The sequence below is a fragment of the Meles meles genome, chromosome 4 (assembly GCF_922984935.1).
Source record: "Meles meles chromosome 4, mMelMel3.1 paternal haplotype, whole genome shotgun sequence".
NCBI lineage: Eukaryota > Metazoa > Chordata > Mammalia > Carnivora > Mustelidae > Meles > Meles meles.
Window position 1 is genome coordinate 153,146,634 of NC_060069.1, and position 67,194 is coordinate 153,213,827.

General features: G+C 44.4%; 1 protein-coding gene across 1 annotated transcript; it reads left to right on the forward strand.

Moving 5' to 3' along the window:
• Positions 1-274: 274 nt before the first annotated feature.
• Positions 275-24,171, forward strand: IFNAR1 (interferon alpha and beta receptor subunit 1). Its single transcript, XM_046002672.1, has 11 exons — positions 275-430; positions 4,609-4,732; positions 8,875-9,053; positions 10,964-11,121; positions 11,238-11,376; positions 13,386-13,500; positions 15,986-16,185; positions 16,290-16,447; positions 19,345-19,495; positions 20,737-20,882; positions 21,832-24,171. The coding sequence occupies exons 1-11, from the start codon at positions 358-360 to the stop codon at positions 22,069-22,071; spliced, it is 1,683 nt and encodes a 560-aa protein (XP_045858628.1). The 5' UTR covers positions 275-357; the 3' UTR covers positions 22,072-24,171.
• The last annotated feature ends 43,023 nt before the right edge of the window (positions 24,172-67,194 follow it).

The following is a 67,194-nucleotide window of genomic DNA, read 5'->3' on the forward strand; positions in this document are numbered from 1 at the left end:
GGCGGTCACTGGCGGTAAAAAGGAGGAGCGAAAAGGACTGCGGGACAGACCCCTCCCCCGCCACTTCCAAGAGCGCATGCGCAGACTGCCGCCCTCCCACCAGGAGCGCACCGGCGCGCTAAACCCGGAGAACGGCGCGCGCACGCGAAGGGGAGAAGCCAGCGTGGAGGGGACGCGCGTGCGTGGAGAGGCGGGGCGAGTGCGGAAGGGCGGGACGAGCACGGAGGGGGCGGGGGAAGGGAGGGGCGGGGCGGAGGCAGGGGGTTGCCCCTCGCGCCTAGGCTTGCCTCGAGTAGTTCGGTGCTGCGCGAAGTGACCGAGGATGTGACTTCCTTGGTCGGCGGTGGCCCGCGGACGATGCTCGCCCTCCTGGGCGCGACGACCCTAGTGTTGGTCGCTGGGGTGCCGTGGATGCTGCCGGCAGCCGCAGGTGAGCGACGAGGGGTCCAGGCGCAGGCCGGGGGCGGGGCGAGAGTCTGGGCGGTGGGGGTGTTGAAAGCCTCGGCCCCGGGAAGCTGGCGTGCTGTCGGGGGCACCTCCGTTAGTGCGGGGTCACGGCGCTCGGATCGAAAATCTGGAAGCAGCGGTGTTCCAGAGGATCCCTCCACGCCGCTTGCTGGGGGGCCGGCAGGCCGGTCCCCGGGCGGGGCACGCCCTCCCCGCCGGCTCTGTGGGCTTCCACAGCTGGGGTGCTGGGTGAGCCAGAGCCTTCCTGCCGGCTTTGTTTCTCTTCGAAGAAGCCGGTCGCTGGGCTGGACCCTTAAGTAATAAACAAGGCGCCCGCGGCGAATCGTGTTGCTGTTCTTGAAACATTGTCTCAATTTAGGGAAACAGTTATTCAGCCCCACGTGGGAGGGGGATAAAGATTGCAAGAGTTTCGCTGCCCCCGGGATCGTACAGTCTCATAAAAAGTAATAATAAAAGAAAAATACGCAACCAAAATAGAGAGGCTGGGACCACCAGGCTAGTTTGCTGCCTTTATTAGTACTTAATGGGGACGCATTGGGGGAATGGCAACTGTTACAAGGTTGACTTCGTGGTGAGGAGGGGTACCCAAAGAGAAAGAGGGACTAGCACCAAAGGGCAGGAATCCAGGGGGTCAGTGAGGCCACCTAATAGGTCCAAAGTCCTTAACTGCGTGCTTAGAAAACCGTACCCCCATACGGTACAATGGTGTCCTATTTCTCAAACCCATCCATAAATATAATATATATAGTGTATGAGTATTATGGTCCTGGTATAACCCGCGGTAATTTCTTTGAAGTCTTTTGTTCTTGAAATTCTTGTATTCAACTCATCGTGCAGTGATATAAAAAGAACTTCCCCAGAATTTTCACATAAAAGTAGCATTCCAAGAGGATGTCCATTAAGATCTTTATTTTAATCTAAATTAGGGGCGAGCTGCTAAAATAAACTTTATAGACAGCTAGTTTTTATTGGACTCTTAACTAAGTGCCAGGCAATTCTCTAGGTGTTTTAAAGGTATAAACTCATGTAGTTTTCAGTACAAAGCTACAGCTATTATATGCTCATTTTTCCAAAGAGCAAACAGATACTGAACAGCTTGGCCATGCAGCTAGCCAGCGGCCGAATGGGAAATTAAACCCCGGGAACCAGGCTGCAGAGCCCTGGGCTTAAGAGTAGTCTGTTTTCCTAAAGGTTAAACAATTTAAATTCCCAACTCTCCATCAATATTTGTTAAGCGCCTGGTTACCTTTCAGTTAACCAATGTACTTTTTTCCTCTATGGAGCAGTAAAGTGGTCAAAACTCAATAAAATTTTGACCCAAACTAGAGATGCTTATTTTGCTCTCTTTCAAAGTCATTAAATTATTCATACTTTTAAACCTAGTCAGTTCAGTTCTGGGATCCTAGCCTAAGAAAATTACCCAAAATATGGGAGGAAATTTATTATTTGTATGGATGTATGGTTTGGATTTATGTCAGACTTAAAAAGATAGTAAATCGTTACTGATCATCCATTAAAATGTGAAAAGCCAGGGGCGCCTGGGTGGCTCAGTGCGTTAAAAGCCTCTGCCTTCAGCTCAGGTCATGATCTCAGGGTCCTGGGATGGAGCCCTGCATCATCACATCATCGCATCATCGCGCCTGCCTCTCTGCCTCCTTGTGATCTCTGTCTGTCAAATAAATAAAATCTTAAAAAAAAAAAAAAAAGAACGTGAAAGGCTGGAAGCAACTGGATTAAGTGCCCATTTATAGATCTTTCACACTACAAAGGTGAAGTAGACGGTTTTCAAAAGGATATTGCTTGGTCTTCCAAAGCTAAGATGTCCCCAGGGGCAGTGTCTCCATCCTTTAGCACAGGAAGGTTGCAGCCCAGAGGAAATCCCTGTCTCGACCCCATCAAATTTCTTCTCCCTGTCTCAAGGACCACAGTTAGTGAGATTAGATTAGCCCAGACCAGAGACTACAAATGCTATCAGATATTTTGTTGGTTCCTGTAAACCCAGTCAACTCCCCTTGGCTGCATACAATCTATAAAATCCCAATAAATGGGATGAGAATTAAGTTTAGAGGGAGGAGTGGAATAAGGAAAGGTATTGTCCTTTGTGATGAAGTCTCAGAGAAAATAAGTGCAAAAAAGAAAATTGAGAGTGGGAGACTCAAGGAGGAGCTCCCCAGATTTAAAAAAAAAAAAAAAAAAAAGTTAAAGATGTTTTCTCTGCTCTTCCCCTTTGGACTTCATACCATATCTCTAGCTGGAGACTAGAGGAGACAGTCCCAATAAAGAAAGTTCTACATAGGGACTCCTGTGGTAGAAAGTCTGCGAGAAGGTACCATTCTTGCCCCAAGGCAGAAGTAAAGCCTAGAAATATTACAGGAACCAGAAATAAATTTGAAAGCTGATCTTTTAAAATTTTTAGCTCATCTCAGTGAGAGATCAGCACTTGGTGCTGTTGAAGAAACTTCTGTGAACCCAGCACTATACTGAGTCCTCTGAAAAATGCAGATTGAGTAAGCCACTGTATGGACCCTGCCCTTAAGGAACTTGGCATCTGAATAGGGATCTGTGTTTAATGCAAGAAGCAATTGGCTTTCTTTTGAAATATCTTCAAGTTTTGAGATCCTAGTAGATGTCAGGTACTGTGCTGAGTACATCTGCTTTAGTGTGAAATTGACCAGTAAGGATCCGTAGTCCAGCATGTAATGAAAGAGCAAGGTTAGTGTGAGCCGCGGTGTTAAAGGAAGGTTTTCTGTAAGGAGTCAGACTTGAGCTGGCACTTGGAGTATTTGGGTAATCAGAGAGGAAGAAAACAGGTTAGAGGAGCCAAAAGGGAAAAATAAGAAGAGAGGACATCCAACTCAGGGAAGATTCCTACTGGAAGTATAAGAAATAATAAATCTCTAGACGGAAGTCCTTAAAAGTAAGCGGAAGGGTTCAGGCTCGATATGAACACCTTTCCGAGTTCCTGTAGGGCTTGGCTGACGTGATAAACATTCATGCCTCTGTCTCTCAATTTTGTCATGTGAATATTTGGTTTCTGTGACTAGCTGTTACCTTTGAAATCACAGCTGCTCCATTCTGTATCAGAATATATGAAGCATATATACAGGATGTGAAACCAAACTGAGGCCATTAACAGTTGAACCTTGTATCCTTTACATCACTTCTAAGATCTAAAGACAAGTTTTATACAGAGACTACTTTTTCTCTTTGTTTTAACCTTAATTGCTAAAAAATGCCAGCTGTCATCTGAGCTTTCAGCAAGTTGTAATCTTTTTGCTGGTGGAAGGTCTTTTTTTTTTTTTCTTTCCAGCACTATGAGTGTAGTCTTTAGTCCGCTTCACCCATTCCCTCCATCCCCCCACCCCCTCCCCTCTGGTGACCTTCAGTTTGTTCTCTAGAGTTAGGAGTCTTTTTCTTGGTTTGCCTCTTTTTTTTTTTCCCCTTTGCTTATTTGTTTTGTTTCTTAAATTCCACATATAAGTGAGATCATATGGTGTTTGTCTTCCTCTGACTTACTTCACTTAGCATAATACTCTGTGGTCCCATCTATGTTGTCGCAAGTGGCAAGGTTTCATTCTTTTTATGGCTGAATAATATTCCATTATATGTGTGTGTGTATGTGTAATATATATATATATGTATATATTGTATATACATATACATGTATATGTATATATATACATATATATATATGAATGACATATTTTCTTTATCCATTCATCAGTCAGTGGACATTTGGACTGCTTCCATAACTTGGCTGTTGTAAATAATGCTGCTGTAAATGTAGGGGTGCATGTATCCCTTTGAATTCGTGTTTTTGTATTTTTTGAGTAAAGAGACTTTCAGTTAAAAGATCGACACTGATTTTCTTTCTTTATTTTTTCCAGCTTTATTGATATATATATGATACATAAGGCTTCCTTTTTATAGATTAAAAGACCTCAACCTTTTTCTAGCTCTCTCAAATATGGAGATTAAATACATAATTAGCAGTCGCCCTGTGCTGAGAACAACTGTTGGGATTTTTTTAGATTTTTAAAAAATGCTTTGTTATATTTGAAATGAAAGGGAGAGTAACATTTTTAAGAATATCTACAGTGTATATGTAACTGTCTTCTTCCTTGTTGCCTTGATTTGTAGGAGGAACAAACTTAAAATCTCCTCAAAATGTAGAAGTCTACATCGTTGATGATACCTTTATCCTGAGGTGGAACAGCAGCAGCCCGTCTGTCAGGAATGTGACTTTTTCAGCAGACTATCAAATGTACGTGACTGTAATGATTGCTTTGCAAGGATCGCCGGCATAATTTTGAAAATCGTAACACCATCGTTTATTTCTCAGATTCGGGAACCAGTTGTTTTTTCCATCTTTGAGAGAAATTTTGTGTCTACGTAATGTTTATAATTTCCTTCCTACAAATAGAGACTTAGTCCAGTTCATCTTTGGGTGGTGCCCAAGAGAGATTTGAGGGATGAGGATGGCAGATAGCTTCCGTAGACCACAGCCCTACCTTCTCTCTTAGAGATGCGCCACCTTCTTGAAGTATAAATTAGGCTCCAAACTAGAACATGTTTTGAGCATATGGAAGAGTACCCCAAAAGCTCTATTCGGGGTCTTGAGATAGCCCCCCCCCCCAGTTCTCCTAGGGTCAGGCTTTTTTATCATCCCCATCATATACATTGTTTTAATTTAGGTAAAATTTATTAGCATCAGTATATAGGATCCTGCCTTTCTGGAGTTTCTGCCTTCTCCCCTGCGCTCATGTTCTACCTCATAGCTGCCAAGAGGTTGGGCAGGTGGGAAGTTGCCGAAGAAAGGATTCCAGAAGGAACACAGCTCAGGAAGTACAGTACCTTGCTTTGGGTGTTAGAGCTCTGTGTGCTAACTCTGATCACTGCCCAAGAAAGAGCGGCCGGTAATGGGGCAGTGAAGAAACGGGGTGTGGGAACCCCAGAACCAGGATCCCCACTTCAACCACGGCCCTAGCACTCAGTTATCCAGTTGATGGTTAACAGAACTGTGAGATTAATTTTCTCTCACAGCTTTAGTCATTTTGCGTGTGTGTGTGTGTGTGTACGTAAATGTGCATACACGTAAACAAACATGGATACATACATCGATGGTTTTTCTCAGGATTAATCATTTAAGAGTTTTTATCTCTAGAGATTTTCTTTAAATTGAACTTCGAGTTTTGCCCATTTCATTCTGTGCTTTAAGTTCAGAATTTTCTATTAAATAGCTATTTTAGGTATAACAGGTTGTTTCAGATACTCTTTTTAAAGTTGCCCTTTTAGGGGCGCCTGGATGGCTCAGTCAGTTGGGTGTCTGCCTTTGGCTCAGGTCCTGATCCTGGAGTTCCGGGATCGAGCCTCGTGTGGGGCTCCCTGCTCAGTGGGGAGTCGGCTGCTACCTCTTCATCTGTGCCCCCCACCCCAGCTCTTGTTGTCTCTCTCTCTCTCAAGTAAATAAATGAAATCTTTTTTAAAAAATAAATGAAGTCACCCTTTCAGTCAAGAGCCTAGACCGTGCCCTCGTATTGTTCCTTCACACATTCTGTCGTCGTTACTCAATTCTCCAGTCCGTAACAGCCTGCCTTTCGTCCTTTCACTCTGACTTCGGCATCACATGCATTATTTCAGGATGTTCTCATTCTGGTCTCTTCGACCAGCTTTAGAAATAATTTCCCTATAGAGATATGCCAGACTACAAGTTTAGGGAGACAGTATAGCGATCGTATGGTGTGCTGGGGACTTGGGCCAGGCTGCTGGGAGGCAAAGCCGTCCCATGCTATGTATGCTTTCCCTGTTTCCTTGTCTGTTAAGTCGTGATAAAAACTAACGTGACCACATGGAACTTATCGTCCAAACCAAGACCTTTTTGAGTTAAAAGGGCCAGTTAATTTTAGATAAGCTGGACCAACACGCTTAAACGGGGGCCACCCCAGGCAAACTGGGATGGGACACCGCCCTGCCCCTCCCCCCACCGTAATAAGGTGTCTAACTTAGAAGGCTGTAGAAGTGTAGAACAATGGTTGGTTTGTTTCCGATTTTATTTATTGATTTGAGAGAGAGGAAGAGCACAGAAGAGAGAGAGAAACAGACTCCTCGCTGGACAGGGAGCCCTATATTGGGCTGGATCCCACGACCCTGAGATCATGACCCGAGCCGAAGGCAGACACTTAACCGACTGAGCCACCCAGGCGCCCCTTACTGTAGCGTTTCTCCAAATGTAGGACAGATGCCACTGATGATAAATGACACAGAGACACATAAATAAGCTGTTAGGATGCCAATGACTGTAGAACACATGCTAAGACATCGGTGTTCGTGACCTATATCCAAAATTTTGTTACGACGTGTGCAGTCCATCCAATAGAGATTGTGTGCCTTGTATGCTAAACACTCTCCCGTGGGTGCTTAGAATATATGGGCGAATAGGAAAGAAAAAAGATGGCACGTGATTGTATTATGGCACAGGTTTTACGAAACGAATTTTCCATCGGTTACTTCATTGTCTTCAAATCATGTTGTGTTCTGATCTAAATACTTTATATGATCAAGCTGGGTTTGGCTGGTTTTTTTGTTTGTTCTTTTTTAAGGCTAATATAAAAGCAATTGCCATCGCAGTAGTTCCCTTGTAATACAAAAACCCTGGAGTAAAGCTTGCTTCCGCACCTCCTGGAACAGGAAAGATGGAGGGGAAGAGGGCGAGTGGGTTGGAACCATGTCAGGGCTTAGGTTTACAATTTTTATAAAGTTTTCTATTTGTTGGTTTGTTTTTTAAGATTTTATTTTTTATTTATTTGACAGAGAGACCCAGCCAGAGAGGGAGCACAAGCAGGGGGAGTGGGGGAGGGAGAAGCAGGCTTCCCGCTGAGCAGGGAGCCCAATGTGGAGCTCGATCCCAGGACCCTGGGATCATGACCTGAGCCGAAGGCAGACGCTTAACAACGGAGCCACCCAGGTGTCCCTAAAGTTTTCTGTTTCTAATAAGGGATTCTGGCTTTTTAACACAGATTCTGATGTGGAGGGGTTTCTGAGGAATGGTATCATTAAATGCCAACTCTGGCCTCACAGCTCAGAGAAGTAGAAAGGGAAACTGGCCAGGAATAAAGTTTTCCCACATACCGGTGTATATTTTCAGTATTTTTTTTAAATGTTTCCTTTTTGAAAAATGAGATGGACTTATATTGGGGCAGCACAGAAATGATGTGGCTATATCATTCCTAAAGTCTTTTATCATAAAGCATTTTTTAAAAAGTCTATAGGGGTGCCTGGGGGGTTTAGTCATTAAGCATCTACCTTTGGCTCAGGTCATGATCCCAGAGTCCTGGGATCGAGCCCCGCATCAGGCTCCCTGCTCAGCAGGAAGCCTACTTCTCCCTCTCCCGGCCCCCCTGCTTGTGTTCCCTCTCTTTCAAACAAATAAAATCTTTAAAAAAAAAAAATGAAAATTTATCCCTCCCTCCTCTGCCCCATTCCCCTCCATAAAGCTTGTGCTAGAAACTATAAATCAGTCTTGACAGAAATGCCTTGTCAGAGGAGAGTTTCTCTGCATGGTTTAAGGTCGACAGGGCTTCACATGGGCAAAAATTCCAGAACCTAACTAAGTTTGTTTTTGGTCTCACCTTCCCATCAACCTCCTGGGGGCCGGGGGCAGAGTGACATGTGGCAACATGTCCTTTCTTGATTTCTTCATGTGTTTGAAGAATCTAATATCGATAAGTTCTGCTTTTTAATGGACTAAACAAGGAACTCGTCGGTGTATATAAACATTTTAAGTTCTTCATTTCTAGTGATGGAGTAGGAAGAATTATGGCAGACAGCAAGCAGAAGGGATGGTTTGGTTTTGATGAGGGCAGAGGAAATTCTCCAACCCCGCTGATTTCTGAGGCCTTTCTTTGGTCTGGTAAACCCAGTCAGAAAAGTTCCAGAGGGGATCCTCAGATCCAGTCACCAAGTTTTCATTGAGGAAAAGATCCAGAAATACAAGGGAGTTGGCCCGAAGTCACACAGCTGTTTTTGACAAAGGGGACACTTAAGTCCACTCTTGGTACCTTCTAGGTTATTTCTTTCTCTGCTGCTTTGAAATCCTAACGCAACCCGTCACAGAATTATAGAACTGTGTGAAAAAATTAACCGTCAGAATGATTCCACTTTCCAAATAACTTGGTACATATGTGCTGGGCAGGAGTGCCACGTTGCCACTAAAATGTCCACAGGCCATTAACTCAAACAGAGTAACTACTGAGCCTAGTAGTTTCTAGTTTTAGTAAGCGGTAGTCGTAATAGTGGTTATACCAGTAGTTAGAATCGTTTCTAGTTTTAGTGAACAGAAACCGTGTTTGACTCTTTTGTATTCATCTATTTGCTTCTTCATTCATCTCCTTTTTTTTAATCTCAAAGACTTGAAAATGGCGCTTGGCTCAAATTGCCTGGCTGTCAGTCTGTGGCCAGTACCGAATGCAACTTTTCTTCAGTCAAGCTCAATGTTTATGAAGAAATTAAACTGCGAATAAGAGCAGAGGAGGGCAACAACACTTCTCCGTGGCATTATGTTGACTCATTCACACTGTTTGAAAAAGGTAAGAAGTTGCCCGCCGAACTACAGGCTGTTCCTCCTGAACTGCTCTCGTCACAGCTCACTTCCCAAGCCCGTTCCTGTGTGACGGTGTAACATCTCCTGTTAAAAAAAAAAAAAAAAGGCCGACTGTTTTCATGATAATTCTAAGACTTATCCTCCCCTTCCTTTCCATTCTGTCTTGGGTGTACACTGGAATTTTCCAGAGGCTGATGGGTGACAGGGAGGCCGACTGACTGACTTGCAGAAGCGAGCAGGAGATACATCTGTCTTCTTGGTGAAGCCAGACATTAATGAAACTGGAACAAGACGTGACACAAATCCGCTCTCCTCACCATGTCTGTTTTGGGAAATGTTCTTTATGTTCTTTTTTTAGAACAAATATCTGTCACAGCGCAATGGGTTTACCGCTATTAACTCTTCATGAATTAATATTTGAAAATAGCAGTTTTCAGGTTTAATATGCTAAATAATGAAAGTCATAATCTCTGGAAACAAAAACTCTCTTGGACCCTCAGTTTCTTTGAGTGTGAAGGGCTCCCGAGACCAAAACAGTTGGGAACCCCGGCCCTCTGTCAGAACTCCCGAGAAGAATGATGTCTGGCTCTCTCTGTGCTTCTCTGCCCACCACTGTCTCTGCAGCCCTGTGCCCTCAAACTCTGTTCCTTCTCGCTGCCCAGAAACCACTCTTGTCAAGGACTGTGGTGACTTCCTCAATGCCCAGTGAGTTCCCAGTCTCTTCTGGCTCAGTTCCTGTGTACCACCACGGAGATCCTTCCACTTCTGGATCTCCGGGGGCCTGCTCCCTGCCCGCCCTCCTCCTGCCATCCACCTCTCCTGTGCCCCTTTCTCCTGCCTCCCAGACCTTTCAGTGCTGGACTGCTGCGGGGCTGCGTCGTCGTACATCTTCTCTTTCCACACTTGGTCCACTGGGAATCTTACGGCTTTTAAACCCATCTGTGTGCTCTTGAGAAAAGCCCAGACTTACATCTCTAGCCGCCTGCCTTTGCCCTGTATCACCAGCACTCTTTCCACAAACATCTCTGCTTGGGCGTCTAGTCATCTGGACAACCGACGCTCTTGATTTCCTCCTCAAAACCTGCTCTTCTGGCAGTTTTTTCCATCCCCGCTATGGTCAGCACCTGTTTTAGTTGCTCAGGCCAAGAGCCTTGGAGTCATCTTTGGCATCGCTTTTCCTCATGCCCTGCATCCGGTCTGTCAGAACATTCTGAACGATCCATCTTCATCCCGAAGCAGATCCCTCGTCATGTCCACCGCTGCGACCGGCCTTCACCAAGCTGCTCTCTCTTGAGCTACTGCGGTAGCTTCTTCCCAGCCTTCCTGCTTCCTCATGCCTCAACTAAGATGATCTTTCCAAAATGTAAATCCCAGCCTGGCACTCCTCCGCTCTCAGGCCTCCAGAAACCTCCCGAAACTAACTGCCAAGCTCTTCCTTTTGTCATCTGGCTTCTAGCTGCTTCTCTGATCTTGTTTTCAACCACTCAGCTACCTGAGCCTCCTTGTTGCCTCTTGAAAATGTGTTCCCACCTAGGAGGCTCAGTCTGGAATATTCCTTCCCTAGATAATTTGCCTGACTGACTCCCTCACGTTTTTTGGGCCTCAGCTCAAATGGCACAGAGAGGCTTTTCCTGACTGACTTACCTGAACCAGGTCTCGCCGCCGTCTCCTCCCCCTCTGTGTTACTTCATCTTTCCTTACAGCACACACGACATTATATGCATTTGTCTGTTTGGGGATTTTGGCCATATTCCCCTGCTCGAGTATAAGCTCCATGAGGGACTTAAGTGTTACTAATGCCGGGCATATAGGACGTGCTGGGAATTATTTGCTGAATGAACATTTCGACCCCGTATTAATGAAGTTCTATAGTAAATGTGTTCTTTTTTTTTACAGCTCAAATTGGTCCCCCAAAAGTACACTTAGAAGCCGAAGATAAGGCGATAATCCTCAACATCTCCCCACCTGGAACAAGGGATCATGGCATGTGGGCTTCGGATAGCTCAAGCTTCGTCTACAGCTTAGACATCTGGAAGAGCTCTTCAAGTGGAGAAGTGAGCATTCTTTTTACCTTTGTTCAGTGTGAGAGAAAAAGGACCTGAATTTGTTCAAAATACTGACCCTAGACTTTTTTAAAGAGCAGACTTCTATTTTTTTTTTTTTATTATAGAGAAGGACTAAAACTGTTTACTCCAGAGATAAAATTTATGAACTATCACCAGAGACCACCTACTGTTTAAAAGTTAAAGCAAGACTTTTGCCAAGAAAAACTGGTGTCTATAGTCCCGTGTATTGTATAAAGACCACAGGTAAGGAGGAAGGTATATTTCAGATTCAGTAAACGTATATACAGAAGGGCACCCTATTCATTCTGGCAGTTTTCCTCCTGGTTGCTAAGTATATATGATAATAGGTACTAAAACAAAAATATACAGCATTTACATAAGGAAAAAAAATTACAGTAACTGGGATTTTTTTTTGTCTTAAGTAAACAGTAATGAAAGTTCTGTCTAAAAGTCTCAATATTTTTCTCATGACAAGAACTATTTTTTTCGGGGCACCTGGGTGGCTCAGTGGATTAAAGCCTCTGCCTTCAGCTCAGGTCATGATCCCAGGGTCCTGGGATCGAGCCCCAAATCGGACTCCCTGCTCAGCGGGGAGCCTGCTTCCCTTCCTCTCTCTCTGCCTGCCTCTCTGCCTACTTGTGATCTCTGTCTGTCAAATAAATAAATAAAACCTTTAAGAACAATTTAAAAAAAAAAACAATTTTTTGTTCAGAATCTACAAAAGGGAGAAAGAAGTTGCTCAAGGAGCAAGTAGTCTTCCAAAAAGTATACCTTTATAAGTGAGACGTTAAGATGTAAAAGCTTCCTGATATATTTTGTCAGTGACCTCCTGCCTATAATGAAGGTCAAAGGTTAGGAGCTTAGATCTGTTTGTTATTTGAGTCATAATTTTAGTATGCTTTGTTTTGAAAATCAAACATACAGGAGAATTAAAAGTAAAGTTTTCCTCTCCCTCCTCCTTACCCCAGTTCCATTCATCAGCATTTAGCCCTGCTGATGGTTTGTGTGTATTCTTTCCTGCTTCTCTTGGGACCTAAAAGCATACACACAGACATGTAAATGGTTTCTTGGTTTTGGTTTTTAAAATGAAAAAAAATAGGGGGCCCCTGGGTGGCTCAGTGGGTTAAAGCCTCTGCCTTCGGCTCAGGTCATGATCTTAGGACCCTTGCTCTCTGCTCAGTGGGGAGACTGGTTCTGCCTCTCTCTCTGCCTGCCTCTCTGCCTGCTTGTGATCTGTCGAATAAATAAATAATCTTTGAAAAAAAATAAAATAAAATGAAAAAATAGGATCCTACTAGATCGATCTTACAACTCACTTATTTAACCTACTACATTGAGGATCCTTTTGCATGCTGGCACATACAGATCTATCATATTTTTTTTTTTTTAAGGTTTTATTTATTTGAGAGAGAACACAGGACAGGGGGACACATGGGGCAGGGGGATGGGGGAGGCAGACTCCCCGCTGAGTGGGGAGCCCGATGTGGGGCTTGATCCCAGGACCCTGAGATGATGACCTGAGCTAAAGGCAGACACTTAACCGACTGAGCCATGCGGATGCCCCATCACGCTCTTCTAAATGGCTGCGTACTATCATCTTGTGTGAAGAGACGCCATTTGTAACTCCCTTAGCTATTACCTCCTGATAACATGTAAGCCTTTTCTTTTCTTTCCCACGTTGTTAAGCTGTTAAGAATTCTTGCCATGGGGACACCTGGGTGGCTCAGTCAGTTAAGCGTCTGTCTTCGGCTTAGGTCGTAATCTCAGGGTCCTGGGATCAAGTCCTGCATCCGGCTCCTTGCTCAGCAGGGAGTCTGCTTCTCTTTCTCCCTCTGCTGCTCCCCCTGCTTGTGTGCTCGCTCTCTCCCTCTCACAAAAAAATAAATAAAATCTTAAAAAGAAAATTCTTACCATGTATCTCTCTCTCTCTCAAATAAATAAATCTTTTTAAAAAGCAGGGGGGAGGGGAACACTTGGGTGGCTCAGTTCTGTTAGGCATCTGCCTTTGGCTCAGGTCGTGATCCCTGGGTCCTGGGATCGAGCCCTGCATCGAGGTCCCCGCTCAGGGGGAAGCCTGCTCCTCCTTTTCCCTGTGCCCCTTCACCCCGCTCGTGCTTGCGCTCTCTCAAATAATAAATAAGTAAATAATTTTTTAAAAATTATTTAATTTGGTACTCATGGGACTCTTCGTACCATGTCTTATCTCACTAAAGTAACAATGTATGCTTCTTTGTGTATTCTTTGTCTTCTAGTTGAAAATAAACTGCCTCCACCAGAAAATATTCAAGTCGATGCTAAAAATCAAACCTATATTCTTAAATGGGATTATGCGCAGGAAAATGTGACTTTTCATGCTCAGTGGCTCTAGTAAGTTCTATTCCATGAGTTTCCTTTTGCTCAGTTTATTATGATTCCTCTCCTGCCGCTTCAGCCCCCTATAGCACCAGGCACAGGGGCAGGCTGCTTGGGATGAGTCTATCATTTTGGAAATGGGATATTTAATTTTGGTCCCTGCTCTGCCCTTAACTGGATGACCCTGAGCTAATCACTTAATCTCTTCCAGCCTTTGTTTCTCCATTTGTTGTAATATGGGCATATTTAATAGCATCTCGTGTACTTACTGGTGCTTTTTTTTTTTTTTAAAGCGTGCTTCTCACTGCGTGTCTTATTTCCCGAATCTGGAATACTTGCCACATGACCCTGACCTTTTCCTCAGAGCTCACTTGTTCCCCGAGTCCTAGGAATGATCTCACTCCAGTCTGTCTTATTCACTTCGAATCAGCCTTCCCATTTTCTTGACAGTGTTAGTGGTTTTGACAGATTTTTTTAGGGATCACGTCAGTAGGAAATGAAGCAAACAGGACAGCACTGTGTTCTAGCCGACGACGGGTCAGGTCCGAGAAGCGCATTTAGTTCATGTTGGCAGCAAAGTTGTAGGGGATAAAGAGGTCGAACCAGCGGGAGGAGGAGCAGGCGGTGGGGAGGAAGGAGACAGGTAAGCAAGCTCTCTTGAGAGCAGAGGAGTAGAGGGACCAGAGGCAAGCGTAGCAGGGGCAGGAAAGGGAGAGTGTGAGGAGGGAGAGAAGCAGGAAGTGATCTGAAGGCAAAGGAAAGGGAGGACCACTCTGGTGAACTCTCCATCCCTCCGTCCTTCCGTGTTAGTCATGCAGTGGGAGCACGTCCCTGCGCCTGCAGGCCCATTGACCCTGCCTGACCCGGAAACTGGGCGGTCATCTTGCGTGCGCCATACTTGAGAGGGGCTGGGGTTTCCGGTGGCCCGTCTCGAAGTCTCTTGGGAGCACTCAGGCACGCTGTAGGGAGCATAAGGGATGGTGAAGGCACGGCAGTGCAGCGCGTGCTTCCTGGAGTCCAAAGCAGGTAGCTGAGGTGTCGTAGTGACGATGGTTTGGGGCCGAGGTCTGCAAATGATGAGGGTGACAGAAATCGAAAACGTAAAGGTGGTTGGGGCCGGAGAGACCCAAGAAGCCATGTGGAGAGAGACGAGATGTGAACAAGGCCTTCATTCATGAATGAATTCCTCTGGTGGCACGTTGGGCAGAGCTACAGCACGAGGGAAGCGCAGGCTACAAACAGATTGAAAATCAGGTTAAGGTCAGAGGTAGGGGGTGTTCCTGCTCTGGAACAAATCACCACAGATTTAATAACAGCTTCAAGAGTGCTCTTATCTGCCAGTGACTTCTCCCAGGGGACCAGGCCTGGCTTGGCTGGGGCCTCTGCTCAGGGTGTCACAAGGACTCTTGGAGTCCTTCCAGAATGTGGCCTACCACGTGGGAGAAGCCCTACCTTGAGAACAGTTGACTGGGCACGGGAGAGCAATGAGAGAGAAAACTGGATACGCAGGATAGGGTGAGATGAGGCTTAGCCTCAGACTGTCCTGTAGGCCTTTGGGTGCCATTCAGAATTTCGCATCGAGGGGCAGGTGACATGAAGTGTGTGTTCGAGGAGGGGAAGATCGCCACGTTGCATGTGGACCACGGAGACGCCAAAGGCGGGAGAACCAGTTGGGAGGCTGTTGGAGTTGCAGACTTGAACTGGGTTGCTTTGAGCTGCTGGTTTCTGAGTAATTTACTTGACTTCTCCAGGCCCCGTTCATGTCCACGTTCTGTGTAGACTTGCTCTTACCACACTGTGGCAGAATCTCCATTTTAACACTCACCCATTGGTGTATGGGTGATATGTTTCACAGCTGGCTTTCCAGAAGGAAAAGAAAAACAAAAACAAAGCCTTATTTGTAGCGCTTGCCAGTTTTCATACTGTAAATACACCTCCTGTGGTCTCTTTCAGCATGATGTCACTGACCGTGGCATTGGGAAGAAAAGCACAGGAGGACCCCGTTACAGAGTATTGCCACCATAGAGATACAATAGACATAGATAGCTTTGAGCACAGATAATAAAACGTAGTGAAATAACCAGGACAAAATGAGTTTTGATCCAGCTTATCACCTGTGCTGTTGACCTGCCAGCTATAAATTTAAAAAAAAAAACTTTTACGTATTTTGATTTTTAATGCAACCTGTTTATCTGTAAGTTGATGTACTTTATTTTGCGATAATGGCTTTTAATAACTGGCTCGCACCCTTTGGGAAAATTCAGGGGTGGTTCTTGTGGGCTGGCTTGGGTCGGCTTTGGTGCAACAGCGCCCCCTTCTGGTCACACCCGAGAGCAAGGGCTCTGGTTCTCTTTGTGGTGGCGTATGCTGGTCTCTTACACTGTAGTGTGAGTTTCCTGAAGGTGGCGACTGTTCCCCTCTGTGACCTTAACCATGTTCTAGGCATTTCATAAATATTCATTGAATTACTATGTTTGTAATATTTTTTTTGTCTTAAAAGCGCCTATTTAAAAAAGATTCCTGGGGACAATTCAGGTAAATGGAAACAAATACCAAACTGCAAAAATGTCCGAACAACGCAGTGTGTCTTTCCCAAAAATACTTTCCATAAAGGAATTTACCTTATCCGTGTTCAAGCATCGGATGGAAATACCACATCGGTTTGGTCTCACGAAGAAAAATTTGATACTCAATTACAAAGTAAGCCAGTAGTTTTTACTTGGGATTGTGCTTCTCTGATTTGGTACAGAGTCTTAACATTGTTTTTCCGAGTTGAACGTTGTGTCTGTACACTTTTTTCCCAGTTACCCTGTTTCCTCCGGTCATTACCATGAAATCCACTAACAATGCTTCCCTGCGGGTCTATATCAGCGCTCAGGAAGAGTCGGAAAATAAGCCTGTGACCCATCTTTACCCGCTAATTTATGAAATTGTATTTTGGGAAAACACTTCAAATGCTGAGGTAAAACAACAACAACAATAACTATGTGATGTAAATCTATAATATAGGGTTGTAACTAGGATTTGGGGAAGCAAAGCTTGAAGTTGAAATTTTAGGGAGATTTTTAAACTTGGGACTGTGATTAACCTGATATTTACAACAAGAAGAGTATTAGCATCTTTCCCTGTTTTACGGCTTAGTTATAGATCACCTGCCTCTGGGGATCCCGGTGTGTTGTTAACATTCGGATCCCTGCACCTGTTACTACTCAAATCAGAATCTCTTGGGTGGAACTCAGGAATCTGCGTTTTTAACATGATTCCTGGGCATTCATCTAAACCAGAGTTTCTCGGCACTGGCAACGTTCAGACAGGATAAGTCTTCATTGTGGGAGCTATCCTGTGTGTCGTAGGATGCTTACCTTGCTGGTGGCCAATAGCACTGGTCCCCATGGTGACAAGCACAACACCTCCAGACTTTGCCAGACATCCCCTGGGGGCAGGGTACCTCCGAGGGGGCAAAAGAATCTCAGATGATCGGTGGTTTGTGGTCCTCAGAGAGGAAAGCATGCCTCCAGAGTTCGGCTTTGCTGCACAAAATCCTGTTGCTAACTGTTTAGTTTCATGGCATGGAAAGGATTTGAAAACAGTCCTCTAAAAAGGCGCCTCAGCAGGGGCAGTCATAGAAAAAAGAGTCAAATCTACGGCCATACCACCCTGAACACGCCCGATCTCGTCTGATCTCGGAAGCTAAGCAGGGTCGGGCCTGGTTGGGTCCTGGGATCGGGCCCCTCATCGGGCTCTCTGCTCAGCAGGGAAACTGCTTCCCCCTCTCTCTCTGTCTGCCTGTCTGCCTACTTGTGATCTCACTCTCTCTTTGTCAAATAAGTAAATAAAATATAAAATAAATAAATAATAAAACACTAATACTCGAAAACCACAGACAAAGGCAGTACACAACATCGGATAACCCACATGATTCTAGATCTCTTTTCCCTACGGAATTGCAATCAAGGAATCGACCTTGAAAAGTCTGGTGGAGTCGAGTTGGGTGGATAAATTCTGTAACCTGACTTTATTTTCTGTTGGAAGTCTAAGAAAATTATAATGACTTGGCCACTTCCCTTTTAACTGTGTGAACACACTATAACCAACGCATAATTTAGCCCACTGAGAATTACAGTCAGTTCTCAGTTGTCCCTATATCAGGGGAACCTCTGTTTGTGTCTCAAGCCATCAAATTGTGTAACCTTAGGCAGGATGCTTTTCCTCTCTGAGATTTTGTTTCCTCTTCTCTAAAGTGGAAAGTAGTCATAGTAGTCATAGTAACTCCATTTTTTTTTTTAAAGGATGTTTATGAGGTTTAAAATGAGGTAACGGGTACCTGGGTGGCTCAGTTGTTAAGCAGCTGCCTTCAGCTCAGGTCATGGTCCCAGGGTCCTGGGATCAAGTCCTGCATTGGGCTCCCTGCTTCTCCTCCTCCTCCTGCTTACGTTCCTTCCCTGCCTGTCAAATTAATTAATTAGTTAATTAATAAAATTTAAACATAAAATAAATGAAGCAAAAATAAATAAATAGAATAATAAAATAAAATATGAGGAGCACCTGGCTGGCTCAGTCAACAGAGTGTGCAGCTCTTGATCTCAGAGCTGTGGGTTCAAGCCCCACATTGGATGTAGAGATTACTTAAAAAAAATTTTTTTTTAAATCTTCAGATGTAACATAGGAAAACACTTAGCACATCAATTGACAAATAGATAGTAGAGATTAAATAATTTCAGTTGCTGTCTGACCCTGACAGTAATCACAATCATAATAGCAGCTCACGTTTACTGAAAACTTATTACGTACCAGGTACTGTGGTAATTTATGTGAATTGTCTCGGTTGTTCTTCAAAACAATTCTGCCAGACTGCCTGATCGATCAAGTCGGTCAGCACACACTTGGGATGGAGCATCTCTTAGTGCTTCCCTGACACTGGGCTGCCAACGGTACGACGTGGGCGGCTGTGATGCGAGGACAGTTCAGCTTGGCTCTGGGTCTTCTCCACATGCTGCTCGTGGTTTCTGGTCCAAGGAGGATGAGGGACGTGGGGAGGACCCACGGCCTCAGTACGGGCTCCACAGTCAGTCAGGACACGTGTGAGTGGGAAAAAAATCAATGGGTTTTGAGCTACAGGATATTTTGTTATAGTACATGACATCACGTGACGTTATTTTGTTGCATTATTTTTGTTGTTATTATACAGTATTGTTGTGGCCATAGCTGAGTACTGCAGGGAGCAGCAGTAATTGTCCTCATTTTATAGATCTGAAAATAGGGCCAAGAAAATATGAAACAACTTGCCTGGGGCCACATAGCTATAAGCGATACTGTAATACGGGCAATTTAAGGTCCGAGCCCCGCCTCCTAACTACCCCTGCCCCCGAGCAGAGGAAATACAATGACATTTAAACCAAACCAACAGGTATTATAAATTTAGAGTTGTGTTAAGAATATGTCATATTCCTTTTTGGAAGCAGCATTTTTAAGTTTGACTTGGGTTGTAAGATGTGGTCCAAAACGAATGTATATTTCTTTTTTTTTTTTTTTAAGATTTTATTTATTTGACAGACAGATCACAAGTAGGCAGAGAGACAGGCAGAGAGAGAGGAAGAAGCAGGCTCCCCACTGACCAGGGAGCCTGATGTGGGGCTCGATCCCAGGACCCTGGGATCATGACCTGAGCTGAACGCAGAGGCTTAACCCACTGAGCCACCCAGGTGCCCCTGAATGTATATTTCTTAAACATACACCAGCTAAGTGGTTGGGAGAGGCCAATCTTCAACTGAATCTCTAGAGAATTTAGGAAATCGACATTCCCTATCTGATTTCATAAGGTGACTAAATGTTATCAATGATCTACTTCTTTTCTTATAGAGAAAAATTCTAGAGAAAAGAACTGATTTTATTTTTCCTCAATTGAAACCGCTGACTGTATATTGTGTCAAAGCCCGAGCACTCATTCAGGATGAAAGGTGGAATAAAAGCAGTGTTTTTAGTGATATTGTGTGCGAGAAAACAAAACCAGGTCAGAATCTTTCATTATCTCTCTCTCTCTTTTTTTAATGTAAGTGGACTTTTAAAAAATAATTCAATTCACTGAAAGTTGTAAAGTATTTCCTTATTACTACACAAGTATAAAAAGAATGCTTTCTTCATGAGCTACATGAATCAAAAGTAGACTTTCAGGCTAAGCCTTTCAGTTTTAGAAAATATTTCAGTGTGCAGTTCAGTGTTTTTGAATGCTTTATAGTTCATCCAATATGCATGTAACTAATTACCTTAAAAAATTACTCTTTAAGTAGATTAAATCTGCCAGAAACTTGTGGGCTGCATCATGACATATTAAGTACTTTGTCATTGAATTTGCCCAAACAGAAATGTTGTAGGAATAAGGAATCTATTACTTTAATATCTCATTTGATGCTAAAAATCTGTGACTCTATTTTTATTCAACTAGACATGGGGTATATCTCTTTCATTGTAAACATTAAAAAAATATGAAGTAGGTTTAATGTTAAATATTACAAAATAGCATTATAAATTGGTGATACTCTGTGATTGTAAGGTCAGGGGAAAAGAAAAAGAGAGCTTAACATGTATACAAATAAAAGAATGAGACAAAATGGGAAGTAAAAAAAAATTACTCTTTAACATTTAAAAAGACTATTTTTAGGTGTTTTGTTTTGCATAGTTCTTAATGTAATTATCACGGGGGAATCGCTTCATTAGTTCAGTTGTGAGTTTTGTTCCATGGGAATGGTCAGTTCCCATCTTGCATTTTACAGTTTCCGGTGTTGGCTTGTAGATGTTGATTAGTCACGGAATGGTATTAATTACGCTAGCTCTGTATCACAGAAGGGCTCGAGAACACTTTGCACGTTGGGAGCTTAATGTCAACATTGCATCCTTCACCTTGCCAGGCCACTCTTTAAATGGAAACACGTTGCCTAAAAAAAGGGGGGGAAGGCATTCATGTGGCTGGCTCAGTTGGTAAACATGGGACTCTTGATCTTAGGGTCACGAGTTTGAGTCCCATGTTGGGCATGGAGCCTACTTATAAATAGAAAGAGGCATAAAGGAAAAGCCTTGCCTACAACTGTTGTATGCTCTGTGTTACCAGAAATATTTCTAAGGGTGTATCATTTCATAGATTTTTCTATTTCCTTCCCACGTAGCTACAGTTCGTCCATGTAAACCGTCAGCATTGTTAACATATTTGTGTGTCAAGATCTATCTTGTTGTTAAATATCACTGACTTATTTTTAGAAAATACTTCCAAAACCTGGCTCATAGCTGGAGTTTGTGCTGCGCTATTTTCCATCCCAGTTGTCATCTATGTCATGAAACTTTTCTTCCGATGTATCAGTTACGTGTTCTTCCCATCAAGTAAACCTCCTTCCACTATAGATGAGGTATGTGACTTTTGTCAGTGGGTGAATTTTTCTTAAAATGAATGGGAAATATATTTGATTTCCATGCAACATATGCATTTTCTTGATATCCAGAAAGCAGTACAGACTGGGATATTTTCTTCACTTTCGGTAAATTGGCCGTAGAAACAGTCATTTAATATCAAATAACGTGGACTAGTAAGGTTTGTCCTTAATCTCATAGTTTTCTTCAGTTTGGCTATGTTGGCCCTTGTTTTCTCGTGGAAAAGCTGGGTATTCACCCAAAGCCTACTGCACCCTCATCAGTGCGCCCAGTGGGTGACATCACAGAAAATGAAATGACAGAACGTGAGCCTCCTTTCAGGACACCTCACAGGCTCCTGTTCAACCCCACCGTGAGGTTGGCGTATCTCATGAAAGCACTAAATGACAAAGACCTAAGCCTGGGACCAAGCCTGGGGATGGCGTGGCCACCTGGGTGGGGGTTCAGGCTGCCTGGCTTGAGAGTATCGCTTGGGCCCCGGCTTTGGAGCTGGCAAGACCCGAAGGGGAATTGTTGATCAACTATGACATGTTTGTACCTGTTAACTCTGTAGACTTAAGCAGATCCTTTAAGAGAACTTGAGCAAGTGCTTTTATGCTGTTAAGTTTCAAAAGAAATTGTCCACAGTCCCAGTGCACCCCCTTTCCTTCCTCTCCCATACTTTCCGGCACCCTGTGCCCCCTCTTGAGTCCTCTTCATGTACCTGCCCCAAGACAGTGCCAAGAGGCATGGGACCTCACTAGTGAGGGGCTTATTCTAAACGTCAGAGAGCAGTTTCTAGGCTCTGAACTGGTTTTTAATGTTTATGCATATAAACCAGTACCACTGGTTTTCTCGGTAGCAGATTTAAGAAGCTGATGCTGCTGGAACTAAAATCTTTTATATTTTAAACAATTTGTTCCTGTTCTTCCCCTTTCTTCAAATTAGTATTTCTCTGAGCAGCCGCTCCGGAACCTCCTCCTTTTTACTTCCGAGGAACTAACGGAAAGATGTTTTATAATTGAAAACACGAACACTATCACGGCAGTAGAAGAGACTAACCAAACTGATGGAGAGCACAAAAAATACAGTTCCCAAACCAGTCAGGATTCGGGGAACTATTCTAATGAAGATGAAAGCAGTGGTAGCAAATTCAGAGAAGAGTTCCTGCATCAGGAAACCGAGTGACCAGAAGCAAGTTCTAGAATGCTCGTTAGTTCTGGGGGAGCCGTGCTCGAAGCCTGGGCTCCTGCTCCCCTCAGTAACTGTGCAGTGGGTACCTGCTCATTCGAGAAGGAGGACGTCTTCGGGTCACCGGTCCAAAAATACAGGCAAGCACTTACCTCTTGGACAGAAGTTTTCTCTATTCCTTCCCATGGGCGGAGCCTTGAAAGATCTGTCTGACAAAAGGAGTGAAATCCAGAAAACGTTCTCTAATGACATCCCAAGTTCCGTTGCACTAACGGCTTGTGGCAAAGCACACACGGTCACTGTGTCCCTGTTGGTGACACTGTCACCGTGTACATGCGGCTGCCCATGGCGCTGACTCATCCTCCGTTCTCAGTGTTACACACCGTTCAGGATTTTTCTGGAAGTATTTTAGATACTTTTGACACTGAAGCCTAGGCCCTCGGGAAATTTGTTTCACAAAGCTGGATATCATGACCACTGGCTTTCTGTAAAATAGCTTCCTCTGGAAAACACCTGCAGGTGCTGGAAATGTGATCTGTACAGTTTTCAGGGGAACCCTATCCATGTGTCCCCAAAACCTGGGCTCCTACATCACAGTCACCTCTCCCTTCTGTGGTTTAGGATTCACACCAGGTCATCCTTTCCTGAACACTAATACTTCCCGGCTCACAACCTAATTCCCAACCTAGGGGAACAGTAGCAGCTTCTGATGTGAATTTGCAGTCAATGAAGTGACAGAGAAAGGGACAACTGTCTAATTAGAGAAGCTGTTAGGATATTTTAAAGTAAGGGAGTGTGTAGAAGGTGGTCATGGTGTCTGCAGGAAGCCTTGGGACCAGAAAATGCTCCTGACAGAACAGAGTAAGAAGCAGAATCATTCAGTAGGAGGAAAGCAGGTGATGTTCGTGAAAAATAAGAGAAATGCATCTAATCAGCTTTAATTATTAACATGCTATGGGGTCGCTCATGGTTGTCTTGGGGTTTTTTTTCCTTTCTCAGTTTTATTGAGATGTAATTGACGTGTAACTTACCTGTGTCCTGTTTTGAACCCGGCCCTTCTCTGTGGGTGTCCCTTCTCCTCTGCTTACACGCACTCAGGAAAGGGAAGGTTCACTATCAGGGTAAGGAAGAAAATGTAACTGAGAGGAAAACCTAAGTTTAGGAATTACATGATGTTTTTCCAAGGCCACCTGGGGTGTATTCTTAAATTATTCATGGAGACCCTTCGTAGGAATCAGTCTAGGGATTTTGGCGGCCTCCCAAGGGAAGGGAGACAGAGCCACACAGCACGCTGGGACGTACGCGACCAAAGGCCAGTACTATTTCTGTCGTTGTCCCTGCTGATGTCCCACGTTCAGCTGTGGGGAGATGAGCTGGAAGGCAGCTGCTCTGGAACAGCTCCCCTCGGCATCGCCACAGCTCCACAGAGCACACCGCGTGCTTTGCTGGACCCACAGCCCCGGCTTCTGGCAGAGTGTAGCGGAGATCTGGGAGGCCCCTGACGTGGGTCACATCCCATTAGGATAGCCATAAAGTACTTACTAGTAGAGATTCTGATTCAAAAACTAGAAACACTGCTCAGAGCTATGAACTTTAGAATCTGACCAGAAATTTACAACCTATAAAGTTATTTTTTAAATAAAGAGTTTGTATCTTTTCCCCCACATGTGACCTTAAAAAGCAGCCCTGGTTTGCTCTTAACGAATTCTATGTACAGAAACCTTCCTTCCTCGCCTGTCCTTCCTGCGACTCCTCGACATGTTATGTTTCGTTTTTGTCTGGTATCTGTCTGTCCCCCTCAGAGACCGGAAGGCCTCTCAGCACAAGGATTTTCTTTTATTCATCGCCGTATCCCCAGTATCCGCAGCAGTACAGGGCCTCGCTCATGGGCGGTGCATGGAAGATTATTATCGGATGTGTGGAATCCACAGTTTGAACCAAATGGATGCTTCTGACTGTTGTCTGTATGTTGGTTGAGTTGCGGAAGGACATAACCACGTGTCCAGTGTTTCTTTGCGGTAAACTTGTATTTATGTTTTTGTTTTAAACCCTCTTGCCATGAAGGATTTTCTCTAATAAATGCTGGAGCCCGAAGTCTTTGATTTTGTTGTTGTCGTGCTTAGACCGGATAAATTATCATGGAGAAAAGCTGCTACAACCCACGACTTCACGAGATACTCGCGGCAGAGGGGACGGATGGATGCCCGGGCCCAACGTTGCAATGCCCAGCGTTGGGTAACCGCAGCTCCCGGACAAGGAGCTCGTTCACTTGCTTTGTGCCTTTTCACAACCTCGACTTAAGACTTGGAGGGAGCACAGCCCTGATTAAGTGAGTTTATAATGGCATTGCAAACTCTGCTCTCCTGAACTCAACTGCCTGCCTTTTGCAAATCCCTCTTCTCAGAATATACTCAAACTTCTAAGGATACTCCCCAATCCCACGTGTAAACTGATTCCTCCTGCCATCTGGACAGGTTTATTTTTGTTTTGTTTTGTTTATTCTTTAAAGATTATTTCTTTATTTTAGAGCGAGAGCACGGGGAGGAGCGGCGGTAGAGAACGGAGAACGGGGGAGCACGGACCCCAGTGCAGGGCTCGATCTCATGACCCATGAGATCATGACCTGAGCTGAAACCAAGTCGGACCCCTTACCCCCCTGAGCCACCCAGGCACCCGTATCTGGACACGTGTACTCCGATGTTGAACACGATACTCAGGCTGGGGACCCTTCAATGATCTGTTTTTAATAAGCTTCCTTATTAGGACAAGGAAGTGAATGCTAATAAATACATCTCTGACACCCACGGACTGCCCTGTCATTTAACTGTACCAGTAACACCCAGTTTCTTGTCACTGCATTTTTTTCTTGGGTGTAGGTGACCACAGATTCAAGGTATGGGGACCACATAAATACATGTGGGTATTTGTCATGTGATATGGAGGAAAACTAGGACGATTTTTTTCTGTCACCTAAGAGGAAAACGTCAAGAAGAGAGAATTTGATGGTTTTCATGCAAAAAATACACCAGTTTCCTACCTTTCGTGAAGCCTGCCCCACGTAGGACTCACATTCTAGCAGAGGCTATCTTGTGGATGAAGTAAAAGTGAAAAGAGAGAAAAAGTTGGCAGAGTGGATAGTCTGGCTTAAAAAAAACAGGTTTGGGGAAGAGGGAGAAAATAGATTGTTGCTTTCAGTCACCGGTTTAAATTAAACTGTCCTTGGGGCACCTGGGTGGCTCAGTCCGTTTAGCATGGGACTCTTGATTTCTGCTCAGGTCATGATTGCGGCGGGGGCGGGGGGGGGTCTGCTTCAGAGTCTCTCCCCCTCTGCCCCTCCCCCCTTAAATAATAAATATTTTTAAAAATTAAAGTGTCCTCAGGGTAAATCTCACCGCCCCACCCCCGATCCTCCCCAAAATTTCCTAGCTCCATCAGAGAGGAAGGAGCTGAGGGAAAAACGAATGAATGAGAAAAACATTCACCTATCCTCTGTCAAGTGGAAAGTCCGTTTTTCCAAGGGATCGGAGTTAGTCCTTCAGTAGAACAACAAATAGCATAGTCCCAAATCTCATCATTTTTTTAACAGTCTGGAATCTGAGTGAGAAAAAGAGATGATTGTGACTTTTATAGGATTAAAAAGGTACATTGTCCAATCTGAAATCTTCCTTAAAAGACCTCCACGTCTTAAACACGTAGAAGTCATCGTTGTGACTCCGTACCTACTCATTCATCCAGGGTGCTACCCAGGAGAGATTTTAGAGCCTTCTGCCTCAGTATAGCCCATTCCGCTAAATGGCAAGCTTCACAAAACAAGGACTCTTTTTTTTTTTCTTTAAAGATTTTATTTATTCATTTGACAGAGACACAGTGAGAGAGGGAACACAAGCAGGGGCAGTGAGAGGGAGAAGCAGGCTTCCCACTGAGCAGGGAGCCCGATGTGGGGCTGGATCCCAGGACCCTGAGATCATGACCCGAGCCAAAGGCAGACGCCTAACACCTGAGCCACCCAGGCGCCCAGGACTCTTTTCTTTTTTCTTTTTTTTTTTTTTACTCTGTAGCTGACACTCAGTTAAATATTGCAGAAGTGATTAAGCGGGGCACTGAACGTATATAACATAGACCGGGGCTGCCACTAGATGAGGACAAATCACCCTGTTTGAGTTCACAACTCGCTGGTATGACAGATTCTTGCAGGGCTGAGTGTGTCGTGGGGAAACAGGAAGAGGGCAGCGTGCAGCGAAGGCCTGCGTGTGGTTTCAGTCCCTAGATTTAGCAAATAAAAACACAGCCCGTCAAGTCTGAATTACAGTTGAATTTCTGGTGAACGATGAATAGGTCTTTTTCCCAAGCATGGCATGGGACATACTTATACTAAAAAAAAAAAAAAGAAGAAGGAGAAGGAGAAAGAAAATTTTAAAATCTTGTTGCATAATCCTTTGAATACCCTGGCATCTTAACCTATAGGAAGATTAATATGAGTTTTTTAAGTATAAAAATGTATTATTCCCTCTCTGAGATTTTCTAAATGACTCCTACCACCTAAAAATGCAGAGGTCATTTTTGTGTCCCATCTGTCATTTCAGATAAACCTTTTTAGTCCTTTTTAGTCCATGTCCCATGCAATATTTGGGGCATCCTTATACTAAAACATTCATTTTTTTACCTGAAATGCACATGTAACTGGATGTTCTGTATTTTTCTTTTTAAGATTTTATTTATTTGAGACAGAGAGCGAGAGAAAGCACGTGCATGCATGAGTGGGGCGGGGTGAGGGGGTAGAGGGAGAAAGCAGGTTCCCCGCTGAGCTGACAGCCTGATGTGGGGCTCGATCCCAGGACTCTGGGATCGCGACCTGAGCCAAAGACAGATGCTTAACTGACTGAGCCCCCGGACGCCCCATGGATGTCCTATATTTTTAATCTGTCAACCCTGCTAATACGAAGTTTCAAAAATACTATTAGGCCCTCCCAGACCCCTCAACCAGTGTAAGTAATGTTTCCTACAGAAATTACCTTAACGTTAACTACAGTTAAGAGAGTTAATATTTCAAACATTTTCTATCCAGAAAAAAAAAATTCCCATCTAATTCTGCCCCCAGGAGAAGGTGTTGAGGAGGGCATCTGAATCCTGTGGGGGACGCAGGTCCGTCCGAGGGGTCTGCCTGGCTGCCCCCCCCCCCACCCCGCCAGCATTTGTCCTCTGGCTCTGACCCACGTGTTTCATATCACAGCTACTCTCACACTTGTTTTATTTTTTCCAGTGGACTGTGAGCAACTTGAGGTCAGGTGTGCTCTTTTGTCTTCGGTTCCTCAGGCAAAGGGTGCAAAGCGTGGCCTTTTGGGAGACATGCTGAATTTAAGTGGATTCACCGTTTTCTTTAGCGCTGTTTCCTCGCATCACTCTCCAGGAGTAGGACTAGTGGGTCGAAAAGCAGAAATGCCCTGACATGCGATTCTGCTGGATTACTTTTATTTGTGGACGTTCCTTCTTTGCCCACTAGACTGTGCCCTCCTCCGGGACAAGGACAGTCTTTGACGCCATCCTTTACCTTCCTTAGCGCCACTTCCTAAAAAATCAATACACGGAGACGAATTGATGAACTTTCAAACGTCCTCCTCCCCCTGCCCCCAACCAACTCTGCTGTGTGCCACTCCAGCAACGGACCCCCGGGTGCACTCTTCGGCTCAGACCAGAGCTCTGCGAGATGTCTCTGACTCTTCCTTCTTGCTCCTTACCCAACCCTTCACCAAGTCCTATTCATTCTACCTCCTGAATAGCTCTTGAGTCCTCTCATTTCCACCCGACTGCCCCATTGCTAGTCTACACCCTCATCTGGGCTACCACACACCAGCCTCCTCTACCTCCGCTCCTTCCTGTCCTCCAGGTCTCTGTCCCTCAGTCGCTGGTCCCACAAAGCACCCCAGTTCTCAGGAGAAAGTTAAGTTACAATTACACAAGAAGGCAAGGAAGAATGGGTCTGGAATGCTGGGAGTTCCCTTGGGGCACGTTTTGGGGCTTCCATGTCAAGGGATGACTGGGAACAAGCAATTCCAGGAACAGAAGCTGACAACAGCCATGCAGGTGGGCACTAACCTCTCAGGGATAAACGTCTAGGTTATCCCAGCAGGTGAACAGCTTAGACCAGAAGAGATGCTAACTGAGAGTTAGGAGAATCTCTTGGGATGAGAGAGGAGGAAGAAAATGAGGGTTTATTATGGCCAGGAGACCATCTTGAGAAGTGGGGACTATAGCTGTCCCACTAACTTCCCTATTACAAGACTTTTTTTTTTTTTTAATTGTGACCAGTCATCACCAGAAAGAATCAGTTATAGCAGAACCACACGTGGTTCTGAGTGGTACAGGTGTTGACTGTAGCAGATTCTTGCTGGTTCCTGCCGCCTCCCCATATTTCCACGCCATTCAGTGCTTTTGTGCATGAGGGAACTTCCAAACCTCTGTCTTCCAAAACCCCTTTACCCAAGGATTGATGAGAGCTGACATCTCGCAGGTAGAGACCAGAGATATTACTAAGTATCCTACAATGCACAGGACAACAAAAGATGAATTTTTGGATCAACTTTTCAGTTTCTGAGGGGGAAAAAAAGCCAGCTGGTATTTGGTACGGATTGCACTGAATCTCTAGGCTGACTTGGGAAAATAGTGCCATATTAGCCATATTGGATCTTCCAATCCATGGAGATAGTATATCTTTCCATTTTTTTAAGTCTTCTTTAATTTCTTTCAACAATTTTATTTATTTATTTATTTATAGTAGGATACACGCCCAATGTGGGACTTGAATTCATGACCCTGAGATTAAGGACCACATGTTCTATTGACTGAGCCAGCACCCATCAATAATGTTTTTTAGTTTTCAATGTCTAATCCTTGCACTTCTTTGATTAAATGTATTCCTAAGTATTTTATTCTATTTGATGATATTGAAAATGGAATTGTTTTTCTTAATTTAATTCTCAAATTGTTTGTTGCTAGTGTATAGAAGCAAAAAAAAAAAAAAACAAAACAAACAAAAAGAACACTGTGAGGTGAGGGGAACCAAACCATTTTATTGAGGGGCTTTGAGGAAAAGTTGGAGGGTAAGAGTACAATGAGATTCGACTTCCTCAGCCAGGCTGGAATCTCCCCAGCCTCACAGCTGCCAAAGCTAAAAGCAAAATTTTTATATATTTACCTTGCCATCTTACTGAACTTATTTACTAGTTTTTATGGTGGCTTTGATGGATTCCTTAGGATTTTCTATATATTTTTTTAAGATTTTATTTATTTGAGAGAGAAAGTGAGTAAGAGAGAAAACAGAAGCAGGAAGAAGAGGCAGAGGCAGAGGGAGTCTTCCCTGCTGAGCAGGGAGCCCGACATGGGGTGGATCCCAGGATCCTGATATCATGACCGGAGCTGAAGGCAGACACTTAACCAACTGAGCTACCCAGGTGCCCCTAGGATTTTCTATATACAGGACTATATCACCTATAAATAGAGATAACTTTACTTCTCCTTTTCCAGTACAGATATCTTTTGTTTGTTTTTCTTACCTAATTGCACCAGCTAGAACTTCTAATACAATGTCTAATAAAAGTGAATAGTGTCTTGTTCCTGATCTTAGAAAGCTTATGGTCTTTTACCATTAACTATGATGTTAGCTGTGCGATTTTTTGTAGATACCCTTTATCAGGGTGAAGAAGTTTCCTCCTATTTCCAGTCTATTAGGTGTTTTTAATCATGAAAGGGTGTTGTATGTCATATGCTTGTCAGTTGCTTTTTCTGTGTCTATTAACATGATCTATTGTTTTGTTTTTGTTTTGGTCCTTTATTATTTTTTCTTTTTTTGCATGTTAAATGGACCTGCATTGCCAGAATAAATCTCACTCGATTATGGTGTATAATCTTTTTTACATGTGACTGGATACAGTCTGCTAGTGTGTTATTGAGGACTTTCACATTCAATTTCATAAAAGTATTGGTCTGTCATTTTTGGACGCATTGTCTGCTTTCGGTCTCAGGGTAATGCTGCCCTTATAGGATGCTTTGGGAAAGGTTTCCTTCTCTGTTTTTGAAAGTGTTTGTGAAGAATTGGTGTTAATTTTTCTTTAAATGTTTGGTAAAATCCATCAGTGATACCATGCTGGTGTGAGCTTTTCTTTGTGGGAAATTGGATTGTTATAGGATTGGATTACTAACTCAATTTTTTTACTTGCTATAGATCTATTCAGATTTTCTGTTTTTTCTTGAATTAGTTTTTGTAGCTTTCATCTTTGTAGAATTTATCCATTTCATCTAAGTTATCTAATTTTTTGGCCATATTCCTTTATAGTCCTTTTATGTCTGAATGGTTGATACTAGTGTATCCTCTTTCATTCCTGATCTCAGCAATTCTGGTCTCCTTTTTCCAGCTAACAGTTTGTCAGTTTTATTGATCTTCTCAAATAATCAACTTTTGGTTTCGTTGATTTTCTCTACTCTTTTTCTATTCTCTATTTCTTTTATTTTTCACTCTACCCCCCCTCAGGTAGCCTTTATTTTTTTTTTATTTCTTTTCAGTGTTCCAGAATTCATTGTTTATGCACCACACCCAGTACTCCATGCAATATGTGCCCTCCATAATACCCACCACCAGGCTCACCCAACCTCCCACCCTCCCCCCAAGACCCTCAGATTGTTTCTCAGAGTCCATAGTCTCTCATGGTTCGTCTCCCCCTCCAATTTCCCCCAACTACCTTCTCATTCTATTATTCGTTCTTTTACTCCCTTCTGTTTCTTTGGGTTTAGTTTGCTCTTTGTCTTCTAGTTTCTTTTTTCTTTTTTTTTCTTTTTTTAAAGATTTTATTTATTTATTTGACAGACAGAGATCACAAGTAGGGATAGAGGCAGGCATAGAGAGAGAGAGAGAGGAGGAAGCAGGCTCCCTGCCAAGCAGAGAGCCCGATGCGGGGCTCGATCCCAGAACGCTGGGATCATGACCTGAGCGAAAGGCAGAGGCTTAACCCACTGAGCCACCCAGGCACCCCTGTCTTCTAGTTTCTTAAGGTGAAATGTTGGGTTATTGATTTTAGGTCTTTCTTCCTTTTTTCTTTTTAAGATTTATTTATTTATTTCAGAAAGAGAGAAAGAGGAGGAGGGGCAAAGGGAGAGGGAGAGAGTCTCAAGCAGACTCCACGGTGAACATGGAACCTAACTTGGGGCTGGATCCCAAGTTCCTGAGATCATGACCTGAGCCGACACCAAGGGTTGGATGCTTAACTAACTGCATCACCCAGGCACCCCTCTTCTTTCTCAATATAGGTATTTACAGCTATAATTTCCCCTTGAAGCCTTAGATGCATCCCATAAGTTTTGGCATGTTGTGTTTTCCTGTTTGTTTATCTCTAAGTGTTTTCTAATTTTCCTTGTGATTACTTCTTTGACCCATTGATTGTTTATAAGTATGTTATTTAATTTCTAAATATTTGTGAATGTCCCAATTTCTTTCTGTTACTGATTTCTGATTCTTTCCATTATGGTCAGAGAACATATTTTCTTATGATTTCAATCCTTTTAAGTTTATTGAGACTTTTTGCATAGACTTACATATGATCCATACTGGAGAATGTTCCATAAGCACTTGATAAAAAATATGTGTTCTGCTGTTAATGTTCCACAGATGCCTATTAGGACTAGTCAGTTTATAGTATTGTTCGAGTCTTCTATTTCCTTGCTGATTTCTGCATAGTTGTTCTATACATCATTGAAAGTGAGATATTGAAGTCTTCAACTACCTTTGTCTGTTTCTCCCTTCAATTCCGCCTTTGTTGACTCATGTAATGGGATTCTGTTGGTACATGTATATATATTTATAGTTTCTATTTTGCTTTATGGGTTAACCTTTTTTCATTATAAAATGTCATTCTTTACCTCTGGTAACAATTTGTGTCTTAAAAGTCTTTTTTTTAAGATTCTATTTATTTATTTGAGAGAGAGAGAATGAGAGAAAGAGCAGAAGCAGGGAAGGGGAAGAGGGAGATAAGAAGTAGACTCCCTACTGAGCAGGGAGCCCGATGCAGGGCTTGATCCTAGAACCCTGAGGTCATGACCTGAGCCAAAGACAGATGCTTAACCCACTGAGCCACCCAGGCACCCCTTAAAACTCTATTTTTTTATTATATTTGTACAGCTATACCTGATATTAGCATAGCTGATACAGTACAGTATTTTTTTAAAGCTCCTCAGTTGATTCTGAGGTGTGGTCAGGGTTGAGAACCACCAGGACAATAATTCTAAGATAGGAGAGCAAGAGGGCCCATCTTTTATCATCAGATCTGTTTATTTAGCAGGATGTTCCTTAAACTTGAGAAATGTTTGGGCCCCTTTAAAGGAAAAAAAAAAAAAGCTTCTTTGGCATCTCCCAATGTTGACAATTTTTTATTATAATATTCCCTATGTATGTGTGAATTTTAAACTAAGTATAAGTTTCTATTTGTAGCTCCCATATAATAAAATCAAATCCAGGGACGCCTGGGTGGTTCAGTTGGTTAAGTGGCTGCCTTCGGCTCAGTTCATGATCCCACTGTCCTGGGATCAAGTTCCACATCGGGCTCCTTGCTTGGCAGGGAGCCTGCTTCTCCCTCTGCCTCTGCCTGCCTCTCTGTCTGCCTGTGCTCGCTCGCTTGCTCTCTCTCCCTCTCTCTCTGCCTGCCTCTCTGTCTGCCTGTGCTCGCTCGCTTGCTCTCTCTCCCTCTCTCTCTCTGACAAATAAAATCTTTTTAAAAAATCAAATCAAATCCAATTTGTAGATAAATTATAATCAAAAATGTAAAACAATAAAACTAAAGCAAAAAACATTAATTTAATATTTGAGTTCAGCACAGCTTATCTACCATACACCCTGCAATGAATCAATTCAGCCATTACTTTTTTTAATCAAACTAGATGAATGTGCGATCATACAATATGTGGTTAATATTATTTGACTGCCACTTGGCTGAAATAGATCATACTAAGTTGATCTTTGTTTATGTCCCATTACCTGAAAATAGTCAAAATAGTACTACCGAGTCCCAAGAAGATCCTAAATACAAACATAAAACAGGTATATTCTGATGATTCCAGAATATGGCTGTATTAGACTTTTAAGTTCACCATCAAAGTGAAAGCAAATTTTTTAAAAGATTTATTTATTTATTTGTTTGTTTATTTATTTATTTGACAGAGAGAGAGAGAGAGAGAGAACAAGCAGGGGCAGAGGGAGAGGGAGAAGCAGGTCTCCTGTTGAGTAGGGAGCCCAAAGTGGGGCTTTATCCCAGGACCCCGGGATAATGACCTAAACCAAAAGTAGATGTTTATCAACTGAGCCACCCAGGTGCCCCAAAAGCAAATTGTTTAGTTTCTGGAAGAAAGCTCGTGGACCTCACAAATAAATCTGCCATCTGGAAACAGTGGTTTGGAACTGTTTTTTCTTTTTCTTTCTTTCTTTCTTTCTTTCTTTCTTGAGAGAGAAAGAGAGAGAGACAGCATGTGTGTACATGTGAGGGAGGGGCAGAGGGAGAGAGACAATCTTAAGCAGGCTCCATGCCCACCTCAGAGCCCAACTCGAGGACTTATCTCATAATGCTGAGATCATGACCTGAGCCAAAATCAAGAATGGGCTGCTTAACCGACTGAGCCACCCAGGCATCTCGAAACTTGTCTTTAATGGTGCGCCTCAATCCTTTCCAGAGGGCTTCACATGAATCCCTCAGAGGATACTTTTTCTTTTTTTTTTTTTTAAGATTTCATTTATTTATTTGACAGAGAGCACAAGTAGGCAGAGAGAGAGAGGGAGAAGCAGACTCCCTGCTGAGCAGAGAGCCCAACACAGAGCTTGATCCCAGGACCCTGGGATCATGACCTGAGCTGAAGGCAGAGGCTTAACCCACTAAGATTCCCGGGGCCCCAGAGGATACTTTTCAAAGTATGGTTACACAAGGAGTTTCTTGAAGTTCTGTTTGTGTCTATATCATCTCGAACAATGAGAAAAAGAAAGCAAAAGTAAGAATCTCATGCTGGTCACCATGATCTGACCCAGAAATTGTTTGGTTGTTGGGTTCACTAAGCAAAAGAAAGCAAGATAAAACAGTTGAGCAAATACTTTGTTACCATCTCCTCTAACTAGAAGCACCTTTGCCTCTTAATGAGCAGAACTTTGTAGTAAATGAGTCATTGAGAAGGACACCCCACATCTGTAGTAACAGCTTTGGAGAAGACGGGAAGGAAGCCCTGCTTTGGAACTGAATTGGACCAGAAAGGATAGCACTCGACCCAGGGTATGATCACCACAGTGCACACCCTGTTAATTGAGGTGACTCATTAAGATGTGACTCAGGCCCCTACACTCACCTTTTGAGCAAGCACCTGAAGATGAGGGTTCAGAGCAATCAAATATCATGACCCAGGGAAAGTGACTAGTAGTATCTATGGGCCCATCCACACCGCAGGGAGATGACAGACCATACAAGGTAGCACTTGCAGTTATGGATAGGGTGCAGTGTGGGGACAGTGTTTGGTATCACCTCTTCCTTCTTTGGCCACTGAACCCAATAAGTAGCCTCCATAAACAACATGTGAGTTCTCTTCCTACAGAACATGTTCTAACGTATTTAGTCCAATTGGCTCATGTAAGAAGGTTTTGAAAGAACTTGAGTATGATGGTCTCCTTTTATCTTAATTCAACTACTTAACTCAGGGGCCATATGGAGCAATGCTTAGCCCCTTTTAGAAAATGAAAGAGAACAAAAATGGCTTTTCCCAGAACAGTAGGCAAACTAGCTTGTTAGATATACTCAAACTCTCTTCCAAATTTCTTCTCAACAAACCAAGAAACTGGGTATCTTCATGCATTTTCCTTGGAAGATTCGTTTTAGGCCCAATTTTTATGTTACTGAAAAGTATTCTACTTGCCTTTCACTGACACTCTGTTCAGTCTATGTTAAGACTTTAGCAACGTTCACTGTACTTTCCAACCGCATGGCACATGGGAGAGCTTTCTAATAGAGGAGGAACATGAGTTGGGTCCTTCATTTCCACCACTTGGCATCTCTTTCCTCTCAATCACACAGCGCATCTATAGTTTAGGAGCTCCCCAGAGAGTTCAATATATATCCAGATCCTAGCATGGTGCCCGGAATATGTACACACTCAATTCCTATCTGCAATGAAAGAATAAAAAAAGACAGGACTACAAAAAAGTATCTTTATTTTCTATAGAGTAATGGCTGAGGATGTCATCTATTATATTACCAAATAATGATCCAGCGAAGATTAAATGAAATAAAATTCCCTATGAAATTGTTTATATTTCCAGAGTGTGGAATTTAAGGCAGACTAGCAAATTCAGCAAAGCTGTAGGATACAAAATCAATACACAAAAATTAGTCACATTTTTATACATGAACAATGAATGATCTGAAAAGGAATTCAAGAAAACAATTCCATGTATGATAGTATCAAAAAGAATAAAATACTTAGGAATAAACTTAACCAAGGAGGTGAAAGATTTATACACCAAAAATTATAAAACATTACTGAAAGAAATTAACGAAGACATAAATAAATGGAAAGATATCCTGTGTTTATGGATTGGAAGACTTCATATGTGGCTAATATGTCCCATACCACCTAAAGTGATCTACAGAACTGATGCAGTCCCTATCAAATCCCAAGGCTCTTTTTTGTAGAAATAGAAAAAAATCCAAAAATTTATTCAGAATCTCAAGGGACCCAAACGGCAAAATAATCCTCAAAAAAGAATAAAGTTAGAGACCTCATACTTCCCAACTTCAAAACATGTTATAAAACTATGTTAATAAAAAAATGCATTTGGGCTTAAAAGCAGACACAGAGACCAATGGAACAGAATAGAGATCCCAGAAATAAACCCTTCCATCATCAGATGATCTTCAGCAAAGCTGCCAAGACCACACAAGAGGGAAAGAATAGTGTCTTCAATAAATGGTATTGGAAACATTGGATATCCACACACAAGGAAATGAAGCTGGACCCTTACCTTACACCATATGCCAACTCATGATGGATTAAAGACCTAAACACAAAATCTAAACCATAAAAATTTTAGAAGAATACATAGGAGAAAAACTTCATGATACTGGATTTGGCAATGGTTTTTTGGGATATGACACCAAAAGCACAGGTAACAAAAACAAAAATTGACTCCTCGAACTAAAACAAACTTTAAAAATGCCTGCACATCAAAGGAAATAGTCAACAAAGTGAAAAGGCAACCAACAGAAGGAAGAAAACATTTGCAAATCGTGTATCTGTTAAGAGGTTAATATCCAGAATATATAAAGAACTCCTACAACTCAGGACACCTGGGTGGTCTTCAGCTCAGGTCATGATTCCCTTCAGCTGCCTTCAGCTCAGGTCATGATTCCCAAGGTCCTGGGATCGAGTCCCACATCAGGCTCCCTACTCAGCGGGGAGTCTGCTTCTCCCTCTGCCTGCCACTCCCCTTGCTAATGCTCACTCTCTCCCTCTCTCTATCTCTGATGAATAAATACCAAAAAATCTTAAAAAAAAAAAAAGAACTCCTACAACTCAACAACAACAAAAGTAATCTGATTAAAAAATGGACAAAGGACTTGAATTGACATTTCTCCGAAGATGTACAAATAATGAACAAGCATAACAAAAGATGCATGATATCACTAACCATTAGATAAACATAAATCAAAACCTCGATGACATATCACCTCACATGCATTGGGATAGCCATGATAAAAACCACAGAAGATAGCAAGTGCTGATGGGTATACAGGAAATCGGAACCGTGTGCACTCTTGGTGGGGATTGTTAAATAGCAAAAACTCAGTCAAGTACTTTAAAGATGTAGTTGGCTTTCTTAATTGATTCATGGATTGGGCAGCATCCCGTCTAGCAAGTAGAGGGGATCTCCAAAGGGCTACAGAAAAGGAAAAGTTTTTAAAGGCAGAGAAGGAGTGGAGATAAGGAAATGATTAACAAAGAATCTGTGGTTTTAGGCAAGGTCACCCACCAATGGGGACTAGAATGGGTCTATCAATAAATTTCCTAGCACTGCCCAGAAAATTCCCATGTTGACAAGCTAAATGTTACATCTCCAGGGGGTTGCAACTTGTAGTCTGGTTAGGTATTAAGTCTTGGTTTTACTGACTTGGGGACTTAATCCAAGTGACATCACTGAGGCCTGTGGTTTTCTTTTAAGCAGGATATAAAATGGTGCAGCTGCTAGGGAAAGTAGTATGGCAATGCCTCAAAAAATTAAAAATAGAACTCCCGTCTAATCAGTCATCTCACTTCCATGTCTATATTCATAGAATTGAAAACAGGATCTTGAAGACAGAGAAGACACCCATGTTCATTGCAGCTGTTAGGGCCAATTTAATGTTCAAACCTGTTTAACTGTTAGGGTCTGCTTAGCCAGAGCAACTCCATATTGCCTAGGTAGCCATATTGTTGTTTCCATCCACGGACTTCATTCCGGGAATAAATGCCCCCATAGTTTCTGGTATGGTTCCGGGTATCGATTCCGGAGTAAACACCTTAACAATAGAAGCCACGTACCTTGGGTCTGCGGTTATGCCCTATAAAACCAGCCTGTGAGATCGGGAGGGGATTGCTCTCTTTGGAGGCGGCCCTGGCCAGTCAGTCTGACTTCTAATGCTTGGCATAGAATAAAGCTTCACATAACTTTCACTTTGTCTCAGTCTCGTTCCCCTGGCCAGTCAGACTAACTTCTAATGCTTGGCATAGAATAAGGCTTTGCATAACTTTCACTTTGTCTCAGTCTCGTTCCTTTGATACCGGACTCCAACAGCAGCATTATTCACAATAGCCAAGAGATAAAAGCAACCAAAATGTCCATCAATGGGTGAACAGCAGGAGAAAACATAGATACATGCAACGGAATATTATTCAGCCTTTAAAAAGGAAATCCTCTCACATACTACAGCATGCATGCGCCTTGAGGACATTACACTACATGAAATAGGCCAGTGACAAAAAGACAAAATACTCTAGGATTCCCCTCATATGACGTCTCTAAAAATGCCAAACTAATAGAAACAAAGAATGGAGGGAGGGCCTGGTTGGCTCAGTCCCTAGATGGTCCGACTCTTGATCTCAGGGTTGTGATTTCGAGCCCCACACTGGGTGTAGAGATTACTGAAAAAGAAAGGAAGAAACAAAGAATGGTGGTTGCCAGAGACCATGGGGAGGGGAAAATGAGGAGTTGTTCTTCAATAGGTACAGAGTTTCAGTTTTGCAAGATGAAGAAATTACAGGGCTCTGTGGTACAACAATGTGAACATAGTTAACACCCTTGAGTTGTACATTTAAAAATAGTTAAGACGGTACATGTTATGCTATGTGTTTTTACCACCGTTTTAAAAAAAAAAGAATTATCTGTGTTTTAGAAATGAGGACTTAGAATTTTTGTGTGCATATTTTTAATTTAGAAGATTTTAGTCACAGTGGAGCAAATTTGCAAGTCAGGATGTCCACATTTTGGCTTTTATTGAAGAGCAAACCTTCACATTATTCTATGGTGTTTTTTTTAATATGAGATTCTATGTATTTTATTTCTTTCTGACAGTGAGTTTAAAGAGTCAGGTTTGGGGGGAAAATCATCTGAATTGTACACAGAGTGAGTTGAAATAGATTGAGAAAAAACAAACCTAAGCTATCTCAAGATTAAAGGCTAATCAATGAAAAAAAAGTGTCACGATTTTATTTTTTTAATTTTGTTTGTTTGAGAGAGAGAGAGAATGAGCAAGGGGAGGAGCAGAGGGAGAGGGAGAAGCAGGCTCCCTGTGGAGCAGGGGACCCAAGGCGGGGCTCGATCCCAGGACCCTGAGATCATGACCTGAACGGGAGGCAGATGCTTAACTGACTGAGCCACTCAGGTGACCTGTCATGACTTTAATAAAAAAGAAATTTAGGGCAGGCTTACAGTCACTGACCGCTCCATCTCTGTTCCTGATACATTCTTTCCTCCTTTCTCTAAAGGGGATCTGTTTTCTTCTCTGCCATTATTTGAGCTGTCCAGAATACAAGTATAGACATATTTTATTACAAGGTTCATTACATGCAAATCATGCAGTTAGTCACACAGGCTTTTGCTGATACGAAAGCAAAGCAAGTACTTCCCCATTTTTCTTAAACAGTGAAGAAACAGAAATGACAATGTTTAGGCTGAGAAGAAGGATGGGCAAGTTGGATGTAGGAAGACAGTGGTGTTTTAAAAATTTGGCTATACTGGGGCGCCTGGGTGGCTCAGTGGGTTGAGCCTCTGCCTTCAGCTCAGGTCATGGTCCCAGGGTCCTGGGATTGAGCCCCGCATGGGGCTCCCTGCTCAGCAGGGAACCTGCTTCCCTTCCTCTCTCTGCCTACTTGTGATCTCTGTCAAATAAATAAATAAAATCTTTTTTAAAAAATAAATAAATAAACATTTTGCCTATGTGTCCCCTAAAAGAATTTTTTAAGTCCATATACTCCTTTACACATTTTTTTAAAAAGATGTTATTTATTTATTTATTTGAGAGAGAGAGAGAGAGGAAGGGCATACTCTCTCTGTCTCAAATAAGTCAATAAATCATAAACAAATAAATAAATTTTACAAATTAACAACACACCTTTCTTCTGGACTGAATTATCATGGCCTTGATTGGTAACATACACTTGCTCAAAGCATAACTAGCTCACAACATTTGATGCATCATTTTTAAGTGTAAGAAGCAAAGTTTCAGGGGCACCTGGGTTGGTGGAGCTTATGGTGCTTGATGTCAGGGGTCATGGGTTCAAGCCCCATGTTGGATGTGGAGATTACTCTAAAACTAAGTGGATAGGGATGCCTGAGTGGCTCAGTCGGTTGAGCTGCTGCCTTTGGTTCAGGTCATGATCCCAGGGTCCTGGGATCGAGTCCCACATGGGGCTCCTTGCTCAGCAGGGAGCCTGCTTCTCTCTCCGCCTCTGCCTGCTTGCGCACTCTCTCTCATTCTCTCTCTCTCTCTATCTCTCTGACAAATAAATAAAATCTTTTAAAAAAATAAAAATAAATGGATAAAACGTGCACCAATTGAGGGATAAGATTCACTCATAACAGTAGTAAGCCCAATTAAAGACCCAGGAAAACATTAAAAAAAAAAAAAAAGGAAGTAAAATTTCATTAGAAACACATCTCTTGGGGTGACTGGGTGGCTTAGTCGTTAAGCATCTGCTTCAGCTCAGGTCATGGTCCCAGGGTCCTGGGATCGAGCCCCACATCAGGATCCCTGCTCAGTGGGAAACCTGCTCTCCTACTTGTGTTCCCTCTCTCGCTGTCTCTCTCTGTGTCAAAAAAATTTGTGAAACCATTTAAAAAATGCATCTCTTGAGGAAATGGCTGGAGCTTCTTCCTTCCATTAGTGCAGGTATGTGCGAATGTGTGGTACTTTTTGCCTGATGCAGATAGAGTCCAACACGGTCACTGATCTTGCTTTCCATACAACGGGGTGACGCGTTGCTAAGTCACTGGCACTTCAGTGGATTCTGAGTTACAGGTCAGAAGCTGCCGAGTGAATCTTCATCAAAACTTCTTTCTGTTCAGACCACAGTCCTGCAAGACGGGGGTCTCCATTCCGTTACCAATGTCTTAGTGATTGACAAGGAAAATGCATTCTTATCAATAGCCTAGCTTCCAGAGACCCATAACTCGATTCTCTGGAGCCCCCACATCACCCTCCCCTCCATGATGATATGGGAAACAGGCAGAAGGGAAAGGAAAAAAATTAAGTTTCTTTATGACCTGCAGCCCATTGTCAAGGACCTGAGATAGGCAGACTGACATGCTTCCAGAAAGCTCCTAGCTGTCTCAATGTTGGGGCCTTACTAAAGACAGAACAATCTTAAGCTGACAAAAGCCAGGGCTCCAGTACCCTGAAGGTCTTGGTTAGCAGATGAAAGTCCTTTCGGACGCCTCCTTTTGTCCTTACCTACCTCACCTCCCAAGTATATAATCAGTCACCCCTCACAGTCAACCCCCACACAGCAGATCTTTCTGCCCACGGGTCCTGTTCCCGCACTTTAATAAAATCACCTTGCACCAAAGACGACTAACAAATTCTTTCTTGGCTGTTGGCTCTGGACCTCACCAAGTTCCAGAACGACATCACTCCCCAAACTTCTGCACCTCACGATAGAGAAACACATCACCATCTTTGGAGAAATCTTGCCCCCAAAAATCAGTCCTGAGCTGATCAAACCTCAGATCCAATGACCGATGTACAGGAAACATGAGGAGCAAAGAAACATGCAACAGGACAGCATACGGGTAACAACTAGCAAACTCTAGCCGGTGACCAACGGACGTGCTCCCATTAACAAGTCAAGTGCAAGAAGAAAGAGAGAGTCCATTGATTTTCCATTTTGATTTAAACATGCAAACTTCAGAGAAGGAGAAATGCAGAGCTGGAGGGACAGTTGGGACAGTTATGAGACAATAAGTTTTAGCACTAACTGCATTTTTATCATATGAAATACTAATTTCTTTTCAGGTGAGATCAGGCTATCAGGGTTCCTTGGATGTTGAAGACATGACGGAACTCATGGAACTCATGTGAGTTTGCTCCTTGGTGAGTCACAGGTAGAGACCACATCGGGTGGGGTCATCACACAAAGGACACTTTATCTGCCCCACGGGCACTTTATCTGGGCTCACAGGGAATAACTTCCGAAGCCGTGACTCCTGCAACAGGGGTGAGTGGGTTCCTTTTATTTAGGGTTAGGGGAGTTTGGTCACCCGGTGTAGAGGTATACGGTCACCCATGCATCTGAAGGAAACACACCTATACATACATTACATTCTGATAGTAAGGTCTGTGCTCCTCCTTGAGTGGAGACTTCAACATGGTAATGAAGCAGCAGTAACAATGGGACAAGCAGAAGGGTCTCTGGGCCCCTCCAAGAGCCGTCTGAACAGGACCCGGGACCGGGTCTTGGGCTCATTATCCTGGGCAAGGATCACGAGGTTTGCTCACTTTTGCTGTGGCCCTGGGAGTTCTTATCACTGCTCTCTCATCTCCCATCTGGTTCGGCTGTTTCCTGACCTGGTAGAGCTGGTCTGTTTTACGTTCCCTTCCCTCCAGGGGGGATATCCTTAACTACTGAGGTGTGTGCATTTCACTATAATTCTGACATGTCCTAGGAAGTTCTGCAGGGAGGGGCTGGGACCAGTGGGGCACAGATCACGTGAGGAGGAAGGAAGGGGGAGAACAGGGGGGACCCTAAAATGGCTTCTCTGTTGTGACTAACGCTGTATCTCATCTTTTCTCTGGGGGCCCCTTGCTGTTTGCTTCCAATGACGCGTAGTGAAGTGTCTACAGAGGAAGCAATATGAAACTGTTCGTAGATGAAATAACAGGACACCTGGGCTCTATTTCAAACTAATACTGGATGCACCCCAGAGAGGCTCAGAACCATAGTGCAATGCAGTCAGTGTGATGCGCCGATTGGAAATGAAGAGTCCCTTCCCTCACCTGCTCAAGTGTTGCCCCTGTCGTATCTTCAGGGACATCCCCCAGTGAACCCCTGTCTGGGGCAGTCCCCATCCACGGTCTTGGCCATGCCCCAGGGGGTTGCCCCACCTCGGAATACCTCTGAAGGACCAGCCCAGCTTTAGAGCGCTCTCTTCCTTCCCTCCCTTGCACAGAGCTGATCCTGCCAGCACTCCTACTAAACCTCCTGCAAGCTAACCTTGTCTCCAGGCCTGCTTCCCAGGGAACCCATTCTGCAGCAAGATGAAACAAGACTGGCCGTGGATTGATCATTCTTGAAGCCAGATGTGGTTGGCAGAACTCAAAGATGGTGCCCAATACTCCCATGCTTGGCGCTAAACAGCTTGTATAATCCCCAAATTTGTGACTATAATGGATTTTGTTCCCATGATTAATTAGATCAGATTAGATTAGGTTAGATTAGATAGCACCATTGACCTTAAGATAAGGACATTACCCTGGTGGGCCTGACCTAATCACATGAGCCTTTTAAAGCTTAGAGTTCTTTCTGGCTCATCTCAGAAGAGGAAGTCAGAAATTTGAAGCATGAGGATTCAACACAGAGGAGTCAACACACTATTTGCTGGCATGAAGATGAAGGGAACCAAAGGCAAGGAATTTGGGTGACTGGCTGATGTCAGCGTGTAAATAAGGTTCAGGTTCTTGGTCCTGAAGGACTGAATTCTGCCGATGAGGAAAAGCATCACAGAGGATCTTCTTCCCCAAGAGCCTACAGAGGAGAACTCAGTCCAGCCAACCCTTTGATTTTTTTTTATTGTTACTTTTTAGATTTTATTTATTTTTTTGACAGAGAGAGTGAGAGAGCACAAGCAGGGGGAACAGTAGAAGGAGAGGGAGAACCAGGCTCCCTGGCGAGCAGAGAGCCCAACACTGGGCTCAATCCCAGGACTCTGAGATCATGACCCAAACGGAAGGCAGACACTTAACCATCTGAGCCACCCAGGTGCCCCTAACCCTTTGATTTCAATGTCATCATATGCTGAGCAGAGAACCTAGCCATGTCTACATGGTGTGGTCAACAACTCTATAGGTTTAGAAGTTGGGAGAATTCATCTTAAATGACCAATTACTTATATGATTCAAGTACACGTTTATCCTAACCAGGAAGGATTCATTTGATTTCATTAAAATTATAACTGAATGGAAAACCATAAAAGAAGTTTTTTTTTTTCAAGAGGAGAATTGGAAATGAAGTGTCTTGTGTATTTGTTTTCTTCTGAAACTAGACTGGGGTTGTGCCCTAAACCTTCCTCCTGTAACTGGCCCTGCACCAGCTGTGACTGGTATCCACTTCCTGTAACACACTTCTTTATGATGATACTCATCAAGAATAAATACGTGAACTGAAGCCTGGGTCTTCCCAGTTCTGTTGCTGTTTGTCATTTCAGGGAAAGGAAGTTGAAAAAAAAAGAAGGCTGAGTGCATTCATTCATCCTACCAACCCCTGACATGTGTAGTGTGTGTCCCATGCTGTACAGATCTCTTCATTCCCAAGTTCAAGCATCACTGACTTAGACTAATTGCAAATGTAGGTTGTGTAACACTGTCACGTTGTTCCTTTGGCTTTAAACAACTATTATGGAGAAATGCAAATTTCTCTGTATCTTCATTGGTTGATAGTTGACCCTTAAGCCTGTTAACTCACTTCCTCAAATGTATAATGTCTGTTTTTTCAAAAATTTCCTCTTGACTAAGCATGCAGTATCTAGTTACGCTTCCTCTAATGCCGAGATGCTTATTTTTTTCAAGTGTGGAACTTGAAAAGCAAAAATTTAACTGCCATAAGAAAAATGAAATTATTGAGTTCATCGTCTTAAAGCATGGGAAGAAATAATTTAGCATTATCATCAAGTACTTCTTGTTAATGTGGTACAATGCTGAGTTTTACAATTAGGCACTAAATAGTGTCTCAAAGGGACAACGGCTTCAAATCCCAGCTCTACCACCTACTGGCTGCGTGAACTTGGGCAAACGATGTAACCTCTCTCATCAAGCTGGTACATAAAATTAACCATCATGTGGTTGATAAATTAGTGAACAATTGATTGATTCATTAAAATAAGAGTTCAGTTGCCTACATTGACCTATTGCCACTGAAAGGAAAAGAACACACTACAACAATACTTTCCAATTTCAGGTTTTAAAAAAAAAATAGACATCCATATTTTCTCTAATGTTAATTATTATTAAGGTGCTTTTAAGAGTTAAACAAAAACTGGCAAATGTTCTGGATTGTTATAATGGTTGCACAACTCTATAAAATTACTAAGAATTATTGAGTTGTACTCTTAAGATGGACGTTTCGTGGTATATAAATTATACCTAATGAAGTTATGTTTTAAAAATAAATTGGGGAGGGACACCTGGGTGGCTCAGTTGGTTAAGCATCTGCCTTTAGCTCAAGTCATGATCCCAGGGTCCTGGGATCAAGTCCCGCTCAGGTTCCTTGCTCAGCAGAGAATGTGCTTCTCCCTCTGCCTGCCGCAACCCCTGCTTGTTAATACGTACAAACATTTCCATTTCATGAAATACACCCAAACGAGAGAGAATTACAGCGCTGAGACAAAAACCAGACTCCACAGTATTTCAACATAAGTAGGACAAAGTTTGCAGACAGTTGGAAAAGAGTACTGCAGACAAAATCTTCACAGACACAGAAGACAATCTTTAAAAAAAAAAAAAAAAACAGCTTTGTTTCTGCTAACAAAGGTTACAAGTTTTTCTTACTTTCTTTTAAGTTTATTTATTTGTTTATTTTTAGTAGTCTCTCCACCCAACGTGGGGCTCAAACTCACGACCCCAAGATCAAGGGTAGCACACTCTTCTGACTGAGCCAGACAGGCAGCCCACAGACTTTTTCCTATAAATTTGGATGACCCTGAAAATGCCGACAGCTTTGGGGAGGAAGGGGCTAAAAAGACACCCTTTTTAGATCTAGTCACAAAGTCACAAGTCCCCTGGAAGGGACCGGGCCTCCCTTCATGCTCCGAAGGACAGCCTCACATCGATCTGCTCTCTCCTTACTTGTTCTCCTCCTGTCTTCCTGGCACTGCTGACTTCTCTACTTCTCCAATCTTGTCAATCTTTCTTATTGTTTTCGGGATAAGTGGTCATAACAACCAATTCACACGAGGCCCAGAGACCCAACTGTGTAGACTGTCCCCTCAGAGGGCAGCTCCTAGAAGGGAGCCAAACTGGAGGAAGAGAAGGTACCACTTTCTCCATGAAGCTCTCCATGAACACAGAGGTCTGACCATGGGCCAGGGTGACCAAGAGGGTGACAGATTCTGAAAACTAAGGATATGTCCCTCCTGACCTTCAGCTGGGCCAACCTCTATTGGCCCAACCCGCTTCCCTCAGTGGCCAGGGAGCATGGGAAGATCAAGCAACACAGGGAGACTGTGGGGAAACTCTCTGAAAGGTCTGGCCAGGAGGTCGGGGATGTCAGCAGCAGTGAGAGCAGCTCAGTTGGGGGAGACGACTTGAAGGAAAGGGGACCTTCACATAGTAGGGCTGCATGTGGCAGGGGTAGCTCTGATGATATGTGTAGACCCTTGTTTTCTGCTTTTGCCATCCTGTCTGCCCTTCTTTCCCTATCCAGAAGCTCCTGAAGGAAAGCCGAGGAGAAAGAAACCCTTGAAAAGCCTGACCTCCCAACAACATAAGCCAAAGAACCCCTGGAAGCAAATGATACATTGTATGTTAATTTTTTTAAAGTACTGATTTTTTTTTTAAAAAAGCAAAAACTCATGAGACAATCATAAGATTAGCATTTTGCAATTCTCAGTGGAAGAACTGATTCAGGAAACGTTCATCAGTGGGTGATGAAACCATTCCCTGAAAAGCCGGGAGACAGAATAATTGCATGGAGACAACATACTTACTAACTGCAGTGGGGAAAATAGATCTTTACACTGGGCAGGTCCTGCCATCACCACCTTATATGATTCATCACTAAATGTGAGACACCCAGCCTTATAGAAGCAGGGGTGTGATGTAAAACTAGACGGACTCTTAACCAGAATGCTTACCTGAACCTAAGTGAGCCTTTAGCCAAGAGGCAGATCCAAGTCTTGCAGGGCATAAACTTAAACAATGCTGGGAGTCCCTATTTAAGAAAACGAATACAAAATTAGGTACAAAAGTGAATATGTGGCATGAGAAAATAAAATCACAAACCACAAATCTCAAAAAGGGTCAAATATCCTGATATCGGGGTGCCTGGGTGGCTCAGTTGCCTAAGCATCTGCCTTCAGCTCAGATCATGATCCCAGGGTCTTGGGATTGAGCCCCACGTAGGGCTCCTTGTTTAGCAGGGAGTCTGCTCATCCCTCTCCCTCTGCAGCTCTTTCTCTGTCAAATAAATAAAATCTTTTTTAAAAAATCCTGGATATCACAAACTCTGGGAAATTAATATAATGTTGACACTAATTACTGCCTGCCACGTCTAACACTCTTGCCCTCCATTTGTGCCTGGATGCTCTATGATCAATTATGTAATATCGTTTTCTGCAAAAGAGGGGCTCTTACCCCGGCTGCATGGTCAAGGAGGGGGCATCCCACCACACCTTCATCCCCAGCTGACCCAGAGGCCCTGGGGACAAGCCCTGAGCATTGCTAGCCTTTACCCACACGCAGGTGTTTCCAAAGTGCAGTGAGAACCACAAGCACTGGGCCGGGCCGGGTCTAGGCTTCCTACGCCCCCAGCTATGACTCTCTCCACCTCACACAACAGGATGGCAAACAGAAGCTTGCCAAGAGACAGGAAACCAAAACCCCGGGGCAACAACCAGCCCCGTGACCCAAAATACCCACATTTGGGCAAAGGGGACTAAAGGCTCTGAGAACACCTAGACCACGTGATCCTCCTCTGGTTGCTTCTGCCTTGATCCCCCGCTCGGGCCTCAGAGACTGCTTCCCAAATTGCTGGGCTGGAAGCCTCCACAAAGCCATTGGATGGGGGGTGCGCAGGGATTAAACTGCACGACCCTAGGGGATACCCTGGTGGGATCCCGAAAGTGATCTTATGTACCCTTTTGTAGTCACTCCCCATTTCCTGCCTTCTGGCCCCTGGTATCTATTCATCTATTTTCTGTCTATGGATTTCCCTGTTCTGGATGTTTCGCAGAAAGAGAATCATATGACGCGTTGACCTTCTGGGACTGATTTCTTTCATTTAGCGCAGGGTGTTCGAGGCTCATCCCTGTGGCAGGCGTATTAGCACTGCTTTCTTTTTAATTTTTAACCGCTGAATAATTTCTGTGAGGTGGATATACCATCCCTTGTTGACCCATTCCTAAGTTGTTGGACGTTGGCTTATCTCCACGTTGGGTTGTTATGAAGAGTGCTTTGGAAGCTCACTTGTGAAGATGACCCATAATTCACTGATGGGCAGGTCCCTCACAGGCTAATACTCCTCCCAAATGACTTGGGCTCAGACTGCCTTGGTCCTGCCCCCTTCAGATGCCCGGCCCTGAGGGTGAATCAGAACCCCGATGTTCCTTCTTCCACCAGCCTCGGTCGAGCTCCCCCTGCCCCCATCCATCCATCATCCAGTGACACTGAACTTCAAAGCAAAGGAGTAGAGAGTCCCAGTCACTCTTTCTAGAAGCCTCCTTGGCATCTCTGTAAATTAATCAGTCTGCACGACCAGCTGGAGGCATCTCTGAATTTCACTCACTGACTGCACCAGACTAAAAGGTCTTTCCAAGCTCCCACCACCACCGTCGGCATAATCCTTGGGGAGCTGCCTTACACCTCCAAGGTCAATGTCAGCCCTTGACCTCCAAATGGACCTCAAAGGAAACTCCAATTTCTATCCCAAAAGGAGAAGCTGCTGACAGTCCCTGATCTAGGGGTGTGCCAGCTTCACCAGCCTTAAGATCCAGCCTCCACCCCTGTCACCCAGGAGCCGTGTCACCCATCTCTGTAATGTGCTACATGTCTGAGAGAGCCCGAGACTGTCCTCCAGGACTGGGCGGGCCTTGACTTCCCAGTTTATCAGGGACTCCCCCAGTTCCAGCAAGAAAAGTCCCCTTTCTGAGGAAATACCTTTGGTCCCTGGCATACCCAGACCGCGAGGGTACAATGTATTTTATTTAATGACTTATTTTATTTGCTAAATTTAAATCTCATGAATTAATATTCAGTGTATTATGAGTTTCAGAGGTAGAGTTCAGTGATTCTTCAGTCTTACATAACACCCAGAGCAAGGTGCATTTGAGCCACAACATTGGTTAATGACGGAGGAGGGCCACAGGAAGTTGTCCCAGGTGGGGGACCTGCCCAGTAAATATAAAGGACTCATCCACAGGTGTAAGGATATGGAGTAAAAATCCCCACAGAGAGGCACAGAATTCAACAAGGGACAGCTCCTGGCATCATTTTCGGCTTCATTATTATGTTTGAGAAAAAGCTAGCCATGTTGAAGCATATAGTTCAGTAACATTTAGTACACTGATAGCATTTATATCTGTATCTAGTTCCAAAATATTTTTAGCACCCCCAAATGGAAACCCTGCACTCATGAAGTAAGTCACTCCCCACAGCCCTCCTCCTAGGCTCCAGCAGCCACCAACCAGCCTGCTTTCTGTCTCCATGCGTTAGCTTGTTCTGGACATTCCATGTAAGTGGAATCACACAATATGCGACCTTTTGTGCCTGGCTGCTTTCACTCAGCATGTTTTCAAGGTTCATTCACGTCGTAGCCCGGGTCATGGCTTCGTTCTTTCTGTGGCTGAATAATAATAATCCACAGTACAGTTGTTATGTTCACTGAAGGTTTGAGCGGGGCTCAGACTTGCCCCAAACCCATCCAGGCCCAGAGAGACCTCAGCAAATGCTTGTTCTAGCGGCTGTTGTTGTTTTTTTTCCCTCAAGTGTTTTACTTTATTTTTTATTTCAGAGAGAGAGAAAGGACGAGAGGGGAGAGGGGATGAGGGAATCGCCAGAGACTCCCCGCAGAGCACAGTACCCAGCTCAGGGCTTGATCTTACGACCCCGAGATCCCGACCTGAGCCGAACCCAACAGTTGGAGACTCAACCGACTGAGCCACTCTGGCTCCCCTGGCTGTTGTTTTTAACTTCACGAGTAAAATATCAAAATGTTTTCATTATGGGGGGGCCCGGCTGGCTCAGGCAGTAGAGCTTGGCCTTGGGGGTGTGACTTTGAGCCCAACATTGGGCATAGAGTTTCCCTAATTGGAAGAGGAAGAGGAAGAAGAGAAAAAGAAGAAGGAGAAGGGGAAGGGGAAAGGGAAGGAGAAGGAGGAGCCCAGGAGGAGAAGGAAGAGAAGAAGAAGAAGAATTCTCATTATAAAACAAACAAAAGTCAAACAGTAGTCATCGAGCCAGGAAAGTTGAGCTGGGCTGGCTCTGCACACAGACACAGAGAGATGGAGACAATCACCTCTCTCCTCTTCCAGTATTTCCTCCCTCCTCTGCTGACACCTTCCCCTCACCTATACACATGCTAAGGTCTCCCTAACTGAAAAAGATCAACAGAAAATTTCCTTTGGCCCTACCACTTCCTCAGTGCACCACCGCGCTTCATGACCACACTCCTCTCGGCTTCCTCACACCCACTCACTGGTTAATCCCTCTTGATCTAGCTTCACCAACCCGGCTCTGTCAAAGCCACTGCTGTCCCCAGCCACCAGACCCCCGGGGCTTTGGTCCAACCTCCTGCCCTTTCCCCTGCAGCCACTGACACCTGCTGACCCGCCACCTCCTTCTAAGAACTCTTTTTGCCTCCCTCCTCCTCTGCCTTGTCTTGGCATCATTGATGTCCTGTCTCATGCTCCTGTGGGCTACAAGACCCCAGAGGCAGAGCCTGGGTTGTCATTTTAGACCCTTTAGAAAGTCACATGACTTATTGTTTCTCAGTAAATGTTGGTTGATGTGAAGTTATTGGAGCTGTCTGTGTGTGTTTCCAGAATGAGACCAGGACTGATTTCTTGCCGCCTTCAGAGCGTTTTTCGTTTTGTTTGTTTTTTTTTTTTTTTTAAGATCTTCTTTATTTATTTGACACACAGAGAGAGATCACAAGCAGAGGAGAGGCGGCAGAGAGAGGGGGCAGGGAAACAGGCTCCCCGCTGAGCAGAGAGTCCAATGCCTGGCTCAATCCCAGGACTCTGAGACCATGACCTGAGCCAAGGACAGAGGCTTAACGCTCTGAGCCACACAGGTGCCCCCCTCAGAGGGTTTTTTTAAGCATGTGAAAGAGCATGGGACCTTGACCTAACTGATTTTTAAGCAGTACGGGATGTGATCAGAGGGTTTCGAGGAATAGTTTCCTGAGTTTCTTGATGTTCGCAGTGCTTACTGTTACTTTCACACTTAGCCAAGTAACCTTTGATACTGTGTGGTTATAACATAATAACCACATGTCTCTTTGTCTTCTCTGTCAGGGGTGAAGAATTCGAAGGGCTTTAACCACTGGTAAAAGTGTCTTCTCACATCAACCACATAGCATCAAATATTATGCGAACCAGATGGCTATTTTACTAAATGGGTTGAGTACAAATTACAAGCAGATTACAAAGTTGCCTGAGCTCAGCAGAGGGTAAATTAGCCGAAGACGCTATTCTGGGAAGCGAATTCCACTCTATCGCCCCGCCCCCTTTCCTGTGACTTCTAAGCCAACCTTGTGGCTGACTGTAGCTTCCAAGTTCTGTCTCATAGGGTCCGGAAGCCCACACTGTGTTAACCTAAGTGTCCCTGGGGTCATCTCAGCCTGCGTCATGCCTTCCTCTGCCATGTGGCCCAGGAGGGCTGGTCCTGTTCAGGAGGTACCTGGGACAAGGACAGGTCACCCAAATCAAGTGTCCCGGGGCTCATCAAGGCCTTGACTCTCCATTTCCACTCCAAAGAGGGGCCCAGACCCTCCCTGTCTTAAGCATCAAATGACCCATCAGCGCAGGTGACTTCACCACCCCACTAAACCGATTCTGGGTCCAAGGGTGTCCTTAGCAGCTGGGAATCTTCTTCCCTCTTTTCCTGGCCCTGATTTGGGTGATTCCCCTAAAGGAACCCCCGTGTCCTCAGCCACCAGCTGAGACACACGAGTCTCTCTTTTGGAACACCTCTCATTTGACTTCACTTCCCTTATGGGGGAATTGTTGAAATCTTCAATAGGATTTCCAGGCCTTTCCCTGACGTTCTTGATGGATAAGCTAACGTCAGAGTTACATGGTGACAGCTGTCCCGTGGAGCCCCTCATACTAGCCCTTGCTCAGAGTCCAGCACACTCTGGAGTTACCAGGGAGCGAAGGGGAGGCGGGCTGCGCACCCAGGGTTGTCGGTCAATAGATGGGAGCGGTTATCAGCACAGGCAATGCAGCACCTTACCTGGAAACCTTGGGCCAGGAATGCTTTAGCCATTCAGGGTTTAGACAGGTGATAAGGTAGCGTGTGCAGCATGCTGCGGGCCAGCAGCCTGTAACCAAACCTTTTCCTGTTCCCAGGGGACACTCATAACTATTTCACATTTAATGGGATAAATGAAGACTCTATAGAGCTTCATGTTAATCCAGATCTTGAGTTATAAACGAATTTGTGATTTCCAGAGCTCTTTGGCTTTTGGAACTGTCAGTTAGAATTGTGGACCTGGGGGGCGCCCAGCTGGCTCAGTCCATAAAGCTCGAGACTCTTGATCTCAGGGTCATGAGTTCGAGCCCCATGTTGGGTAGAGAGATTACTTAAATATAAAATCTAGGGCGCCTGGGTGGCTCAGTGGGTTAAGCCTCTGCCTTCGGCTCAGGTCATGATCTCAGAGTCCTGGGATCGAGTCCCAGAGAGCATTGGGCTCTCTGCTCGTCAGGGAGCCTGCTTCCCCCTCTCTCTCTGCCTGCCTCTCTGCCTACTTGTGATCTCTGTCAAATAAATAAATAAAATCTTTAAAAATTTTTTTTAAATTAATTAATTAAAATAAAATCTAAGGGGCGCCTGGTTGGCTCAGTCGGTTAAGCACCTGCCTTTGGCTCAGGTCCTGATCCCAGGCCAGGTCCTGGGATTGGGTCCCACGTTAGGGTCCCTGCTCAGCGGGGAGCCTGCTTCTCCCTCTGCCTCTGCCCCTCCCTCCTGCTCATGCTCGCTCTCTCAAGCAAATAAATAAAATCTTTTATAAAAAGAATTGTGACCTGAGGGTTTTGAAGGGTCAGGGGTGGGAGGTTGGGGGAACAGGTGGTGGGTAATAGGGAGGGCACGTTTTGCATGGAGCACTGGGTGTGGTGCAAAAACAATGAATACTGTTAAGCTGAAAAAATAAATAAAGTCTGACTCAAAAAAAAAAAAAAAGAATTGTGGACCTGTATTATATGAACTACATGCCCTAGTTATTTCATTCCGTGACACCGGCTTCTTCAAAGGCAACCTGAAGTATGGACATACTTGTTCCTCAGTAGAGACAGGTCTGGCCTCTTGATGGCTTTTCTTATCTGCTCCAAGGACATCTGACACGCAGGCAGGCCCAGCCCCAGTTTGTTTATGACATCATCACTGGGGTGTTGGCAGTGACATGGGAGTTTCCTCCAGGCCGTGGGGCTACCTGAGAGGGTCAGACCATCCAGCGCTGATTTGGAATCATTTTTTCTACGTGTGGGTCCTTGTCTGGTTTCCGACTCAGACTAAGGATAAAATAGCTATAGAGTTAAAATTCCCTGTCATTGAGGTTCTTGAAAAGGTGGACTCTGACTCACGAATATACAGATGGATCTGCTGTCTTGACAATCATTGACAAAGCATTTTTCAACCCTTCGTTTAAAGGTGACATACAATTTGTGTGTGTGTGGCTTGACTAAGGTGTAACTGGCATACATTCACGCTATGCATATTTGAGTCCTCCCCTTGCAAGCTCTTGCTTTTAACAGATTCAGTGGCTTGTCCTTTTGATTTGATTTCTTTTTAAAAAGCCAGGGGCACCTGGGTGGCTCAGTCTTTAAGTGTCTGCCTTCAGCTCAGGTCATGATCCCAGGGTCCTGGGATCAAGCCCCTGCATCAGGCTCCCTGCTCAGCGGGAAGCCTGCTTCTCCCTCTCCCACTCACCCTGCTTGTGTTCCCTCTCTCGCTGTGTCTCCTATCAAATAAATAAATACAATCTTTTTTTAAAAAAAAAAGCCAAAAACACTCAAAAGAAGGTATAGATTTCAATAGCACCAATTGGATAATACACAATTGGATAAAAAGGGTAGATAATTCTACCCTTTTTGGGAATCTTGGATCTACCTCTTCAAAAAGAATCCAGTGCAAGGTAACGTGGTATCCTGGATTGGATCCTGGAACAGGGAAAGGGCACTAATGTGGAAACTGGAGAAATCCAAACAACGTTTCGGGTTTAGTTAATATCAAGGGACCAGTGTTGGTTTCTAGATTTTTGACAAGTGTCCCTTAGTAATGCAAGAGCACCGGGAAAACTGAAGCCGGGGCGGAATGGGGGTGGGGGGTGGACACACCGAACCCTCTATACCATCTTTGTGCCTTTTCTGTCAGTCAAAAATGATCCAAAATACGAACTTTACAGAAAAAAGATTCCAATGGTAATTAGTTACTAAAGGAGAACATGTTTTATCACAGGTGCTATGTCTTAAACAAAAGATTTTATTATACCCCTAAATACCGCACAAACAATAGCTCTTTTCCTTTTTTTAAGTTGTATTCCTTGGTGCGCCTAAGTGGCTCAGTCAGTTAAGCATCTGTCTTCGGCTCAGGTCATGATGCCAGAGTCCTGGGATCAAGTCCCACATCGGGCTCCCTGCTCAGCGGGGAACCTGCTTCTCCATCTCCCTCTGCCTGTAGCTCCCCTTGCTTGTGCTCCCTCTCTCTCTCTCTCTCTCTGTCAAATAAATAAAATCTCAAAAAAAAAGTATGAGTTCATTTTAGGGAGGGGGAGGGGCAGAAGGAGAGAAAAATCCCCAAGCTTGCTGATGAACACGGAGCCAAGGTGGGGCTCGATCCCCGGATCCTGAGATCATGACCCGAATGGATATCAAGAGCTTGATGCCGAGCCAACTGAGCCACCCAGGTGCCCTGCAACAGCTCTTACGTCACCATTTTTTTTTTAAGTAACAGCAAAACACATTTCACTTTCTAGTCCTCCTTTCCCCTCCTAATTGGTTTTACCCTCTTTCCTTATTCTTTTCCATTGTCACCTGTGGGGTCCTTTACCTACCAGTGACAAACCATTTCTAAAAGCTGGCTTGAGCTGAAGATTGGTATTTTGGTTCTTGGAAATGAGATTAATCTGCTTTCAAGTGAAGGGGCCAAACAGGAATTTAATTCACAGAATAGAAAACAGTCTCTTCTGTTTTACCAAGTTAACAGTTGTGGCCTTTGGGGGAGGAGAGGCAGGGGGAGCGTTTGCTGAAGAAGAGCCTGGGGGAAAACAAACGTCCTGTCCCTCCCCTCCGCCACCCTGCCCCAGGAAGCAGCAGGTGGAGATCCAGATCTTTGAAGGGCAGGAGGCCGTCTCGGGTCGCATGTGGACCCGCTAGGGACATGGAGCCCAGGTTGATCTCTCTCCTTTGACTGGACTGTTGAGCGTCTCAGCTGGGCTCACTGCAGGTTCAGCACCTGCGAGCCCTTCCTCCATTTCCTGGGGTTTGTCCAAATGCAGGAGAGCCCTGGAAAGTTGAGCAGGGAGCCGGATTTGATCTCCTTGGCCAGCAAAAATGATTCGACAGTTCTCGTTTCTGAGGGTTGCAAAGCCAACGCACAGCGGTGCCCATCTTTTTAAAAGATACACTTGGATGAAAAGCTCTATCTAGGTCAGGAAGTACAGAATCTTTTCAGTAATTTTTGCCTCGTAGGCTGTCTGGCTTCCTGTTTAAACGACTTTTTTTTTTTTTTTTTTGGTTGATAATCATTAAATTTCTGAAGGCTGAGGGTATGTAGAAGTTTACATGTGGTTATAATGCTTTGGTCTGGGCTGTAGCTGAAGTGTCTAAGACGAAGTCTGGCATGTGAGTGAGGAGTCAATATTTGTTCAAAAAAAAATTAGTTGAAGAGTTGAAAAAATAAACAAATCCACCTCTTTGAATACTGAGATAAGGCCAAACTTTGGTGTGAGCATAATAGATTTCCTAGAACTGCCTTCATTCGAATGGAAGTGCGTTAGGACTAATTCACTTCCTGAAGCGATGAGTGATGCCCGTTTGTCTGGGAAGCAAATGGTGTTTCTGGGTCTGAGATCGGCCAGATAGGTTCTGGGGCTTCATTTGAATAGACACCCCGTACATTCGGGGGAGGGAGTAAGGAGGTATTCGCTGTTTTCCCCGGGCTCCCCGGTATTTGGGACAATACCAGGAGGTGACTGCATGTCTGGGGAAGGTCAAGGCAGGTCAGGAGGCCCCCCCAAGTCAGAGAGGGTGGTGGGATTGTGAGCTGGGGGTGAGATCCTTAGGTAGGTGAGAAGAAACTGCCACTTCATGAACACCCCCAAGCTCCTCCAGCAAGGGTCCCCTTCAAGCTATAGTTGGGGACTTTGAAAAGCTGTGTGGATCAGTACCTCTCGGGGACACTGAAGGCCACCTCAGCTCCTGCCAGGGCTTCCCTACTCTCTGCACGGAGGGTCCAGTCCAGTCACCTCAGGACCTACCACTAGCCCTGGGACAAAAGAGAGAGAAGGGTTCCTACAGAATCCCCAACTACACACACAAGGAGAACCTCCTGGGGCCGAAGCCACTCCGTCTCAATAGCATGTCCAGCGTGGTCTGAGACGTGAGGGGTTGTGTTTGCTGATTGGCCTGGGTGTCCTCTGTCACTGTCACTAAAAACAGCTCCACAAGCTCAGAGTTTCTGTTTCTTGTGTTCAGAACAGAATCCAGTGTGCAATGCTATTGCGGATGAGCCAGAGATGGAAGGAAGGAAGGAAAGAAGAAGGAGGGAGGGAGGAAGGAAGGAAAGTAAGAACCAAGGAAGGAGGGAAGGGAGAGAGGGAGGGAGGGAAGGGGAGGAAGGGTGGACATAATACCAACTTCGTGCTTTCTGAACACGCTTTACTCTCCCTGGACTCTTTCTGTTCCTGCCTTCACCAACAAATGTACCTAAATGAATTTGGTTGTTTTGTTTTGTTTTCTGTGGCTCCCCAGTAAGTCACATAATGATGATGTTTGAGGTTTCAAAGAAAAAAATGGAAGTTCATGTTGACCATAGTGTAAGATGGCAAGAGAAGGAAAGAAGTGCCTTCACGAGGCATTCAACACCCACGAAACAGAAGAGGAGCTCCGTGTAACGGCCTGCTGCAAGATGCCCGTGACTTTATGTGACCATAGACAGAAAGGATGGGCCGACCCAAGGCTTCAGCTGGAGGGCTGCTCAACAGTGAACCTGAGGTGTCCTGCGTTTTTTTTCCCAGGTCCAAGTCATGGAGCTCTGCAAAGTCAAGACTGTGTCTGTAGAAAGGCCTGGAACGATTGAGAGCCTGGTTTTTATATCGTCATGAAACACAAGCATGGGAAGAGCAGGATTCCCTTCTAGCTCGGCCTGAACGTGGTTTCTACAATCTTCCCACAAAGGGGGTAATGAATCACGTGCCCCCCTTGCCAACTTACTGCTGCTCAAGAATTTAGGCGGTTCAAGATGCAAGCTTTGGTTGTCTGGGGGTCATAAGATTACGGGAGCATTTTTTCTCTTCTTTTTTTTTATGTATATATTTTTTTAATTTTTATTTATTTGACAGAGAGAGGTCACAGTAGGCAGAGAGGCAGGCAGAGAGAGAGGGAGAAACAGGCTCCCCACTGAGCAGAGAGCCCGATGCGGGGCTCGATCCCAGGACCCTGAGACCATGACCTGAGCCGAAGGCAGAGGCCTAAACCGCTGAGCCACCCAGGCGCCCCTCTCTTCTTTTTTTTTAAATATTTTATTTATTTGAGAGAGAGAGCATGGGGGGGAGGGTCAGAGGGAGAAGCAGACTGCCCACTGAGCAGGGAGCCCAATGCAGGAGCTCGATCCTGGGACTCTGGGACCACGACCTAAACCAAAGGCAGTCGCCCAACCAACTGAGCCACCCAGGCTCCCTTGTCTCCTCTTTATTATTTTTCTGTATTCTAGATTTACCACAATGAGCAGATAGTGCTGTTATAGCAAAGACAAACACAGTAGTGAAGGCTTGCAAGAATTTCAGTTCCACGGTAAGTTAGCCCACATGCTAAGGGCCAAGCAAGGCAAAAGTAGCCATTGTCTAGAGCAGAAGTCAGATTGGAAGCCCAATGCATGTGGGGTTTTTCTTCTTTTTAAGATTTTATTTAGTTATTTGAGAGAGAGCGTACACGCACAAGAGGAGGGGAAGGAAAGAGGGACAGGGAGAAGCAGACTCCCGGCTGAGAAGAGAGTCCAATGCAGGGCTCGCTCCCAGGACCCCAGGCTTATGACCTGACCTAAAGGCAGATGCTTAACTGACCAAGTCACCCAGGCGCCCCGAAGTACATGTGCTTTTAACTGCCTTTTTCTTCCCTCAGATACTAGTGCACCTATGGACATTAAGTAGCCTGGCTTGTATTTTGGTTGCTAGAAAGCTGATTTTAGAACATGAGGAGGACTTTTTGGACTACATGTGGACAGACGGACTCCCCACCACAACACACTCTGTCTTAATTCCATAGACTCGTATTTTTGCCCTAGCCTGTAATTCTGCAGCTAAAAGTTTGGACCATGTATTCTTTCTTATTTATGAACCTTTCCATTAAAAAAAAACATATGGGGGCGCCTGGGTGGCTCAGTGGGTTAATCCTCTGCCTTTGGCTCGGGTCGTGGTCTTAGGGTCCTGGGATCGAGCCTCGAATTGGGCTCTCTGCTCAGCAGGGAACCTACTTCCCCACTCTCTCTGCCTGCCTCTCTGCCTACTTGTGATCTCCCTCTCTCTGTGTCAAATAAAAAAATAAAATCTTTAAAAAAATATATGGAACAAACAGCCATACAGTATATTTGTTATTCTAAGCTGCATTGGAATTCTAGAGAATGAGATGCAGCGTTAATTTTTTATTATTATTGAGAAATAAGATTTAGCTGCTGCTTCATAGGTACTGCTCCTGCTAAGCTGGTGTGTTGACCCAGGTCACTGGCATAAATGACACCCACACCAGCTTCTTCTGGAAGTCTGAATTTGGCAGGAGTCTTTTCAAAGGGAATGTGTAGCCAGAAAGAATTGTCTGTGGAGAGGAAAGAATTAAATGAAGGAACCTGCTGATTGTTGATCATTCCTCCTCTTCACTACTGTGAATAATAGAAAACACATGTTGGTCTCTGCCCCTGGTTCCTGGCATACAGTTCCTGAAGCCCTTGTAATTTCCTGGGTGATGGGAGTGTCTTTTGTTCCAATGAGGTAACTCTGAGTGGGTTCTTGGGTGGCTCCTGGATGAGAGCTGACCACCAGATAGAACAAGCCATGATTAGAAGCTCATAATTTTCTCTTAAGAAGGGTGAAGGGTTGAAAAGGAAGTTAATGCTTGATCACGCCTGCGTGAGGAAGCCTCCATAAAACATGGATGGACCCTGAGGGCCTTATGCCAAGTGAAATAAATCAGAGGGAAAGATGAATACTGTATTATCTCATTTATATGTGGGATCTAAGACATGAAAACTAGATTCATAGAGACAGACAACAGATTGGTGGTTGCCAGAGGTGTGGGTGAGGGTCAAGAGAGGTGAAGGTGATCAAAGGGTCAAACTACCAGTTATAAAATAAATAAGCCTTTCTGAATGTAAGGCACAGTGTGGTGACTATAGTTAATAATACTGTACTGTATATTTGCTTGCAAGTTGCTAAGAGAGAAGATCTTAAATGTTCTCATCACAAGAAAAGTAAATTTATAACTTTGCATGGTGACATGTTATTAATTGTGGAGATAATTTCTCTTTTTTTGAGGATTTTATTTATTTATTCAAGAGAAAGAGAACAAAGAGCACAAGCCGTGCAGAGGGAGAGGAAGAGGGACAAGCATACTCCCTACTGAGCCCAAGACCCTGGGATCATAACCTAAGCTGAAGGCAGATGCTTAACCAACTGAGCCACCCAGGTGCCCCAATCATTTCTCATTATATAAAGACATCAATCATCATGGTTTATACCTGAAACTAATGTATGTTACATGTCAATTAAATCTCAATTTTTAAAAGACGAAGAAAAGGAGATGTGGAAGCAGAGATTGGGGAGAGAAAGTGAGAACTCATTTTCAAAACCTGTATTTGAATCTTTTTTTTCGAACATGTAGTTTCATTTGATTATTATTATTCTTTGTGTTTGCAAAACATGTATTTGAACCTCTTGTCAAATGTATACCCTAGGTTCATTTGCCTGGGAAAATAATGGCTTTCCTTTCATGTGTGTGTGTGTGTGTGTGTGTGTTGGATGGGGTGTTATAATTCATATGTCAAAACCCTAACCTCCATTGTGACTGTGTTTGGAGGTAGGTTCTTTGGAAGGTGATTAGGTCAGATTTGGAGATTTGGTGTTAGGGATGGGGTCTTTATGATAGCATTGGTGGCCTTCCTATAAGCCAGGAAGAGGACTCTCACCAGACCTGGACCATGCCAGCACCCTGATCTCGGATTTCCAGCCCCAGAACCGTGAGAACATAAATACTGTTCTCAGGGGTCCTGATCTCTGGCTACATCCATGTGTAAAACAGAGCTCATAAAACAAAGGTTTTAAAAATGGAAGTGAAGAGTCCCAGAGCTTCCGTCTGATGGACACTCTTCTCATTTCATGGAGATTGTTTAGGAAAGAGCAGTAGTTACATTTCAAAAAGTCTGTGCTTAGATTACGGCAACCTAATCCCCCTGCATGAATGAAATCCCGGGTAGTGCAGTTCCTGCTTCCCATCACTCAGGAGTTCCCCCATCCACATTTCTTTTTTTTTTTTTTAAGATTTTATTTATTTATTTGTCAGAGAGAGAGAGACAGAGAGAGAAAGATCACAAGTAGGCAGAGAGGTAGGCAGAGGCAGAGGGAGAAACAGGCTCCCTGCTGAGCAAGGAGCCCGATATGGGACTCGATCCCAGGATACTAGGATCATGACCTGAGCCGAAGGCAGCCGCTTAACCAACTGAGCCACCCAGGCGTCCCCCTCATCCACATTTCTGATGGCTGAACCACGATGCTGTACTGCAGGGTACGGTTCCAGCCACAGTGAAAGAAACTGGATGTTCTACCTCACTTGAGAAGCCTTCCTGGGGGCAAATGAGTGATTTCTCCAGGGCTTCATGAAGCTTCAAATATAGGTTTTTGAAAACAAGAGGAATAATAATGCACAAGGTAAATAATATATCTGAAAGGACAATCATATAGATGTGTTTGCCCAGGAGAAGAGAATAAATGCTTTTAACTCTCAAGATATGTAACATAAAATGATCTTGATGATTTCCCTCATGAAAAATTGAAGAATTGGGGTCCGAGGGGAACTCCTGGTGGTTCTTGCAGGTGAACACTTCCGTGGTTTCTGACCCAGAGAAGGTGGATAGTGGAAGGAGGCTTGGCTCAGCCTAAGTAACATGGCTCTAAGGGAGGCTGGGAATTTGCATCTTCTGGAAGGGGGCGTATTCATAAACCTGAAAATGACCCAGCTATACCACAGGTGTTCAAAAGGTACATTCAGAAAGCAGGATAAGCATATGCTGGTTATGAGGATGGGGGGACAACATAGGGTGGGGTCTCAGTAAATGGTGGCTAGTCTTATCGGAGGGTGTGGGCAACACTCCCAGTTTACTGCTGGTGATTCATCTGATGCCTCCCCCAACACCTCCCAGCTGCACTCACCTTATTTACAGCAACCGCCTCCCACCTGAACCTTTTTTTGCCTCTTATGTCTCACCTGCCAGGTTTTCTCCAGAAGCCTATAGGGCCTTGATGGCAAATGTAAACACCAAAGGATGGTGATACAATCTTTTTTTTTTAAAAAGATTTTATGTATTTATTTGCCAGACAGAGATCACAAGTGGGCAGAGAGGCAGGCAGAGAGAGAGAGGAGGAAGTAGGCTCCCTACTGAGCAGAGAACCCGATGTGAGGCTCGATCCCAGGACCCTGAGATCATGACCTGAGCCGAAGGCAGAGGCTTAACCCACTGAGCCACCCAGACATCCCAAGACGGTGATACAATCTTAATCCTTCCAGGAAACAGAGATCAAATTGAGTTTCTCTAAATTACAAAACAAGAGAGGCCTCATTACACAAACCTGTCCTGAGAACCCATGAAGAAATCTGAACCCCACCCCTTCCAGTCCACACTGGCAGCTTCCCAAAGCCCTCGGCCCTGACCCTGGAGTTGCTGAGGCTTTTCCAGGAGACTCACCAAGATCAGGAATAAGAAAGCGTTGGCATGCACCTAAATACAGGTGTGTCTTCACTTTTTTAAAAAGGTTAAAAGGGGGGCGCCTGGGTGGCTCAGTGGGTTAAGCCTCTGCTTTTGCCTCAGGTCATGATCTCAGGGTCCCAGGATCCAGCCCCGCCTCGGGCTCTCTGCTCAGCAGGGAGCCTGCTTCCCCCTCTCTCTCTGCCTGCCTCTCTGCCTGCTTGTGATCTCTCTCTCTCTCTCTGTGTCACATGAATAATCTTTAAATAAATAAATAAATAAATCTTTAAATAAATAAATAAATAAATAATAAAAAGGTTAAAAGGGCCCATAAAATTTCCTCTTGTCTCTGCCAAATCTCTAGATACTACCCACCCCCTGCTTCACAGAAGTATGGAATGCATAACATCGCCTTCTGTGATAGTTAGTCTTGCAAAGGTCCCTCAAAGAAGGGGGTGAAGGACAAGAGAAATTGTATTTCTGTAATGAGGTTTTATGGGGTCCCACCGGAAGGGGGAAACCGGAAATGCAAATTTGCCGGAAGATGCAAGGGAGTCCCATGACAGACACAATGAGAAGATAGGCCCCAGGCCCTGGAGCCCTAAGGTGAATTTGTCCTTGTACTTATATGCCAAGCGCTCTGCCTTTGCTGTTGGCTTTTGTCAAAACAGAGGACTCAACTGACCAATCAAGACTCCACTTAGCCGTGCTCAGGGCCTGCTTTGGGGCCTCAGAGTTCTCGGACATTCACCCACCTGCACTGTGGAGGCAACCGCCTCAGCGGAGGTCAAGGCTGACCCAGGCTGGTATTGAATAGAAGAAGGTAGTGGTCAGGGAGGGCAACCAAGTCCTCAGGGAGTGGAAGCTCCAACAAGAGATGGAGTTTTAGAATTTCAGGTGTGCCCAGGGGAAGAGGTGAGAGGTGAAGGAAGCAGGGCAGAGAGCACAGAAAAGGAGAGCGCTATCTTCCCTCAGGTAGTTTATCCCCAGAGGACGGACAGATGGACTAGCGGGTCCTCTCAGGGAGTCGCAGAAAGGATGATCTGGCCGGCAAAGCCAGGCCTGGAGAAGGGGAGAAGGATGGGGGGGGTGAGAAGTTTGGGGCGAGAAGCAAGCGATTCTGTAGCTAATAGGACTGGCCAAGAGCCTACCCCACCGCTTGTTGGCTGTGAAATTTGGGGGTGTGTTCAGGCAGGTTTGGGTCAGAGAAGCAGAAGCACCATGTGTGGGGTGTGTGTGTGATAGGAGTTTGACCCTGGGCAGTCGCGGGGGCTGGCGACCCAGTGTGTCTAGGTCTGTTTTTCCTGTGTCTGGGGCTGGAGCCTGCAGTTCTCAGGGCAGATGGTGGGGAAGGGAAGGTTGGAGGTCGCCAGGACAAGCTGGGCACCAGAGCAAAGCCAGAACCACCGTCAGTCCGTCTCTCCCCATCTCCAAGCCTCCCACCTGGACGACAGCGCAGGTGTCCTGCAGGAAATGCTGGTGCCCTTTGTCGAGGAGCTCACGCGCTCCTGGCCCAGGAGACAGGGAGGTGATACAGAAGATCCAGCAGGAGTTGGGGGAGCCTCGGGTCCCTGCCATGCAGGGTGACAGCGGATAAGCCCCAATGCTAGGAATTGCAACAACACCCCGTGCCCTGTCCCAGCCTCCTGGGAATGAAGGAATATGCCTGCACTTTCTCAGTCTTGTACAAAAATATCCTTCCCTGCCTGTGCTAACTTAAAAATGCTCAAGAGGGGAATTCCAGGAAATGCAGTTACAGCTTTGCCAAACTGACCCAGGACAAAGACTCACAGAGCAAGTTACTTCGTTCTCTGGGCCTCAGTCTCCTCATCTGTAAAATGGGAGTTGTAACCCCCTAATTGTGAGGACTGAGTGATCCGACCCATGGAGCAGCCCCCCACCCGGCCATCAGCCAATATTGGCTTCTTTCTGCCATCCTTCGGCTACCCTCCTGAGGGAGAGATGAGGGGAATTCCTCCAGGTTATTAGCGTAAAGAAAATGTTTCGGGAAGATTAACTGATTAGATGGTAGCAAATAAATGGAGACAGAAGGAGGAATTTGGGTTTTGTAAGGCTGAAGTTTATATAACTTATTAATTATTATATTATTTATATTTACATATTTATAACTTATTTGTATAACTATTTCTATTATATTATTTCTATATATTATATATAATAATATATTATATATTACATGTATATGTAATATATCTGTATATGTAATATTATATGTAATATATATAATCTGTTATAATATATTATTTCTATTAATTATTGTGTTAATTACATAATATTATTAAAGAATACACAACTGGGGTGTCTGGGGGCTTCAGTGGGTTAAGCATCTGCCTTCGGCTCAGGTCGTGATCTCAGGGACCTGGGATGGAGCCCCACATGGGCCTCCCTGCTCAGCACGGAGCCTGCTTCTCCTCTCCCTCTACCCATCCCCCATGTTCTCGCTCTCTCTCTCAAATAAATAAATAAAAATCTTTAAAGAAAAGACACACAACTAAGAATATAAAATTAGGTACAAAAGTACTGACTTGCCACGAGAAAATAAATCACAAGTTACAATTTTTTTAAAGCTGCCAAATACCACTAACATTGTAAAGTTCAGAAAAATAAGACACCTGTATTAATTAACTGTCTGACTCTCTAATACCCTTTAATGCACATATTTGTGGAATCTTTGCCTCCACCTATGAAAACCTTCAGTAATATGTTCCGTATGAGGAACAGAAAGTTAATTCAGTCTTTCTTCTAGAACGGTTTATCAAAGTGTTCCTTACTGACCGCGTAGAAGTTTCCTTTGACCTGACCAGTTTGTTGGTGATACATGGTATCAAGACACTTCTCAAAAAACAAACAAACAAACAAACAAAAAAACACCACCCCGTAAGAGAAGCATGTTAACGGAGAAGTCAGAGAGAAGAGACAGAGGTCCTAACAATTGTGACTGAAATCTCTTACTTTGCAGATTTCGGAGAAGCCTATGACCATGAGAACATGGTGTGGGCAGCCCCTGCCATAACAGAGGAAAAGGTTGTGCAAGGCAGTGGGGGTGGGGGGAGCTGGGCTTAAGCTTTCCGTAGTTTCACAGTAAATCTGCCTCCCAAAGGGAGAAGCTGCAGAAAGGAACCCGTGCGGATGTTATATGCAATAACCCAGAAGTTGCATGACAGCTTGGGGGCCATATGTGGAACCAGACAAAGGGCAGTGGATGCTTAGACATCTTTCCCACGAAATGCACCAAGACTGCCTTCGTGTTCTCTTTAGGTGGAGGAGCCCGTTGGGAGTCAGAGCCATCTAGCTATTAGCTCAAAAGCCAAAGTCTTCAGCCAGGAGGAGTGGGAAAAGGCAAAAGCCAAGCCCTGAGAATTTACCTTTCCGCGGTGATCAAGCATGCTTGGCAATTACTTACTTTGGGGATGTGTGTTTAAGGTGCCCGGCTCAGCAGCAGTCTGGACAAGCTCCTTTACTCTGTCCCGGAGTGAACCCTCTCAGTTTTAGTAGGGAAGATCTCTGGAAGGAGATGTCCAGCTGGGAAAAGAACAAGTACTCTCCTCCGGGGTGGGGCGGGAGGGGGGCAGGTTACCCTCTCCCCTTCCAAAAAAAACCATTGTCTTTTCCTCTGAGAACTATACATGGGGGAGATCACAAGCGCTCCCTGACCTTGGCTGAGATGGATGTACGTCTGTCCTTTCCTTTATGATTTTTTTTTCTTGATTATGAAACTAAAATATGCCCTTGGTGGTGGTGGGGGTAATAAAAAAAGAAAACCGTTACCATTCATAATCCCATTACCTGCTGCATGTGTTTTGGTATGTTCCCTCCAATCATTTTCTTTTTTTTTTTGAGTATTACAATTTTATTTATTAAAATTTTTTTTCTCTCCTATCCTTTGTGTTATTTTATTTTATTTATTTATTTATTTATTTATTTATTTTTATTTGCTTATTTACAGCATAACAGTGTTCATTGTTTTGGCATCACACCCAGTGCTCCATGCAGTACCTGCCCTCCCTATTACCCTCCAATCATTTTCAATGTGCAAGGAGTCTGACTCACATACTGCCTTTTTTCACTTAACGTATAAACATGTCTCTGTATCTGGAAAAACTCAAAGCATCATTCAGATAATAGCTAGGTGTTTCATCACATTTTTTTTTTGTTTGTTTCATCACATTTTTTTTAAGATTTTATTTATTTATGTGACAGAGAGAGATCACAAGTAGACAGAGAGGCAGGCAGAGAGAGAGAGAGGGAAGCAGGCTCGCTGCTGAGCAAAGAGCCCGATGCGGGACTCGATCCCAGGACCCTGAGATCATGACCTGAGCCGAAGTTAAGCAGCGGCTTAACCCATTGAGCCACCAGGCGCCCCTGTTTCATCACATTTTTTACAACAGTGGCCAATTTCAAGAGTTCTACAAAATAATGTACTACTACTACTACTAGTACTACTACTACTACTACTAATAATAATAATAAAAGAAGTTGGGGACGCCCGGCAGGCTCAGTCAGTACAGTGGGAGGAGACTCTTGATCTCTGGGTTGTAAGTTCTAGTCCCACATTGGGCGTAGAGATTACTTCAAAATTAAAAAAATAAATAAATAAAATATAAGAAGTCCAAAAGTAAAGCCCTGTGTTTTCAAATGCTATGCTGCCACGGTCTTCACCGGACCTCGGTGACCTATTCTGTAATTCTGGATGTGCCCCATTCATTCCGTTCTTTGCCCCTTGTCTTCCCTGTCAGCGGGGTTTACCGCCCATCTTGGGAGAACCCAGAAGACCCAGATCCTGGCCTCGAACGCGAGAGCGGCTCAAGCCGGGCGAGTAGGCCTCCCGCCCCCGCTCCGCCCCGCCCCAGCGCCGGGGGTTACTTCCTCATTCACGCCCCCGCGCCGAGAGGGGCCGATCCCACACACCGTCCCGAAATGCGGGACCTTTCTCTCGCCCTCCTCGGTACCCTGCGCGCCCTGTCCCCCAAGCCCCACACCTTCCTTCACCCAGGCCCGGTCTAACCACTGTGCCCTTAACCTGTTTTCAAAAACGGATTAAAAGCGTCAAGGGTACGTGAGAGGCTAAGGACGCGAAGTGTAAACGGAGGGAGGAACCGTGCGACCCCCACGCACCTGGGAGCGGCCGCAGAAGAGCGGACCATGGGGCGCCGGTCGGGGGGTGCGGAGTCGGGGGCCTCGGCTCGCCACGGGGCACCCCCGGGCCGGGGGCTTCGGGGGTCTTCCCGGAAGGGCGGCAAAC

Excerpts from the sequence above, each read along its gene's own strand:
- IFNAR1 (XM_046002672.1), top strand. The coding sequence starts at position 358 with ATGCTCGCCCTCCTGGGCGCGACGACCCTAGTGTTGGTCGCTGGGGTG. Across the intron at positions 11,122-11,237 it reads AGAGCTCTTCAAGTGGAGAA|AGAAGGACTAAAACTGTTTA; the intron begins GTGAGCATTCTT and ends TTTTTATTATAG. Across the intron at positions 20,883-21,831 it reads CTCCTTCCACTATAGATGAG|TATTTCTCTGAGCAGCCGCT; the intron begins GTATGTGACTTT and ends TCTTCAAATTAG.